This window comes from Petromyzon marinus, chromosome 44 (genome assembly GCF_048934315.1).
Source record: "Petromyzon marinus isolate PM22_M1 ecotype Great Lakes invasive population chromosome 44, UKy_Petmar_22M1.pri1.0, whole genome shotgun sequence".
Lineage (NCBI taxonomy): Eukaryota > Metazoa > Chordata > Hyperoartia > Petromyzontiformes > Petromyzontidae > Petromyzon > Petromyzon marinus.
The window spans coordinates 9291319-9358254 of NC_133710.1; the positions used below are offsets into that span (position 1 = coordinate 9291319).

Below are 66936 nucleotides of genomic sequence, written 5' to 3' on the forward strand. Positions count from 1 at the left end.
TGCCGGATGAAGTCTGCCCCGTTCCATATCAGTCACGTCAGTTGTTTGGTGGCAGTTCATAGAAATTGTGGTCAGGTTCATACCACAACGCGATAACCACACCACCACTCCCCGGACCAATGCACAACTTTAGAGTAGTTTGCTGCTATCAATTCCCACATAATGATAATCCGCTACTTCGTTGAGCTATCGTTTGTGGCCAGGTCGCTTCTGAAAAAGATCTGTACAGCTCAGTGGGGCCTTACCTGGTGAAATAAAAATAAATACATCTTAAAATGCAAGCTGCCGTAATACAAACCATAACCGACTGTTGCCAAACCTGTAAGCACGCTTATTTAGGTGATAAAAAACACGTTTATGTGCGCCATAGTCTAAATCACAAATTGCCTTTTAAGCTTAGTATTGCTTTATCGGCAGTCACCTCTTAACGACAGTGCTATTTTGGTTTGAACGCCTGTCGCTCGATTTTCTTCCCAGCCAACGCAGCGTTCACTTCGAATTGCAACCAAATAAAAAGTGGGACGAAAAATAAATCAGAGTGGACATATGTACGGTTGCCACCATTAAGGCATATATTTTTTTTTAAAACACCGCAGATGTCACGGGAAGATGATCTCACAACACGGGACGAGGTGGGAACTGCAGTAAAAAGTAAGTGCATCGTCTTGCGCGGCGATGTGTTGTTATGCCAGTGACAAAAAATTTACTTTAAATGATGTGGGGAGACTTCAGATGTCACAAAATGGCAACCTCATGAAGAGGATTCCCTAGGGAAACCCAGGATAGGTACCAACTGTAGCCATAAGATTCTGGATCGTCACAAATACACTTGCTCCTTCAATGCTTGTTGTGTAGTGTTGATACTGTATTGATGTTGAACGTCTTACGTGGCCTGCAATAGCTACCGAAAAATTAATCTCCAATGCCACTTTGCTTTGGCGTCTTTTCGATGTACCGCACAGGAGGCAGGCGCACTCTAAACATTTTATTTATTAAGCCTGTGCCGTTAGAGACTGGGATTCGAGGTAGAGTTGGATCTCGATGGATTACATCACCGCTGCTTGAATCATTATCTTCTCATTAGAAATCCAATTCATCCACTGGGTTACATCAGTGTACGCCGTGGAATGGAGGGGCCCTAAAGCAGTTCATGTGGAGTAAACCCTGCCCAGATTGTTGCCACATCGTAGCAACAACCTTGAATTCGTCACACAGCGTGTGATAGTCAATAGTTTTTATTCGGGGGGGGGGGGGGAGCTTATTAGCGCGCATTTTTTTGTTTGCCATGGTGTCCGACGTTTCGCTCCACGTGCTGGCAGCTTCAGCTTTCGTGCCGAACAACATGCGGTAGGAGCAGAAAGTACATCGGAGAACTTTACGACGAGAAACAAAACCTACGCCCTTGTTACGGGCGCGGTACATTGTGGTCCAGATGTCTTGTGACCCCCCCCCCCAATTAATGATATAAAACTTTTTTATTCTTTTTTTTAAACGAAGGTTTATTTAAAACAGACGTTTTTAAAACAGAAATTAATATGCAAAGGTGAAACTAAATTTGAGGGTCAATTAATTTTGCTGTCACAAGACATATGGACCACTCTTAAGGTTCCGTTTTAAACAATCTCCACAATTTACATCACAACAGTAATTGATGCGACAGACCATTTCTGTTCGTCCTAAAATTCCTTCATGCAGAATTTGTCGCTTAAACATTGCATACATGCTGTTATTGGACAATACAGTGCAATACATACTAGGAGTCTTGGAATTTGAGGTCTCTGGAAGGAGAATGATCGTGGCCGGCAGCCAAGGAACGCGTCTAAGGTCACGTCCATAGAAGAGATGGAGCAATGAAATTGGCGTATATATGGGGTGCTGTTATGGAACATTACAACGTAGGATCACGAGAGATAGCGACGGTTTGGGTGAGGTCTTCATACAGCAATTGACTGATCATGGCCCGATGACGATGATGATGACAGTGCACATGGTATATCTGAACTTTCAATAATGTGTAATTTAAATCCCTGCATCATTGGACACACATTGGGCTTAACATGAACAATACAATCACACCACATTTAAAAAAATAATTTAACAAGACGACAAAAATACCCAACGCGTTAATTCATTGAAGTACCGGATGTTAAATGTAAACATTCAATGATGATGAAGCTACGTTTTTTTCTTTTCAATAGCAACATCTTTTTTTTAATGTAAGACAATTTGAAATAACGTGAACAGGGCCAATTAAAATAATAAAATTCACGTTGACACACGTAGGTCAGATACAACTGTTGAGATGACCTTTTTAGATTTAAGAAAAGACAATTTGTTCAAACCCACCCATCACCAGATGCTCGCCAAGTGCCTTGCCAGACAAGTACAACTGCACGCCCGCTGATGCGGTAACCGCGTGACAACCTTATTAATTCAAGTGGAGGGGGATTGACGACACGCGCATTTGCTCTGTGGGTTCGTTTTGAGCGATTTGACACTGAGTGTATTATGCGCGGCCAACCAATTCCTACCAAAAAATTTGCTACATTTTGCGGTTTTAATTTACTCGGATGCGGTTGTGCGGTCGGACGTAGCACAGTGTGCGTCCGTCGTGCGCGCCACCCGGCAGGCGGCTGTCTCGTGCGGTTTCGCCTTTGTGCGCAACGTTCTTGTAACGCATCATCTACTACGACTGCGCAGAGCAAGGGAAACCCGAGTGTTTTCGCGGGTTGTTCTTTAAGACTCTCCGATGTGTTGTTTTTTTATCCTTTCACTGAAATTTAGTTCCTGCAAACTCCACCCGTCCCCTTCCCCACCATCCCAGCCTTGCCTGTACCACCTCCTTTGCACCGGTTAGCATCCGTTTTGTTTTGGGCAGCCAAGGCCAGAAGCACGAGTTCCTCTGCTCCAAGGCAATGCATGAAGGCAGTGGTAGAAAGCAGAAACAAACCGCAATTCTTCAGGCATACAATGACTCGTACCCCAGTAAGTCATGGGATTTTTTGGTTTTACTTTCAATCAATTTTGTCACGAGTCACACCATCGCGGTTTAAAACAAGGTTGAATAAAAACATTGTTTCTTTCGTACCCTCTCATTTGCACCGTCTGCCTTGGTTGCGGCCATAATGTTGGTCATTGTCTATCATTTGCTGTGCCATCCCACTTGCCCCGTTGTCTCACTCGCACCAGCACCGTCTCACTCGCACCGCCTCGTTTGTCGCGTCTCAGATGTCCCCGCCCGTAGTGTCCCCGTTGTGTTTTATCTCTCCGGTTAAGCCGAACGCAAAAAACGTTTGTACAATTTGCAAGAACAGATAACAATTGATTTTACTCGTACGACTTGTTGCATGTTTCGCGAGTGCAAAAAAGTGCCTTTAATTTGAAAACTGAATCACTGTTATTATGCCAGGAATTATCTTGCGAGACACTACGTTTTGTGTAAATCCGACAAAACTACCGCGTTTCAAACTCCCAACCAATTTGAGCTGGCGCGCCAAGCTAATTGCAAGGGCCTCCGATGTTGTGTTCGGAGTTGCTGCTCACAAGTCATTCAGCATATCGTCCGACGTTTCGCTCCACAGTGCTGGGAAACGTTGGACATCTCGCTCCGCACGTTGCAAGCTCCCACCCGGACACATGCGGCGGAACGTCGGACGTCGTGGCGAAACAACAGCCCAAATGACGAGAAAACGCACCGGAGAGCCGTACAGCAGCACAGCCGCGCGCGAAAGTAGTCAAGAGTCCCACGTAGTAAGAGTCACAAAGGGAGTGAACGTGCGGTGTTTCCCAAGTTTCCAAAGTTGTAGCTCCTCTCTTCCGTTCCACCACCTTCTCAGGGCGACAGCAGCGGATGCTGGTTGGACTCAAACATCCGCAGCGTTCGTCCAAGACCCCTGGACAAAGAGAGGAGGGCATGTAATAATAATAATACATTAATTTCTTTAGCGTGTGCCAACAGCATCCCACAACGCTGTACAAGGAGGAAATCCCATGTACGCGGTTGGCTATGTATGGTGAGAAAAAAGCCCAACACACATATAGTAAAACCTTGGATTGCGAGCAGAATTCGTTCCGGAAACGTGTTTGTAATCCAAAGCACTCGTATATCAAAGCACTCGTATATCAGTTGTGATCACGTGACGCTCGGCAGGCAAAGTGTATATACGTACTACTCGTATTGCAAGACCTCGCTCGTTTATCAAATTAATATTTATTAAAAAATTTAGCTCGTCTTGCAAAACACTCGCAGACCAAGTTACTCGCAATCCAAGGTTTTACGGTACCGAGAAAATGAAAACCCCTACTACTACCAAGCAAAATAAAAAAAATTGTAAACAAATTAAGAAATTGCACAAACACAAAAGGCACAAACGACAAAACAGTTATCAAAATTAGTTCACCAACGGACTCAATCAAGTGCTTTGCCACCTGGAAATAAGGCCATGAGATTTCGCCAAGATGTAACAGAATTAATATATGAGTTAAGTGATGACGTCACCCTGCTGCTCTATATAAAACCGGGAGCAAGCGAGGGCTTTACCATTCTGGCGAATTGCCCGATGATGCTGGATGTATTTACCAGCGAAAAGTCGTACTCAAACTGTAAATGTGGATTCACTCTTCAACACACCGGTGGGCTAAAGTAGTGAATTATTTGTCTTTTGTCAACGTGACACTTTTTTTGCTGATTGGCCGTGTCGGGTGGTGGAGGGTTACGACACATTTATAAATAAACGCGATCTAACCCAAAAACCTTTATTATGAATGTAACAGAAGTTGAACGATTTGATTTGCTTGCTGCCCTCTTATCCGCTACTCCCATTTATCAGTGTCCCCAATCAATCGAAGGACACTGCCCGTTATTCTGGGATGCATTCTTCCAAATAAACGTGGATATGCAATTAAGGGGTAAACTGGAAGGGGTCTCACAGCGATAAAATCATGACATTTGTTTTTTTTTGTTTTATGAAATAATTCGAGTGGACAATTAATACAAGTTTCTGTGTTTATCCATGTGTTGAGAAGTTATTGACGACTCGGAGACGGAGGTGAAGGTAAGGGCTTGCGCCAGTAGTTTATTAAGGGCTTCTGCCAATAACACAGGGACTAACACTTCCCCACGAGGGTAGGGGGGGGTCCTATCTGTTCCCTTCCACAGCAGGCTGCCCGGGCTGCCTCCTCTTCGCCGGCCGAGGGTTCAGCCAACGTCGGCCGACCGAGAAGCGCAGCCACACACACCTAGCCCTTCCGCTGCGCTGTCTACAGACGTCTATCCCCTTGCTCCTGGCCCTCCATTCCACCCTGCTCGGTCGCTTGTCTCCAGCCACGACCGCGCTTTCGTCACGGGGTCTCCCTTAAGTACCTAGAGGAGACATTACGCCATCGCCCTGCCCAGCGGGCATGACGTCACGTTTCATGACGTCATCGCACTGGACAGCGCGCGCGACGTCACGTCCTCATATTACTCCTCTACACATGGAAAAATCCCAACCCCCCCCCACCCACCAAAAGCGGCGATAATCCAACCGATTATCCAATCACCAATAATTGCGGGGACTATCACGAGTTATTTGTATGGACACAGGCATGGATAACATTATGTGCCAACGTCACCCCTCCACACTATACCACCCCGCACATTAATGTGGCTAAGGGGACGTTTCACTGCGCTGAAATGTTACACCACGGTGGGGATGACAACATCTCTGTGCTGTCACCGCACGTTGCTGTCACCTGGCGTGACAGGACCCGTGCCTGCTCACACACGTGCCTGCTCACACCCGTGCTGCTCACACACCCGTGCCGCTCACACACCCGTGCCTGCTCCCACACCCGTGCCTGCTCCCACACGTGCCACTCACACACCCGTGCCTGCTCCCACACGTGCTGCTTCCACACGTGCCTGCTCACACACCCGTGCCTGCTCCCACACGTGCTGCTCACACACGTGCTGCTTCCACACCCGTGCCTGCTCCCACACGTGCTGCTTCCACACGTGCCTGCTCACACACCCGTGCCTGCTCCCACACGTGCTGCTCACACACGTGCTGCTCACACACCCGTGCCTGTTCACACCCGTGCCTGCTCCCACACGTGCTGCTCCCACACGTGCAGCTCACACACCCGTGCCGCTCACACACCCGTGCCTGCTCACACCCGTGCCTGCTCACACCCGTGCCTGCTCCCACACGTGCAGCTCACACACCCGTGCCGCTCACACACCCGTGCCTGCTCACACCCGTGCCTGCTCACACCCGTGCCTGCTCCCACACGTGCTGCTCACACACCCGTGCCTGCTCACACACCCGTGCCTGCTCACACACGTGCCGCTCACACACCCGTGCCTGCTCCCACACCCGTGCCTGCTCACACACCCGTGCCTGCTCCCACACCCGTGCCTGCTCCCTTCATTGCAGGACGCCTATTTCCTGCAGCATGCCCTCCAGCAGGCCTCTGCGCTCCAACGCCTCCGTGTCCGAGCCGCCGCCGATGCACTTCTCCCCGATGTACACGCGCGGCACCTGCGGGGCACAGGCGTTCATCCCAGGGTCGGTCGGCAGCGACGCATTGCGGCCAGGGCCGGATTAAGGTTAAGAGGGGCTCTAAGGCAAACAGGAGAGAAGAGCCTGTGTATGTACTGTATGACATTGCAATAAGAAACATTACGAAGTCATTCCACATTTTTCTCTCGCAGTGGCTCTTGGCTCGCTATCGAGCAAAGAGGTCGCTGCATCGCGCACTTTCAGATGCGCTTCTGCGGCCGTCTGGAACGCTCTTCCGACATTAGGAAGCCGTTGGAGTCATGCGCTTTTAAATCCAGATTGAAAACTAATTTCTTTAGAACTGCTTTTTTGTGTTTAGATTGTTGTCCTTCCCCCGCACCTGCAGTTAGCACGGTTGGCTACGTACGGTACGAAATTCAAAGACAAAAGTGTTCTTGACGGCCACAGCACCGTCGCTCAGCGATGTTACTTCACCGTGGAATGGAGAGGCCTAAAGGAGTGCCAGTGGGTTAATCCTGATGAATCTTCTCAACTTGAAACACCTGCCCCCTGCCCCTTGCAATCAGAAATCCAATTCATCCACTGGGTTACATCAGTGCACACCGTGGAATGGAGAGGCCTAAAGGAGGGCCTGTGGGGTAATCCTGCCCAAATGTGGCTGCATCGTAGCCCAATTTGGGCAGGTGATTGTCAATAGGTTTTTTTTTGGGGGGGGTTATTAGCGAGTGTCTTTGTTTGCCATGGCGTCCGACGTTTCGCTCCATGTGCTGGGCAGCTCCAGATTCGTGCCGAACAACATGCGGTAGGACCAAAAATAATACATCGGAGAACTTCACGATGCAACGGGAAGAAAAAAAATGTACGCCCTTGTTACGAGATGTATTCGGACCCCCAGTTAATTCTCAAAAACTTTATATTTTTTTCAAGAAAGCTTTATTTAAAGCAGAAATTAATGTGCAAATAAAAAAACACATGTTTGGGGTCAATGAATGGGGGGGGGGGGGGGGTGTCACAAGACATCTGGACCACCCTGTTCATTGTCGCTGTACAGTATTTAAAGCCAGGTGCTGTGGGGCGATATTGCCAGCAAAGGGCCTTCATTCGGCAGGGCTATGATTCTTTGTTGTTAGTGTGTACCATATCTGAAGCAGCAACAACCCATTGAGTGAGTCGTACTGTGTAAAACAGTGTACTATAAAACTCAAAAGCAGACATTCTAGATCACCGAGACTCAACAGTTCCAACGCCACGAAGTCAACTATAACTTTGAAGGAATTGCAAACATTTCACCGACACTTTGTTCAACAGTGCAGGGCAAGAGACACTTCATCTTCCGAGTGCTCTTGACACAGCATCCATGCGTCAATGCCCACACAAGCGCCCACCCGCAAACAGCCACTCGACACGTGAGCACGACTAGACACGATGCACGCGACTCAGCCGTAGAGCAAGCGACATTCGATGCACTAAGCTCGTGAATCATGCTCCAACGCTGGACTGTATCTCAAAATAACTGAACCGCGTAATGTTTTGTTAAGCAGTGCCAGTTGTATCTTGACAAGAAACGCCGGGAGACTTTGCGAATTCTTTCCGAGTGAATGAGTCAGCCCGTGGAAAATATTTATTGGTTTCATTGAACGAGACGATGTTGCAAGCCGTTTAGAAATATTATAGTGTGAACATCCCAACACAGGGTGTGATGCGTTTAACACGAAGTATTTACCTCTCACTCAATTTTTTTTCCTAAACGTTGCATCAACTCAAGTAGTGATCACATAACGGAACAAAAGTACAACAAAAATTATTTTAAACGTAATTTAAACATTCGATAATGTGTTATCTCTCTCTGCTTATGTGTCTATGTGTCTCTGGTTCTGTCTTTTAGCTCTCTCTTAAATTTAGCAATCTTTGGAAGAACGTAATCAACCAGGTAGGGTGTTGACTGTTATGTTAGCCGACTCTCTGTGCTGTATTGCATTTTATTTATAAGTTTACTAGGTTTGTTTTCTCATTCTTTTGCACCTGATGATGACTGATTGTGTTGCATTCGAAACGTCGTGTGCTATTATTTAATTGATTATTTTCTCTTTCTACGTGACTTTACCTAAAGAGCCAAAGAGTAATTCCTGCAGTCACGAAAGCACCCAATCGAGTAATTCGACAATGTATACCAAGGGAGAGTGTGTGCATTCATTCTACACTAACCTGTTGCCTGGCCTGTGTCACAATATCGTCCCAGAGTCTACAAGCCGGTTCGTTTAACGTGACAGGTCCACACGGCACCTCCAAGTTGCTGACAAGAATGTGACGTGCCCATGTAGAATCTGCTCTGTCGCTATTTGTGGAGTTGGGTGGTGCCACCAATCCCTCTGGCCTCACCACTATACGGTATATGCGGGTTTTAATGCAACTTCATTGCGCCAGTCTGTGAATGCAAAAGCAGCGTCGTCTGTCGGACGATCGGTCTTCACCATGTGCGTCTGACCGTTTCGGAATGTACTCGCGTAATTATTTGAACACGGAGGTCGTCGCGACGAATATTATCCAAAAGTGTTTTTTTTGGGTTAGACCGCGATGTAACCCAAAAACTTGTATGGATACTCGCGTAATTATTGTCGAACAGAGTCTTGTGACAGTAAGGAAACAGGGAAGTGTGCAGTGGCGTAGCCACGACATTATCAGCTCAGGAGGTGTGGCAATCGGTCACGTGGGGCCCTAATATTTGCTTTGTCTCGTAAAGTCACATCAAGGTTATCGCACTGTAACAAAAAAAAATGTTCCTGCGTAGTAAGTGTTATTTCCTAATTGCTTATGCCTCAAAAGTCCAGAAAAATGGCTATTATTCCCCACAAACTTTGCTTTCGTGAACAGGACAGTTATATTTTGAAATGTACCTATTTTCAATGAGAAAACGTGGTGTGCATGTGTCATTCCTTCACGTAAAGTCCTGGTCACAAAAGCAAAGTTTGTTGGGAATAATAACAGCCATTTTCTATACTTTTTAGGCATAAGCAATTACAAAATAACACTTAGTACCCAGGAACAAATGTTTCATCGTGTTATCTATCGCGGCTTCTCTCGCATAGTCACATCATCATTACACTCACGGTCTAGGACATTGAACGCTGTAGGGGCGCTCCGTCTTCACTTAATGCGGCCACTACAGCTCCATAGTAGTGCCTCTTTGCAATGTACTTGACGCGTATCTAGTGAAATAAATATCCCAGAAACGGGAGTTCCATTTAAAAGCATTTTCATAAAAAAAAATGAAACCGCCGTTTTAAATATTTTTTTGGTCTTTTACACGGTTGTTGAAAGCACATCTGTTGTTAAAACATCTCAACAAGTTCGTGTGGTTAATGCAGACTTGATTCCTTGCTAAATGTATCCATTTGGTGTTTGAACATCTTAACACCTGTTTTGTTGCCAGAAAGGGTCAAACTAATTCTTGTTTTTTCTTATTTTTTAATATTTTGATTTTGGCAAAAAGGTTCCATGATCTATCTCGAGGTTATCAAGGGGGCCCCAACTCGTAGCTTTGGCCACCGGGAGGCGGCGGCAAGGCACCCCCTGCCTGCCCCACGCTCGTTATGCGACTGAGTGTGTACAGCGTTCAATTTGAACGGAGTACGACTTGCAACCCTTGACCTAGGTCAATAAAACTGTGGCCAAACGCTCATTCCAATAAATGCCCTGTTCCACGAATGCACTTTGTCAAGTGACTGCCTACTACACCAGGGGACCCATTCAACAATGACACTGTGTGGTCTTAGAAGGAAAAACATAAAATAGTTGACGTTTCAGGAAATGGTCCTTTGCTAATAGTGCATAAATTTGCCTTGGATATTGTAATTGTACTTTGATTCTGGTTAGAGTAAATTAAAACTAGGTGGCTATATGTTGCCGAAGAAATCCATTATAAAGGTCGCACACATTACACACAAAATACTTGCCACAAATGAACCAGGATTCTTAAAACGAATTTCTTTCGGAACCGTTTTTGCATTTGTTTGTGGTCATTCCTCCGAACCTTTGATTAGCACGGTTGGCTACGTACGGTGCGAAGTAAGTTCAACATACATAAAGTAGGGCAATTTGACAGTTTGTTCTGATGGACGAGTCAAATCTCTCTCCGTGGTGCTAACGTTAAAAATGACTGCCACTTTTTTCAAATTTTCTTGCTGTGGTTTTCACACCTGATGATTGCTTGTGTTGCAGTCCAAACGTCGTGATAATTTTATTGTTTTATATTTTTATTATTTTATTGTTTCCCTTCTTACGTGACTTTACCGAAAGAACCAAGAATATGAATCCCTGCAGTCACGAAAGCTTTAAATTAAAATAAAAACTAAATCTTTTTTTTATTTTACCAGGTAAGGCCCACTGAGCTAGACCGTTCATTTTAAGCAGCGTCCTGGCCACAAATGGCAGCTCAACGAAGCTGCTAATCGCGTGGAAATGTATATCAGCCGAATACTCTGAACGTATGTTTTTAAATGTGGATGGAATAACCGAAGGACCCGGAAAAAAAATAATGGGGAGAACACGCAAACTTAAAATATACGGGCGTCAGGGTTGGGATCAGACCCACGACCTCCAGTATACCACAAACAAAGAGCGGATGTGTGCCAATAAACATTCCGTTATCTCCATAAGAACGTCAAGTATATTCATATTCTTAGCTCTTTCGGTAAAGTCACGTTGAAAGAGCTAAGAATATGAATGACTGCAGTCACGAAAGCTTTAAATCAAAACGTCAAGTATGTTACAATGGCTAAGTTCCTTATTGACATGACTACCCAGAAATAAAGGTTGCTAGTGTCACTCAGCACACACACACACTCAATGCTTGCCGTTGTTAAAACAAACCAGGAAAATGCCTCTTACACAGTGAGGGTTTCAGTGAGAGTGAAGAGTTTCAGTAATATGCATAGTTGAGTTGGGCAACTTATTAAATTGAGTCACGTGTTACATTTTGAGGTTATGACCATACTTCACCACGCTGGTCAGTGTGGGTTGGTGTCGTCAGAGGAGCACACATATATAGACATAGTGCACACAAGTGGAAGTTTGTTTGTAGTACAGTACAGTGCCCACGAGTTAGCCAGTCGGGAGATAGAAACGACACAATGGCTGTAAATGTCCATTTAATGAGCGTTCGCGGTTCCAAAGCTGATGATTGTGCGAGTGAACCAAATACGTGGCTTCATGTTTGTGTTACGAATAAGAATAATAAGAACCATTCAGCAAAGTTCATGGGCAGTGAGTGGCGCAGTCTTGCTTTAAAAAAAAAACACAACGGCAGTTGGCTTATTTTACAAGCAGGGTCATATGACCATCATGTGCCCCTTATGTAACATCCCAGTCATTTTACACAACACTGTGTCCGTGGCGTGTGCAAGCCACATCTACCTCAGACTTGCCATAAAATCATATGAATTGAAAAAAAAAACTTAACTTTTCATGTATTTATTTTTTGAAATTTATTTTGCAATTTTTACTTTCGCTCAAGTCGGTGACAGCCGCCGAGTCCGTGACGCGTTTCTTGTCTCATTCTAGTTGCTGCCCGATGCCCTCGCTATACATTTCATTTCATTTAGTTTTCATTTTCATTTTTTGGTATAGCCCTGTGAGCCATTCGGCTCTTGAATCGATATTGTCACGTAAAATAAAGACTGATTGACCGATTGATTCCCTATAATCCATTGCATATGCCACATGACGGTAAATGACACAAGGCGTGTGGACAAATCCAACCCCCCATGACTTGCGCGGTGTGGGAGCGACCCTCATCCAGCAGTGGAGTGACAACGAGTTGTGCATGGTGGGATGCGACACAGCAACACGAAATCGCACGGCCGCGATCGAGAAGTGAAGGCAGTGACATGAAAACTCCGCGCTGATAACATTCCGTGAGACAGTATTCCAAATCAAAGACAAACACGACGAGTAGACATTCGCGAAAATGATTTACAGCCCTTGGGTCAATCCACTGCTGGATGAAGGCCATGTTGGTTCATGGGGGATGCTTGACCATACTTCACCACGCTGGTTAGTTCTGCTCGGTGGAAGGGGGAGTGGGGGGGGTTGACAGATCAAGTTCAGATAATTATCACTCACCGCCGATGTTGGCCGTGACCAGGAATCGAAATTGTCAGGCAGGCTCGTAAAGTATTGCTCTGCGCCACCCGCTCCACCCAGTAAATACTACCCAGTAAATACTGTTATCTTAACGTTAAGATAAGGGAATGGGGATGCGGCGGAGGGTAGGCGAGTCAGCATAAATTAAATGATCAAAGTTAAGGCGATCGAAATGTACACTTCTTCCGAACTTCTTTGAACAGCTAATTCATTACAATTAAACCACGTGTTGTAGGCTGCTACCGGGGCAACGTAATCGGCAAGGGAAGAGTGAAACAGCATCCATTGTTGTACCCTACTATGTTCCGTCTATGCTCCCACGGCCTGGTGATATATGTGCCGACAATCCCGAGGGAGTGCAGAGGCCCTCAATCTGGCCAAGACGGTTGCCGAAAGTAAAAAATGGACTTTCGGCCGAAACCGAAAGTTTGCCGAAAGTTAAAAATGGACTTTCGGCCGAAACTGAAACTATGCCAAAAGTGGCCGCCGAAACCGAATTTCGGTCGGCCTCTACACCAGAGCTCACAACTGTGGTCAGTGTGGGTTGGTGAAGGCCGGCAGGGAGCATAGAATTACACGTCAACCACAGCAAAGCCTATAACACCTGCTGTGCATGGTGGTGCGTAAGTGATGATGATGCTGCTACTGATAATGACAGCACTGATTAACACTGCTGCTGATAATAATAATCTGATTAAGTCATCATACTCAGTGCCTAACTTCAGCTGGAATAAATAAAGAACGCCGTTCGGATAATTAACTTAAACGGCATCCACAAAACGTCGTCTCTTTTTTTTTAACGAGAACCACGCGAACAAACAATGCTAAAGTGCACGGATCTAATTTGTTCATAGGACAAGGCAGTGGTTCTTCACCTTGACTGCAGCCTCGCACCCCCATTGGTTTTCAATCGTAAATACAAAATGTACAATGTTAATAAACACACAGGGTTTCATGAAACTAAGTCGGTGCGCGCCTGCACCCCAGGTTAAGATGAAGAACCAGAGACGCGTTTATCCTGAGACAAAGCAGTCTACAATGTTACTATAACGGATTGCGTAATGGCTAGGCGTGGTCCCTACTCAAGTGGTAGTGGTGGTGGTGATGCCTTAGGGCTTAAGGCGACAAATGCCCACTCCGAACCAGCCGAGCAGTTTGGAAAACCAAACTCGGACAATTACAAATCAGCCAGGTGCCGTTGCCATTGCCGGCGCTGCTGATGCCACCAAACGCGGTCGACGACACCGACACCAACACCACCGGTGACTAACAACATTGGCGAATGACACCGACACTAACACTAACACTACCGGTGACTAACAACATTGGCGAATGACACCGACACTAACACCACCGGTGACTAACAACATTGGCGAATGACACCGACACTAACACCACCGGTGACACCAACGCTGCCCATGACATTTGACACAGCCGACGACACCGACGCTGCAGCCGGCAACCCCGCCGCCCACGAGAACCCAAAATCGACACGATTAATGCCACCCGGTGACACTGCCACGGCCGCCGACGGCGACAAAAAGAAAACACCACCACCACACACACACAGAGCGCTACCGCCAGACACATCGTCACCACCACCATCATCATCATCATGACGAGGACGACACGTGCGCCCGTTACCGTTCTCTCCCCGGTGGTGCGGAGGAAGAAGTCCTGAATCTGCGCCACCGCCTGCTCGCTGCCGATGTCGTGCACCTCCAGGGCGCCCACTCTGAAGCGGTACTTGGACAGCACCGCCTCGGCCGCCGTGCAGAAGGGGCAGCCGCGCTTCACGAACACCACCACCTTGCCCGCTCGCACCCTGCTCGTCACGTACAGCTGCGCCATGCCCACGACGGCGGCGTCGGCGTCGTCGCGATCGATCGGTCGAGACGCGGACAAGAAGATGACTGCGGCCGTGGCGATGAGAAGCAGCAGCGGCGGCAGCAGCAGCAGCGGCAGCAGGGGGGGGTGCAGGAAGAGACGCGGGCAGCTGAAGACGGCGGAGTCGCGGCTGGGCGCGGCCGTGCCACCCTCCTCCTCGTGTAGGAGGGAGGGGGGCATGGCCCAGCCCACGGCTGAGCGAGCGAGCGAGCGGTGCGCATCCCCCGTTCGAGTGATTGCCAAGCGAGACGGGGGCGGCGGTGGTGGTGGTGGGGGAAGACGTCCACTAGAGGTCTCTCTCGCGACACAGACAAAGATCCTCCCCGCCGTGTAGCCTCCCAATAGGCTGTACGGGCAAGTGCTGTGAGTAGCAGCACCTATACACAAAGACCCACCGTGTAGCCTCTAACAGACTGTAGGGGCAAGTGCTGTGAGTAGTAGGAAGTAGCAGCCTATACACAGACAAAGATCCCTCGTGTAGCCTCTTACAGACTGTAGGGGCAAGTGCTGTGAGTAGCGAGTAGCAGCACCTATACACAGACAAAGATCCCCCGTGTAGCCTCCAATAGGCTGTAGGGGCAAGTGCTGTGAGTAGCAGCACCTATACACAGACAAAGATCCCCCGTGTAGCCTCCAATAGGCTGTAGGGGCAAGTGCTGTGAGTAGCAGCACCTATACACAAAGATCCCCCGTGTAGCCTCTAACAGACTGTAGGGGCAAGTGCTGTTAGTAGTAGCAAGTAGCAGCCTATACACAGACAAAGATCCCCCGTGTAGCCTCTAACAGACTGTAGGGGCAAGTGCTGTGAGTAGCAGTACCTATACACAGACAAAAATCCCCCGTGTAGCCTCTAACAGACTGTAGGGGCAAGTGCTGTGAGTAGCAGCACCTATACACAGACAAAGTTCCCCCGTGTAGCCTCTAACAGACTGTAGGGCAAGTGCTATGAGTAGCAGCACCTATACACAAAGATCCCCCGTGTAGCCTCTAACAGACTGTAGGGGCAAGTGCTGTGAGTAGTAGCAAGTAGCAGCCTATACACAGACAAAGATCCCTCGTGTAGCCTCTAACAGACTGTAGGGGCAAGTGCTGTGAGTAGCAGCACCTATACACAGACAAAGATCCCCCGTGTAGCCTCCAATAGGCTGTAGGGGCAAGTGCTGTGAGTAGCAGCACCTATACACAAAGATCCCCCGTGTAGCCTCTAACAGACTGTAGGGGCAAGTGCTGTTAGTAGTAGCAAGTAGCAGCCTATAAACAGACAAAGATCCCCCGTGTAGCCTCTAACAGACTGTAGGGGCAAGTGCTGTGAGTAGCAGTACCTATACACAGACAAAAATCCCCCGTGTAGCCTCTAACAGACTGTAGGGGCAAGTGCTGTGAGTAGCAGCACCTATACACAGACAAAGATCCCCCGTGTAGCCTCTAACAGACTGTAGGGCAAGTGCTATGAGTAGCAGCACCTATACACAAAGATCCCCCGTGTAGCCTCTAACAGACTGTAGGGGCAAGTGCTGTTAGTAGTAGCAAGTAGCAGCCTATACACAGACAACGATCCCCCTGTAGCCTCTAACAGACTGTAGGGGCAAGTGCTGTTAGTAGCAGCACCTATACACAAAGATCCCCCGTGTAGCCTCTAACAGACTGTAGGGGCAAGTGCTGTGAGTAGCAGCACCTATACACGGACAAAGATCCCCCGTGTAGCCTCTAACAGACTGTATGGGCAAGTGCTGTGAGTAGCAGAACCTATACACGGACAAAGATCCCCCGTGTAACCTCTAACAGACTGTAGGGGCAAGTGTTGTGAGTAGCGAGTAGCAGCACCTATACACAAACAAAGATCCCCCGTGTAGCCTCTAACAGACTGTAGGGGCAAGTGCTGTGAGTAGCAGCACCTATACACGGACAAAGATCCCCCGTGTAGCCTCTAACAGACTGTATGGGCAAGTGCTGTGAGTAGCAGAACCTATACACGGACAAAGATCCCCCGTATAGTCTCCAACGTACTGTAGGGGCAAGTGCTGTGAGTAGCAGCACCTATACACGGACAAAGACCCCCCGTGTAGCCTCTAACAGACTGTAGGGGCAAGTGTTGTGAGTAGCGAGTAGCAGCACCTATACACAGACAAAGATCCCCCGTGTAGCCTCTAACAGACTGTAGGGCAAGTGCTATGAGTAGCGAGTAGCAGCACCTACAGTGAGGGAAAAAATATTTGATCCCCTGCTGATTTTGTACGTTTGCCCACTGATAAAGAAATGATCAGTCTATAATTTTAATGGTAGGTTTATTTGAACAGTGAGAGACAGAATAACAACAAAATCCAGAAAAAACGCATGTCAAAAATGTTATAAATTAATTTTCATGAGGGAAATAAGTATTTGACCCCTCTGCAAAACATGACTTAGTACTTGGTGGCAAAACCCTTGTTGGCAATCACAGAGGTCAGACGTTTCTTGTAGTTGGCCACCAGGTTTGCACACATCTCAAGAGGGATTTTGTCCCACTCCTTTTTTAAGATCTTCTCCAAGTCATTAAGGTTTCGAGGCTGACGTTTGGCAACTCGAACCTTCAGCTCCCTCCACAGATTTTCTATGGGATTAAGGTCTGGAGACTGGCATAGGCCACTCCAGGACCTTAATGTGCTTTTCGATTTAAAGCTTTCGTGACTGCAATGATTCATCTTCTTTGGTTCTTTCGGTAAAGTCACGTAGAATGAGAATAAAATAATAAATTGATAAAATAAAATAACACAATAATATTCTCACGACGTTTCGGCCACAACACAAGCGGCCTTCATCAGGTGAAGGGATGAGACTGTCTGGTAGGACAGCGCTGGAGTGAAAGAGCCACGTTCAGATCACGACCTTTAAGCTGTGTGAGAGGAAACAAAGCGCCTTGACAAAGGAATTAGCATATAATTTAGCATTGAAATGGCTGAGTGATTAGCTTGTGACTGGTCACAGAAATAGCTATGTTAAAAGTTAAAGCATACACATCTGCAGAGGCACCCCTTGATAAAGGAATTAGCATAGAATTTAGCATTGAAATAGCTAAGTTAAAGCATACACATCCGCAAAGGCACCCCTTGACAAAGGAATTAGCATAGAATTTAGCATTGAAATAGCTGAGTGATTAGCTTGTAACTGGTCACAGAAATAGCTACGTTAAAGTCAGAGCATACACATTCACCGAGGCACTTAGTACAAATCAAACAGGAGAATTTAGCATTGAAATAACTAGGCGAATTTAGCATTGAAATGACTGAGTGATTAGCTTTGTTGCCTTGGCCGTGTGTTTTGGGTCATTGTCATGTTGGAATACCCATCCACGACCCAATTCCAATGCCCTGGCTGAGGGAAGGAGGTTCTCACCCAATATTTGACGGTACATGGCCCCGTCCATCGTCCCTTTGATGTGGTGAAGTTGTCCTGTCCCCTTAGCAGAAAAACACCCCCAAAGCATAATGTTTCCACCTCCATGTTTGACGATGGGGATGGTGTTCTTGGGGTCATAGGCAGAATTCCTCCTCCTCCAAACACGGCGAGTTGAGTTGATGCCAAAGAGCTCCATTTTGGTATCATCTGACCACAACACTTTCACCCAGTTGTCCTCTGAATCATTCAGATGTTCATTGGCAAACTTCAGACGGGCATGTATATGTGCTTTCTTGAGCAGGGGGACCTTGCGGGTGCTGCAGGATTTCAGTCCTTCACGGCGTAGTGTGTTACCAATTGTTTTCTTGGTGACTATGGTCCCAGCTGCCTTGAGATCATTGACAAGATCCTCCCGTGTAGTTCTAGGCTGATTCCTCACCATTCTCATGATCATTGCAACTCCACGAGGTGAGATCTTGGATGGAGCCCCATGCCGAGGGAGATTGACAGTTCTTTTGTGTTTCTTCCATTTGCGAATAATCGCACCAACTGTTGTCACCTTCTCACCAAGCTGCTTGGCAATGATCTTGTGGCCCATTCCAGCCTTGTGTAGGTCTACAATCTTGTCCCTGACATCCTTGGAGAACTCTTTGGTCTTGGCCATGGTGGAGAGTTTGGAATCTGATTGATTGCTTCTGTGAACAGGTGTCTTTTATACAGGTAACAAGCTGAGATTAGGAGCACTCCCTTTAAGAGTGTGCTCCTAATCTCAGCTCGTTACCTATATAAAAGACACCTGGGAGCCAGAAATCTTTCTGATTGAGAGGGGGTCAAATACTTATTTCCCCCATTAAAATGCAAACCAATTTATAACATTTTTGACATGCGTTTTTCTGGATTTTGTTGTTATTCTGTCTCTCACTGTTCAAATAAACCTACCATTAAAATTATAGACTGATCATTTATTTGTCAGTGGGCAAACGTACAAAATCAGCAGGGGATCAAAGACTTTTTTCCTCTCACTGTATACACAGAGAAAGATCCCCCGTGTAGCCTGTAACAGACTGTATGGGCAAGTGCTGTGCGTAGCGAATAGTAGCACCTATACACAAAGATCCCCCGTGTAGCATGTAACAGACTGTATGGGCAAGTGCTGTGCGTAGCGAGTAGCAGCACCTATACACAAAGATCCCCCGTGTAGCCTCTAACAGACTGTAGGGGTCCATAATATCGGTGTTTTTTGGGTTACAGGGTGTGAATATCAATGTGTCGTTAAACCTGCCACCACCCGACACAACCAATTAATATGGTTTGTGACGTGGGCAAAATGTGCCAATTCGTTACTAGTTCAGCACACCGATGTGTTGAAGAGTAAACCCACATTTACAATTCGAATACATTACTTTTATAAGTGAGCCATGCATGCCTCGAGTTTTGCTGGCTGGCTGCTGGCTGGGCTCCTGCCCACCCCAACGATAGCTCTGTGTTGTTAGTGTCTGCTGCTCCGGCCCGTCGACTTTTATCGGGAGGGTCCTGCCAAATGTTCCAATTGAGTCATTTGTGGGTTGTTATTTTTTTTTCTAATTTGGTAAATTTTGAAACCGTGACGCCCGGCACACAATGGCTCCACTCTTTCGAGCGAGGCAGCAGGGGTCTTTACCGACCGCCGCGGTATTTCTATGGTTAATAAGCGTGCGGTATTTGACACGGACACTGTACGTACGTTTTCAAACCCATTTACCGATCCCTTGACCCGCAATTGATGTCTGGGTTGGGACATGTAACGGTCTGACACAAATCTCCCATTGTAAGCCCTCCACCACCCGACACAAGCAAGCTAGTTGTCACGTGTAGAAATGTTTATTGCGCCAATTGTCGTGAGCTTACCGATTCGTTGAGCAATCTTCACAACCAAACGTATCGATTAGATACACTGCTGACATTGGTACTCCCCACCTCTGATGACAGTGGCACTGCTGATGACCATAACACTACTGACACTTCTACTAATACTGCTGATCATACCAAAAACTGCTGCTGACACTCACACGAACACTGGTAATGACAACAACACAGCTGATGATATATACTATACTGATGACACCAACACTGGTAACAACACTGACACTGTTTATGAGACTTATACCGCTGATAACACAAGCAATGCCGCGTTCTGATTGGCTGCAGCGGTTGGGATTGGTCGAATATGCCTCGATGGGTAGTAAAAAGATGGAATTTTGGAGTTCATGTGTAATGACATGGTGACACCTGCTGGCCGGGAAAGGGAATCACGGGTACAGGCACGGTTAAGTGCCAACCAATCAGAGAAGAAGTTGTATCTGGGGCAAAGGTAACACGTGGGGTTAGCCCAGATACTCCGGGAACCTGCTCGAAGGTTCCACGAGAGGGCGTGGCCGGAGGCGGGGCCTAGCCACGCCTGGGGGGATATAAGAGGGAGCGGACCCGGGGCTCAGGGCTCGCGTGTGGGGTCCTGGCTGCGTTGCTGCTCGCCGTCATCGCTCTCCGTCGTCCGGCCACGTGGAAGATCTCCAGCGGGGTTCCCATCGCCCTCACTCGGCCACGCCGCCAGCTAGCGGCGTGGCCAAGGGCGGTGGGACCACGCCGAGTGATCGGCTGTGCGTGTAGCCAGTAGAGACGTTAATATCTTAAGAGTTGTACTCAAGAGTGAGAAGGATAAGTGTTGGCCTGTGTTGTGCCCAGTGTGAGAAATAAAAGTACCCTCTACACGTGTTGAGTAGCTTGATGACGTCATGGGGCAGTGGGATGACGTCATGTGACGGGGATTGTAAGTGGGTACTTAAGGGGGACCCCGTTGTGGGAGTCCGGGCTGTGTAGCAGCTGAGAGGTCTCCCGCTCGTTAACGAGACGGAGTTGGCTGAACTCCCGTCCGGGTTCGACGAGAGGGAGAGCCGTCGAGTTGGCCGAGGGTAAGGCTCGAGAAAGTTCGTGAGAGCCGGCTAGGGAGACAATGCATGCCTCTATCAAAATCGGCATCAATTAATTCGCTACTTTAAAGCAATTTACATTTTGTATGGACGCCTTATTAATTATATATTTGTGTAGGTCAAACGCCGCGGTCCCTAAACTCTCGAATCGCCTCGCCCAAGAAGCAGGCGCCACGTGTCTCAGGCGCCACGTGTCTCAGGCGCCACGTGTCTCAGGCGCCACGTGTCTCAGGCGCCACGTGTCTCAGGCGCCACGTGTCTCAGGCGCCACGTGTCTCAGGCGCCACGTGTCTCAGGCGCCACGTGTCTCAGGCGCCACGTGTCTCAGGCGCCACGTGTCTCAGGCGCCACGTGTCTCAGGCGCCACGTGTCTCAGGCGCCACGTGTCTCAGGCGCCACGTGTCTCAGGCGCCACGTGTCTCAGGCGCCACGTGTCTCAGGCGCCACGTGTCTCAGGCGCCACGTGTCTCAGGCGCCACGTGTCTCAGGCGCCACGTGTCTCAGGCGCCACGTGTCTCAGGCGCCACGTGTCTCAGGCGCCACGTGTCTCAGGCGCCACGTGTCTCAGGCGCCACGTGTCTCAGGCGCCACGTGTCTCAGGCGCCACGTGTCTCAGGCGCCACGTGTCTCAGGCGCCACGTGTCTCAGGCGCCACGTGTCTCAGGCGCCACGTGTCTCAGGCGCCACGTGTCTCAGGCGCCACGTGTCTCAGGCGCCACGTGTCTCAGGCGCCACGTGTCTCAGGCGCCACGTGTCTCAGGCGCCACGTGTCTCAGGCGCCACGTGTCTCAGGCGCCACGTGTCTCAGGCGCCACGTGTCTCAGGCGCCACGTGTCTCAGGCGCCACGTGTCTCAGGCGCCACGTGTCTCAGGCGCCACGTGTCTCAGGCGCCACGTGTCTCAGGCGCCACGTGTCTCAGGCGCCACGTGTCTCAGGCGCCACGTGTCTCAGGCGCCACGTGTCTCAGGCGCCACGTGTCTCAGGCGCCACGTGTCTCAGGCGCCACGTGTCTCAGGCGCCACGTGTCTCAGGCGCCACGTGTCTCAGGCGCCACGTGTCTCAGGCGCCACGTGTCTCAGGCGCCACGTGTCTCAGGCGCCACGTGTCTCAGGCGCGCCTGCTCCGTATGAACGAGTTACGGGCACCCTCACTCCACACAAAAGTTGTGCATTGAAGATTCGTTTATAAAATAAACAATTAAAGTGATGCGCCGCATCATTGACGGACTTCTCGACCACTAGTTAAACGAAGTTGTGAATAAAACCGTAAAAAATTTAAGGAGTTTTCATTTCTCGGTGGCCTGACATGGTTGCCAAGAGGAGCATATCCACATCCAGGCTACCCGTGACTTCCACTTAAAATTAAACTTCCAACAAAGCTATAAATTATCGTTGAGTTTTGGTATGTAGAAAAATGTGTTCGTGACAATGATGCAAGACTGCCGATTTGAAGTCATTAAATTATACATTTTTACCTTTTGGCAATCCACTGCTGGATGGAGCACTTCTCCATGTGTTAGTCGTGGGGAGTTTGACCATACTTCAAAATCATGCTGGCCAGTGCAATGCTAATCTATTTGAAACCAGTTTGTATTTTACCTAGGCCCACTGAGCTATATAGCTTTCTTAGAAGCTACCTGGCCACAAATTATTGCTCAACCATGTGGCTTTTATCACCTGGACATTTATAGCAGCCTAAACGCATGTTTTATGAGACCTCCTTTGCCAGTAACAAGATATAGGAATAGGTTTTACCCTTTTAACGCCTTTTGGCGTCTTCTGGTTCAACACCAATGGAGACTAGGCTCTAAGAAAAGCTGTCTCGGGTGTGGACCAATGTTGTGGTTATTGCAAACATGATGCCTTGAATAAAGGTGTCAGTTTTTGTGCCAGTTAAAAGGGTAAAACCTATTCCTATAAACGCATGTTTCTAAATATGGAGTGGAAAAACCAGAGGACTTGGGGAAAAAAATTCCACAGGACCACGGAGAGAGACATGCGAACTCCAAATATATATCAGGGTCAGGATCGAACCCACGACCGTCTGTATACCAGTTGAGGTAGTTTACATCTAGGCACCGCGGGTGGGGGGGGGATCAGGACCAGTTCACATACCACTCGTCACGGGTGCAAACCGTGGCCAGGAATCGGACGCGGGTCAAACGACTGCACCACCGCTCCCACCCTGGCCAGACTTATATAAATCGCTTGCAAATCGCTTTGCATGAACAATAAAGGGGGGGTTCACGAGTTGGAGATCCATCGGGGTCACCTCGAACATTTCTCGCGCGCCAGTTTATGAGTGAAAAAGGCCAGGATGAGCTCAAACCAAGACAATAGCTCCCAGTAGACTATTGCATTTATTTTAAAACAAATTATGCTTCATCGGTCAGTAAGGCGAAGTTTTACACAGGATTTTAAAGGTGTTCCCATTACCACGTGGAGATGCAAACGAGACTCAAACAGAACGGCATGAATTTGATGGGAAAAGGGGCTTTCTTGACATGTTTAATTCCAATTGTAATAAACATACAAAACAATGTTGCACAGGGCGGGTTTAAATTCCTGTGGCATGTATTTACAGTTGAAGCCTATGGTAATAAACACCTGCGACTGATAACTTTGCTTCCCCCCAAACATAAAGTAACTTAAAAAAAATTGCAGGACGGTGCTTGCACGTTTAAAAAAATAATTAAATGGAAAGAAAAAGTAGAATCTCCCCCCCCCCCCCCCTGCCCCCACCTTGGTTAGAATGGCAAGGGCATCAGTTTCCAAAGTTGAGAAAACAGCACTATTTGATTTAGTAGAAACCCATCCTTACCAACTCAAAACCCATACCCCCATTTTCCTCCATGAACCGTTGGGCTAGGCGAGCACACACTATACCGCCAACATGATGTCGTTGCGCCATTGAAAACAGCGCAGCACGCTACTGCAAGCGACGCGAGCGAATGGCGAGAACAAATTTAATTTGAACTCTGCTCCACAGCGTGCATTAACACAGTAGCCACCCACAGCTATGCGCCAATGGTCACAACAGCACGGAACAAAAGCGCAGCACTCCAGACACACATGAAACGATATTAAGGACAAACGGCGCACGGCAAGCTTGTCGCGCACCAAAACAAGTGAACGTGAAGACCAACCTGACGTGGGCGTGCACGCGACAACCCGGCCTGCGTTCCCCGTCGTTAATAAATTATCGCAAGACACCGAGCGAGCGAGTGCGTGCGTTGGTTGTGCCGAGTGCCCTAAACCTCAAAAAGGAATGGAGCTTCCGGTGCAGGCAAGGCACTGCTTTCTCGCTCCCTCTGCTTGTCAAAGTTGATGGCGAGGACCCACAGGTTGTTGCGCGGGCCGCACAAAGACTTCCCAATCATCACGACCACCGGGTGTCAATGCGAATGGCTATGACGAAGGCCAAATCAAACAAGCTTAAAGTTAAATTATAGTTTTCAATGTATTACGCGCATCTCCCCCCCCCCCTCCACCCCCGGCCTACCCCATCTTACACTTGTTTGGTTTGCCTTCGTTCAAAAAAACGACAGGATCCACAATGTCGCCAGTTCATCAAGTATCGATACCTTGTGTGACGCTAGCTTCAAAAAAATCAAATGATGCCAATAAGTCAATGTCAGGTAAAAATGTGATGTTGTACCAAGGTAATGCATGGCACGCCCTAGCGGAGCAATAAAAACCCAAATCACCTGGACAATATCTGGATGCAATAGTATTAAATGCGCACAGGCAATAAAATTACACTTACTCAAACCCAAACACTGCAGCATCAATTCATCCTCAATTTGAACGTGTGTGTGGGGGGGGTACAAGCCGTAATTACAACTCGTCCTTAGGTTTTGGGTCATCTTCATCATCGTCATCTTCAGGCTCATCAAAGTCGTCCTTCGCCTTGTCTGCATCATCATCGTCGTCATCGTCATCGTCACCGCCGTCATCTTTGTCGTCTGGCTCAGGATGATTCTTCATCTCCTCGTCACGTTTCTTTCTCTCCTCTTCATCCTGCGCCTCCTTCATTTTCTTCTCACCTTCCTGTTGTGGGAGAATACACATTTGAGGTTGAGCGCTGAACGTCCCGACACCGTCGATCGAACGTGCAAAGACGCACGAGCGACCGATCTATTTTATACTCAAGTCCCTTCACAATGTGTGCAGCGTGTACGTCTTATCGCAGAACCAAGCCTTGCGCGATTGGTGCGGCCAAGAATCCTCTCACCTTGGTGACTCCCCACGTCTCCTCACCAATGGTCTCGGCATACTTCTCGTCGTCGGTGATGAGGAAGCTGTCGAATATCGTTCCAGATTTCACCTGTGAATGATAAATCACGAATTAAGCACCACCACAAACCAAGGCAGTAGTAGGAGGGCATACCAACTGACTGCAGGGGAGGCACAGCTACATGAACAAAAACTCACTTCATTAGCCCGGTGTTTTCAGGAGCTGTGGCCAAATTAGGCATGCTTGGGCACCCCACACATGATGCAAGAAAGTACACCGGGGCCCATGTGCCTACTTTGTGGGGACCAAAACCTTAGAAGCAGTGCTCTTCAAATAATCCTGAATATAAAATGTATTGTTGTAGGGTGTGAATATGCAGCATTCAAATCAGCCCAACACTTTATACAAATTATGGGAAACTCGGGACAAGTGTCCGATGGCATGCGCCTTACTTTGCGGCAACATCTAATAATCGAGGGATATAGTGCTACACGAGGACGCTCACCTGCCAGAGATCCAGACCGATGACCCCGATATTCTCCGAGAGGTAGATGTTGGAGTCGGGTGCGTACTCTGGGTTGTCAATCTCTGGGTGCACCCACACTCCCTTGTACTTAGGGTTGTCAATTTGGCGGGGTTTCCACTCTCCCTGTGAGCGAGTCCAAACATGCAGTCATCAACATCAGGCGTACGGCCGAGAGAAGCAGCCTCAACAATCATCATCACTTTCATTTACACACCGAATGCATCATCCTACAAGGACCAACTTCACAACAATTTTACATTGTAATGACCATTCACCATAAATACCATCCATATCAGCTCACCAAATGAAATGTTCACGCTCATGATCAGCCATGATCCATGCGCTAAACCAAGGCATTCCCATGCCATCACCATCCCCAATTCTCATGAGACCACAAATTCACTGTGTGCCACAGAAAAGCCTCGGAGAGAGCATGTCCTTGCGCAACAGACGTTTTTGTTCATTCTTAACATCAAAAACATCAAGGAACAGCTGAGCTACTCTGGTTTATACCACCTCCATCTCACTTTATCATTCATAACAACTCGTGTACAGCTTTCTCTCAAGGTGGACAAATTAGGTGCAATGGCCAATGACACACCAGTGCTAATGCACTGGTGTGTCAAGGGAACCAATTGACTTTCAGCCACTTGTACTCACTCTTTGGTAAGATCACCATTGAGTAGGTTAATGGCCTACCGGTGATGCTGCTGACCTTTACCATGAAAAAATTAACTGCCAATTGGTTTGCAACGACAAGCCACCAGCCAGCAGATACAAATTAATTTATGTACAATTTTAAAGCATCGCTATTGGCCAATTAATTGTGAAAGTACAATTCAAAACGGGATGGTAATTCTCGCAATCCAGGTGCAAAAAGTACCGTTGTTGACATCGAACTTTTCAAACGGATAAAAAGGAGACATTTTACATTCGTCCAGCGTTACGTATGGGTTCCCTGTACTAACCGTCTAACAACTCGGATCAATTGTAAATGCAGGCGCCGTATCTATTTCCACGTCAAGATAATAGTAACAATCCTTCCAACAAGCACAATTCATGCACTCGGTCAATACCAAGCTGCTTTGTAGTCATCTTATTTGCCAAACGATTTCAAACGTCAGACAAGGCTCCTTAGCCAGCCATTGACAAAAATCAATGCAATAAGCTTTTTTTTTAATTGGCTACAGAGCCACGCCTGTGTGACCTTAGACACACGCTGCTCTACATGAGCAGCACTCACCTTGTACTCGGGATTCTCCACCATGGGTGGCTCCCACTCTCCGTCCATCTCGTCATCCCAATCTTCCGGCTTCTTGGCATCGGGGTCAGGAATGTGCTCTGGCTTTTCCCAATCCTTGGTGGGCAGAAAAAAAGACTTTACAATTGGCTAATGTTGACCAAATCTGACAAGCAGCCACAATTCATAATGGGTCATTACATTTTGCTGTCCGAAATTGTACCACAGAAATCATGGTCGTTCGTCACTGTTATATGCAATACGATGCTTAATTACATTTGCATAATGTAATGGTTCCATAATTTTATGGCCAAATAGGCTTTATATGAACACACTTGTCACTTGATTTGGAGCTTTTCGTGACTGCAGGAATTACTTTGGTTCTTTCGGTAAAGTCACGTAGAAAGGGGCAATTAATTATTTTTTTAATACTTGTCGCTGCGACAGGAATGACATCCACCAACAGCTTGTGGCTGCAAACAGATGAGCGACGCCACAGGCTCGTTTTAATTTAAGTGCTGGACTCAAGGGTGCTCAAGGGAAAGTGGACAGCACAAGGAGTGTATACAGTAGCCAATTGCAAGTGGCAATTTATTGATCATCCTCTCCAATAAACAAATGCCCATTTAATCTTCCCCCAAAAACGGCTCTCGCCGCAAGTACCTCTGGTTTGACATCGGTGGGGTCGTCAATCTTGGACTGGTCCTCCCAGTCCTCGGGCTTGTGTGCCTCGGGGTCCTTGATCTTCTTGGCCGGCAGGATGTCCCAGTCTTCCTCCAGGCTGCCAGACTCAACCTTCTTGTTGTCGATCTTGACCTCATAGGTCTGGTCTGGCCTCACGATCAGCGTGTACAGGTGGGTGTACTCGTCATCCTGCCAAAGCACAGAGAACCCAGGCCAAGAGTGAGGGGATCCCCCTCGCAGCGCACCGAGCATATCACACTGCTCCCCAAATTCCATTGAAAAATTTTAGATACAATGTATATACGTATTTTTGTATCCGACTAGTGAGACAAGATATTACTTCGGCAACACCGGTGTAATTCGATGTTTTGAATGATCTAAATTGCTGTATTAGAATATTCCACATTACAATTTTAAAATCGCTTTTTTAAACATTATTTTCTTTGTAAATTATCCTCCATAAACCTACTATTTAAATTTACCCGACATCTCCATTGTAGAACAGACGCAGTCTCCATGGACTCCGTTAACCGCACGTGTCACGGTTTTGCTCTTGTTTGCTCACCTTGCAGCGTATGTCCTTGTTTATGAGGTGGTTCTTGCCCTTGTAGTTAAAGATGACGTGAACCTTCTTGGTTCCTGGCCCGCAAATGTCTGGCCCTGGAGACAAGACAACAAGATGGACACGAATTAATCCTGAGCCCCATCATTCATTTAATCCAAGCATTAACTGAAAACACATACCTCTAATACAATGCCAACTTGCTAAAGTTAATTTTATCAGGGTGCTTTAAGATCACTTATAGACATTTATAAACATTGGCATTGCCGAAGACTCTGGTCCTCACCTCATGCAAGCATGTGCTTTCCTGCCAAAGTGGATATTTTCTGCCACCTAATGGTAGAAACAGCCCATTACCAATTCACCTAGAATGTACCCAATCTTATCAGATGGGTGACCACCATGCACAGGAAGGGATTACGTGGTAGGCAGTAGGAAGGGCAGTAAATGTATTATTGTCCTGCGGTTCTACACTTCTACATAGACTCCCAGCCATCAACCCATAATGACCAGAATTAAGTATGGTCAAATAACCCTCATGACACGAATAAGTGGCAAGGCCTTATTCCAGAATTTGAATGACAAAAATATATTTAGACACAGACACACATACATTGTTGAACATCACATTTCTGCCAAAACATTAAATGTTGGTAAATTAGAAACTCAAAACGTTGGGATTCCAGTCTAGCTTGTTTTCAAGTTAACCCATGGAGAAAATGAAATTCCAGATGTTCAGATGAACTAGGGCTGGTAGAGCCACAGTGTAATAGTATGGGCGCTCCCACTAAGCTCACCGCAACGATTGTGACAAACTATAAACATTTTTTTTTCTCTTACCAAGTAAGGCCCACTGAACTATGCAGCTTTTCTTCAGAAGTGACCCGGCCACAAACAATAGCGCAAAGTGACTTATCGTCATGTGGAAATGTATCGCGGTAGCTGAATATTAAAAAGAAAAACTGCACGTCGAGTCTTAATCAAGCAGCGGTGACCCACCGAACATGATGAAGTATTGGGAGTCGCCGTGCATCTCCTCCTGGTTCATGTCCTTAGGGAAGAGCTTGATGTAGCCACCGCCGCAGTCGATGTTCTGCTCATGCTTCACGGTGAACTGGATCACCAGGGTCTTGTCCTTGTTGCTGAAGCTGTCGAAGCCAGCGGAGAGTGCGTAGAACCGGGCATCTTGACTCGTTTGCAGACCTGCAACATGGGGGAGCAACTTATAATCAGAATATTTATTTATACTGGAGGAATCCGATGAGCTATTATAATCTCTTTTTCACAGATGTCCAGTCGGGGCATGTAAGAACATTACAACAAACAATACAAAAACATGATTGGACTGCAATGTACAAGGTAAACAAACCACCCAAGCACAAACGAATAAAACTAAACCATCCCCATCCTACCAGGAAAATACCACTGTGGTATTAACTTCAGATGGGTGGCAAAATAAATTGCAGCAATTTTAAGCTAGCAGAAAAATGCCACTGCAGTTTTTATTGACAAACTGGACTACATATTTTTTTTTATAAATTCATCCCAATAACTGTACCCACAAGTCACGACAACTGAAGTTGAAAATGGGTTATTATAATTAAACAGCAGCTCAAATTGCTCTGTTTAAGTCATCACAATAGAAGCTAACCTTCCAGTAAGAAGCCCCCAAGCCAAGTGTATAACTAATCTACAAAGCTGGCCGGACACAACCTTGTACAACTATGTAAACAGTAAATTTGAATCTGCAAAAGTGCTTGTAATGGTTATGCAATCACGGACTTGCCTAAAGGAGAATACAGAAGGCAGGTGGCACTATAATTTAAGGTGAAAACAACGATTATTAACAGGTAATAAATAATCGTATTGCATCAAAAATATATTCGTTAAATAAATGGCGCTTAATTTTTAAGCTTTAAATTTTCTAAATATTGTTCTACACCCATAAGCTCCACCAATTACTCAATTACATGTTAATGTTATTTGTGCACTGGAATCAGTAGTCATAATTGAACGTCCACTTTGTTCAATGTTTACTGCTTGTCTTCAAATTCACTGCCATGTCACAGGGCCAAAGTTAACTTCACTCGTAGGAACCAGCTTTCATTTCCAGACAGGAGTGACTTAAATTATATAAATTATTTAGACTTTAATTATCTATATTTTTTCAGGCAAACTAAATTGGTATTTGCAGCTCCTATTTCAGTAAAACTGGATATACTTACACCCCACATGAGGATAATGTGGTTCATTGCCACCAAAGAATTGGGCCAGTTGTAAGCTCTTGTTTAAAGGGCACCTATTTAAGTGTGTAATCTATTAACGAGAGCTGAAAATTTATACAAGGATTTAAAAAAAACCTTAAAATGCCGAGGGGCGAACACATATTTGATTATCTTTTTGCTAATGCCAAATAACAAATGGCAAGCGCTTCAAGTATTTCAATTGAGGTCAAGTGTTCTACACATCTGGAGTCTTCTGATTAATGTGTTAGTACGTAATCTCTCTCATATAATATGTCCGTTACACAATGCTACATTTCACATGGTGCCGATCACTGCTGAAAGGTACGGATGAACTAACGTGCTTAAATCAAGGGCGTAAATGCCACCATTGCAATTCAACGGTGAAATCCGAATATGGAAGAACTACCAGGAAGCCATGAGGTAGGTAACAAAACTAGTTCTTCAGGTATTGTTTATTTTATTCTTTCATCGGGGTGGGGGAAAGGTCAGAGGCCTTCAAGCAAATCATTAACAGATCAACCATGCATGCAAACACCATCTCACCTTTATCCTTCTCGGCGTCGCCGTAGAATTTGCCGGCAGAGAGCACAAACTTGCCATAGTCGGACTTGTGTTTCGATACCACCCACCGGTCTTGCCAGGCATCTGCAAAGAAACAGGAAACAATAAGATTGCGGGAGAGAGGGGGGGGGGTCAGATTTTTTTTTTAAGCAAGACTGCACAACAGATCCAACTTTGGGCACGGTTCACCACGGACGTCTACAACGTTAACAAGGCGTGTGCGCGCGCAGATAGGCATGGCATGGGAAGTTAAGCATGACATGGGAAAGTGAGCAGAAATTCGGTTCGAGGCATGCACGATATTTGGATAAGAACCCACCAGGCGATAAATTATAGTAAGTCTATTAGAGTTCGAATTACTCGCCTGAAGGAGCATTCATGTGAACTTTTATTTCATTTCCAGTCATGCCACTAGGGGGCGTCTGTTGAGATTCAATACCGGAGTGCGAATACCCCTTTGAACAAGTACCCGCACATCAAATTTTGATTTAAAGCTTTCGTGACTGCAGTGATTCATATTCTTGGTTCTTTCGGTAAAGTCACGTAGAAGGGAAACAATAAAATAATAATATACATCTATATATAAATAAAATAATAAAATACAGAGATTTTATTATTTTATTGTTTCCTTTCAACGTGACTTTACCGAAAGAACCAAGAATACCCCGCACATCGTTTTCGTCAATGCCCTGCTGTACGAGGGCTTCCCCACACCCGTGTAGGTCACGGGGATTATGTGAACATACTTCATCACGATGGTCAGTGCGGTGGGTTGGTGAAGGTTGGAGGCAGACCCCGGAGGCATTTGTTAAAACAGTGCCAGTCCCGATTTGGGTGCAGTCCGTCTGCCATCCCACCCCCCACCGCATCCCCTATTACAACCCAGTAGTTGCTGGCTGCGTGGCGGTCATCCATCACAGCACTAATGCAGGGTCAACCCCGCAAAAACAACATTATATAAAAAAAATGAGACTTATGGGGCTCACATAAGTCCCAAACTAATTCCGGGCCACAGTTAGCACGACGATGACGTCACAAGAGTAACTGTCGCTAAAATGGCTATGGGGGTGTGGAACAGAGAGGGAGAGGAATTGGTGGTTACTTTAAATGGCTGACTTTACTCCGTAACCGGCATTCACTTTATCTCGGCCACAAGTGACGAGAGCTGTTTAGCTGTACACAACCTCATGCTAATTTACCACCAGTCTCTGCGCAGGGTAGGTGCAACATCTACAATTTTCTTGAGCACGTAGCCGCAGCCCATCCACCAGCAGTGCCCGTGAGCGGGTTAATGTGCAGGGCTGCCCCTTCTACATCGAAGAAATGTTACTTTAAAAAAAACTCACTGTTCATAGGGCCTCTTAAAGATTGTTGAAGCCAAAAACCCCCTCAATGGATCATCACGCGTTTGCTCACAAACGTCGACACATTAAGCATTCTCATCAAATACCCCTCACCCACCCCCTAAAAAAATCCAATTGTTTTAATGGGAAAACGGAAGATTTGGTGTCAAAATCCACGCGCGATTAGGCCCTTTTTCCACAGCCACTCTGGCTCACCCCCCAGAACTCGACACATCATCCCAGAATAAAGCAACGACTGGCACACCTCACATGGCTTGTTCACGCAACGGTAAATTGCCAATCAACATTAGTACACATCTGTGCAACTTAATTCCCGGACATAATGAATGCCCTCTCTTGAAACCCACCAACCCACCTCCGTCGTCAAAGAGCTCCTTGAAGTACACAGCGGGCTCGGCCAGGGCGCTCGCCAGCAGCAGCGCAGTCACGGCAACTATCGCGCAATGCATGGTTCTAAACGTCGACAAATGTCAAACTTTAAACCGTCGAGCAATTACAATCCACTAATTTATATCCCACTTTGCTCGAATTCACGGCGACGCGACTCGAAGCAACCCGCACGGCCCCGGCTGTTCGACAACTGCAGGCAGCCTGCACAGATGGCGCCTTCTCATTGGCTGCCGCCGATAGCCGACGACCAATCAACGCTCACCACGACCGGCGGGGTCCCCCCCTCCTCCCGCGTGACCGTTGCGGAGACGTCACGCGCCTAATTTGGCAATGAGGCCCCGCCCCACATCCGCCCGACTCCCCCCCACAACCCCCCCACGTCCCCCCACAACTCCCCCCCACATCCGATCGCAGGACGTGATGACGTCACCACGTCGCCGTAATTTTCATAAGCCCCGATCCCAGCGGTTAGAACGCTGCGGCGACTGTACGTAATGACGTCCTCGCGGCTCCTTACGCTCAGCCACGCCTGTCGGAGACGTCATCGCGCTCACGTTTGCATGGAGCCGCCCCCCCCGCCCGCGATTCATCACGTGACCCGCTATCAGCTGTTTGCTTGTTCACGTTTCTCAGGCTTCGGCTTAAACGAGCTGATGCGAGGGAAATTGATGTTGCATTCTTAATCTGAGTTACCCGATGATTTGTATGCACACGAGCCACTGATGTTGGCCGGGAACCGAAATGAGGCCTCTGAACAATGTGTGTGGGGTTATTCCCCACCCACTCCGCCGCGGGTTAATCAACTCGCGTCACCGACGCCGCGTGGGGAGGCCCTCATCCAGCAGTAGATCGACAAGTGGCCGTTCGTTTTAATTTGCCTTCGTTTTCAAGTTGCGTGATTCAAATGAGCGAGGTTACGTGACAGTTATTCCATAGTTGCGGTATATAATTGGCAACGGCAGGCACTACATATTTCAGATGTAATTAATACTGTACATTTCAGGTTCATTAAGCCGAGGTAGATGTCTATAAAATGTTAACTCAAGTACAGAATAATGTTTTATTATGTTGACCGTATAATACAAAAAACTAATACAATGAACGTAACCTCGTGTGTAACAATGCAAGCCGTCGGTGCAATTAAAAACGTGCCACAGTATTGAGATTCCGTAAGCATTCAATTGCGGCTTATATCTTACACTAAAGTGTAGGGCACTTTAATTCAACACCTACAATGATGAATTCATCCAACTTGGTGTATGAAGGATTAACAATCCTGCACGTCGAATCGATTTGGCGTCTATGCGCGAAACTGGTTTTATCGCTCCATCTCTCATTGTATTTTAATGCACAGTATTGCAACGCCTGGTTCATTAAGTAACAACGCTGTGCACATGTCACTCTTTAAAAAAAAATGTACTCTTATCTTCATTGAGGTGTATATACAACTAAAGAGGAACACGCCGCTTACGAAACCACTATGACTAAAAGCAGCCAATAGACTCTCAGCACGCGTCTCGCCGCAGCCTCGGGGTTGGGTGGGGGGTCAATCCCCTCGCTGCGTGAGTCACCCACCCACCCACTTCCACCCACCCCATTGGTGGTCGCCTCTGAATAAGTTCAATACCTCAGTGGGCTTTGCCAGGGTACGGTGGGAACGGTTTAGTCTTATTCCTATGCGATTGGGTGATTTGTTTACCCCTGTACTTTAGTACCTGTCAACCCCTTATCAGTGTCCTACCTTAAATTTTGGAAATTAAAGCTTTCGTGACTGCAGGGATTCATATTTAAAGCTTTCGTGACTACAGGGATTCATATTATTGGTTCTTTCGGTAAAGTCACGTAGAAGGGAAACAATAAAATAATACAAATATTGTTTTATATTATTGTTTCCCTTCTACGTGACTTTACCGAAAGAACCAATATTTTTTTATTATTGTATTGTTTCTCTTCTGCGTGACTTTACCGAAAGAACCAAGAATAGTGTCCTTCCTTATTATATAGACCGATTCAGACCTTATTGGTTATCCCGTGCCCTTATAAATCTCAACGTTCATCCTACAAAGTCCCATCACAAGGGAGAAACAAACAAATAGACAAACCTTTTTTGTTTTTGCCCGGATTGAAACGGATGTACGCCGTATGCACCTGAAAACCCAATTTCCCTGTACAAGAATACGGGTAAACCGTATGGGTTGACAGGTATGTAGTAGCCACTGTCGCTTCTGAAAAAAAAGTGTTAATACCTCAGTGGGCTTTGCCTGGGTATGATTGTTTAGTGTTATTCTTATACGTTTGGGTGATTTGTTTGTATTGTAACTTTCTTACCCGCCCCTACTGGACGTCTGTGGAAAAAACAGCTTTTAGCTCATCGGATTCCGCCAGTATAAATACAGGTGGTCCCCGACTTACGATGGAGATGCGTTACGACGACCCCATCGTAAGTCGAAAATATCGTAAGTCGAAGATGGCCTAGCCTACCCAGACGTCTTAAAGAATGGTGATAATTTAGCAAAACAGAGCAATTTACAGTACCGTACTGTATAAACTATATACTGTATGTATTTATTAATTACAATACTGTATTGCACAGTAAAATTTTAATTAAAAAACAAGGTAAATTCTTAGCCTACCTATATGAACTTCAGTATCATAGAACACTTTTTCAGGAAACAATCCTATCTACTATATTAAAAAAAACTTTTAACATGCATTTCACGTTTTGATTTAAAGCTTTCGTGACTGCAGTAATTCATATTCTTAGCTCTTTCGGTAAAATCACGTTGAAGGGAAACAATAAAATAATAAAATATATATAAAACAAAAAAATTTCTCACGACGTTTCGACCATAACACAAACGGTCGTCATCAGGTGTGTCGGTTTGCATAAATTTATTTATTTTTAAACGGTGTATTTATTCATAAAAAAACGTCAGCGCCACGCGCAGCAATTTGGCAGTTTATTATATCTATGTTCTGAGAAGAGGAGGGGGGAGACGAAAAATTATTGTATGCTGTCTGAAAGCCACTGTGAGCGTGAACAATCAATTAAGACCTGAAATGGTTTATCAAATCTTTCCAATGATTGCTAAGCCAGAATCCATCTTCTCGGTTGAAATTGTCTCTGTGCTTGTATATGTGGATAGCCTCATGAACGAATCTCTCATGGTAGCCAGATGACTTACAAAGAACCTCTGTCTTGGAAAAGTCAATGTCATGTGAGCCTACTGAATTATAACAATGATCTGCCACGTCCGAGGTGTTTAAGGTCTGCTTTGTGTTCACGAATGCGGTCCGAGACATGGCGTAGTAGTTGCCTCTGTGGTAGTAGTTACATTGGAGAAACCAAACGCCATGTCTCGGACCGCATTCGTGAACACAAAGCAGACCTTAAACACGGTAGGACCAACACCTCGGCCGTGGCAGATCATTGTTATAATTTAGTAGGCTCACATGACATTGACTTTTCCAAGGCAGAGGTTCTTTGTAAGCCATCTGGCTACCATGAGAGATTCGTTCATGAGGCTATCCACATATACAAGCACAGAGACAATTTCAACCGAGAAGATGGATTCTGGCTTAGCAATCATTGGAAAGATTTGATAAACCATTTCAGGTCTTAATTGATTGTTCACGCTTACAGTGGCTTTCAGACAGCATACATTAATTTTTCGTCTCCCCCCTCCTCTTTTCAGAACATAGATGGACTAGTCCTTCTACATAAACTGCCAAATCGCTGTGCGTGGCGTTGACGTTTTTTTTTATAAATAAACACACCATTAAAAAATAAATTAATTAATGAAAAACGACACACCTGATGATGACCGTTTGTGTTATGGTCGAAATGTCGTGAGAATTTTTATTGTTTTATATATTTTATTATTTTATTGTTTCCCTTTACCGAAAGAGCTAAGAATATGCATTTAACGTATTTATCGTATCGTGGTAACCATGAAATGAAATCGCTAAAGCTATGTATCAATAATGCATTGAACATATCGTAACGTATCATATTCTACTGTACTCACCAAGATTCTGTCCGTCGTCTGCATACTTGAACGATGTTAGGTTGTTGATGGCTACATTAACTTAGTTGTCGGAAGAGGAGGATGGCGATGATAAAGTACAGTATCGTACCTCGTACGCTGCTGCGTTTGCCTGCCACGCAAAATTAAAAATATTTTACAATTTTGTCATATCGCTATCACCATCGTAAGTCGGACCATCGTAAGTCGGGGACTACCTGTATTCTGGTTCTGAACTTCAGCAACGTTTCCTCACGCAAAAAAACGTACCACCATCCCAATCAAGGAGGACATTGTCCCGAACATACCTCAATTCAGCAGACCATAACCCAAAACTCCTTTTATCTGAAGCTTCTCTTATCTGTAGGGTTCACAAGAAACCCCCCGTTATCCGCGACCCTATTGCTACATATTCACTGTTTTCCCCCATGCAGAACGCCTTACCTATCATCCACACATTGTTCGCAGTTAAGTGGAGTTCATTGGTAAATTCGTCCAGATTTGCGTACGCTGCAAGAGGATTTTGCTTGCAGTGCTCTCTGCTTCCCTCAACGTAGCCATGCAACAGTCAACATGGTCACCCAACCACATCAATTCCATACACCCAGCCATCAAATTCACCATGGAGGTGGAAAAGGATGGCAACTTACCATTCTTGAATGTTTTAATCGAAAAGAGACCATATGGCTCAATGGGACACTACTGTCTACAGGAAAGCCACCCATACGGATGCCTACCTAAAACCTGACTCCCACCACCATCCATCCCAGAAAAATTCCTTCATCAAAACTCTACACCATAGAGCTCGTTGTATTTCTGACCATCACCACCTAGCCAGTGAACTGGAACACGTACACCAAGCCCTCAAGATGAATGGATATTCAGACTACACAATCCATAAAGCTATCACCCCAACCGTTGGGAAAGAACCATCTGAGGACCCATTCAAAACCATCACATTGCCATACATAGCAGGGGTCACCAAAAATATTTCCAAAATCATGAGCAAACACAAGATCCAGGTTCTATTTAACACAGTACAAAAAATTCGTGATCTGATCTCATCTGTGAAGGATGTGATCCCTGACATGCAATACCCCGTGTCTACAAACTAAACTGTGCCTGCAGCAGTAGTTACATTGGGGAAACTAAGTGACATGTCTCGGACCGTGTTCGTGAATATAAGGCAGATCTGAAACACTGTAGGACCAATACCTCAGCAGTGGCTGATCATTGTTTTAATGCGGTGGGCTCACACAAAATTGATTTATCCCAGACGAAGGTACTCTACAAACCCACTGGCTATCAACAAAGATTTGTTCATGAAGCCATCCAGATATATAGACAGACACAATTTCAACCGAGAAGATGGGTACAAACTGAGAAATCATTGGAAGGACTTTATTAACCAGTTTAAGTCATAACTGGCTGTGATGTTTCCATCCTACCTTACGATATTAGCAGTTATTTTCGACTCTCTAATTTTACATTAACAGGTTCACACGAACAAAGCCGCTGTTTACATTGGCATGCTAATCTCTTACATTGACATGATAATCTCTCTCACTTTAACATCACTAGCCCCGCCCACTTCGTTTACACAGCCGCCGTTTACATTGGCATGCTAATCTTTTACATTGACATGCTAATATCTCTCACTTTAACATCACTAGCCCCGCCCACTTCGTTTACACAGCCGCTGTTTACATTGACATGCTAATCTTTTACATTGACATGCTAATCTCTCTCACTTTAACATCACTAGCCCCGCCCACTTCGTTTACACAGCCGCCGTTTACATTGACATGCTAATCTCTTACATTGACATGCTAATCTCTCTCACATTAACATCACTAGCCCCGCCCACTTCGTTTACACAGCCGCCATTTACATTGACATGCTAATCTCTCTCACTTTAAGATCACGAGCCCCGCCTACTTCGTTTATGACCCTTGGGCTACACCCATTTCAAACCTTTAAAACAGCCTGCCTCAGCAGCTTTTCCCCCTCTTTTTTCACCTGATGATGATTGCTTGTGTTGCGATCGAAACATCGTGATATTTTTATTATTTTTTTCACTTTATTTTTATTATTTTATTGTTCCATCTACGTGACTTTACCGAAAGACCCAAATAATATAAATTCCTGCAGTTATGAAAGCTTTAAGTCAAGATTTAAGTATGATATATCATCAAGGAGATTGCATTCCATATGTAGTGTAATAGTGCTGGCTGGTGACCAGCGGCAACTGTGGTGGACAAACAGTACACACGCCGGTGAGCATATACACGGGTGTGTCAGCTGGGTGGAGGAACTGGGGCAAGGGTCATCGAGGGCTTTATCTGGAAGCCCCTGGAACCTGCCAGTGGGTTCGAGAAGGGAGGCGCGGCCAGGGCGGAGCCAGGCCGTGCTGGTAGCATAAAATGGGCCGAGAGCGGGAGCATGAGGCTGTCAGTTTTGGGGATTGGGTCGTCTCGTCGTTGCTGTCTCATCGCCATCGTTGCTGCCATCTTCGCTCGATATTGCGCTGCTAGATAGCCTGTTCGCTGCCTCGGTCAGTGCCGTTGATGTTAGATGGCTAGTGTTGTGTATAGGCTCGCGACTGTAGAGTGTGCAGGCGAGATTGTGTGTGTTCAATAAAGGTGCCTTTACAAACCTCGTCTCCGACTCACTGACATGACACATACACCAGATACATTAACAACCAAATATCAGAATCCATATTTAAACTGGAGGAATCCAATGAGCTATGAAGCAATTTTTTCACAGATGTCCAGTCGGGACAGGTCAGCAAGTTACAGCAACAATACAAATATTAAAATGAACGATAGGACTGCCCCCCCATTTAAAGTATACCCCCAGGGCGCTTATACATCTATAATGAGAGAGCGCACCGACGGTCGATGGAGGGCTGCATAGAAACTGCTGAATCAGTCATAGCCAATCAGAGCTAACGGTTCCATCTGGGCCAAAGTTAATGGGCGGAGCTCGTGGGTACATGCGGGAACCATTGGGAAGGTTCTGAAGGGGGCGTGGTTAGAGGCGGAGCTTGGCTCCGCCGAGAGGGATATAAGGAGAGGCAGGGGGAGGGCGCGGGGTTGGTGTGGGAGCCTGGAGTCCGGACTGCATCTCCGCCATCTCGTCACGCCACCGGCCACGTGGCAGCCTCGAGGGCCGAAGCTCTCCCCACTCCCTGCGCGCCGTCAACCAGCGGTGCGCGGGGGAGAGAGCGAGGGAAGCCGCGTGGGAACGGAGGACCAGTGAGCATACGCATGCGACGGGAGAGAGAGCGGGGGACCATCCATAAAGGGAGTGCAGAGCCGAGCAGTCATCACTAAATAAAGAAAGGTCACAACCTGTCGTGGAAGTTGTTAATTACAACTGGAGTCAGAAGTGGTTATTTTTGAGACAAGAAAACACAATAGAGCGAGGATGTCCAAGCATCTCAAGAAGAAGAACTCACCTGTGGCGTCTTCCAACGACGACGACTCAGTCACCCAGGACCTGTCGACCCCGGGTTCCGTGGACCCGGTTACTGGAACCTCGGCTGGCGCGGTCATCGCGCCAGAAATGGACGGCGCGGCGGCGGCATCTTCGTCTCCGCGTGCGGACGATGGCTGGTAGCGCGTTGCGGAGCAGCTGGATTTGCTCCGCACTGTGCTTCTCCAGCTGGTGTCACTGGTCGCGTCGTCTGCGGTGACGGGACGGCCACAAGAAGTGTCGCCGAGGGGTGACGAGCAGCGGCCTCTACAGGGGACCTCAGAGGGTCCCCCTTTCGAATCGACGGCCGCCATTGCGGTCGCGAGAGGACTGTCCGCCATTACACTCATTGCGGACGCCACGCGGCAGGAGGCCGCCATCTTGGGCGATGCTGTTGAGGCGCGGTCGGAGCCCGCCATTTCCGTGGAGCTGCGTGGCGAGCCGCCATGTGAGGCTGCTGCTGCCGGATGCTGCGGAGTGGAGCGCAGCCACCGTCTTCCTCACGTCAAGGAATTCGTCGCGGCGGGCGGTGATTGGAGCGCTTTCACATGGCGCTTTGAGGCGGCATTCCATTCGGTGCGGTGGTCGGAAGAAGAAGCCTTGGGTGCTTTACCTACCGTGCTCGATGATGATGCACTGGCGGTGTTCCGTTCGGTTCCTCCAGACAAAAAGATGTGTATGCCAAAATGGCAGAGGTTTACGAGCCGTCTTCGCATACCCAACGGAAGTTCATGCATCGTAGGCGCGGGAGTTCCGAATCTCCCCTGGCCTTCCGCAGTGCTTTTCTGGCGCTGGCGGTGGCTGCTTATCCCGACATCAAGCCTGAAATACTCGACCCGCTCATCTTGGATAGGATGCTGGCATTGGCAAAGGACATGGGGGTTACACTGCCTGTTTGCGTTCACGAGCCGCTGACGTCCCAGTGGGCCGCCAAGTGCCTAAACGTGCAAGACAACTTACAACGTTGGGCCCAGATGGCTGCTTGGACGGGGGACCCGGCTCGTGACGGTGAGCCTAAAGGATGGTCACCATTGAAGGTAATCCACATTCCATACGACGCGCTGGGGGACGGGGATCTGGCAGCCGCCGTTCCTCTTTGGGACCCGCGGCGGGTGGCCGATCAATGTCGCCGAAGCTCCTACGGTCCGCGCCGGGGTGATAAGGGGGCTGCTCGGCAGGCAGCTGTTACGTGCTTCAAGTGTGGCCGCTTGGGCCACTTCGCCCGGGATTGCCGGAGTCGCCCTCGTTCTCCGACACCTCCTGCGGCTCCAGCTCCTCCATCAACGGGGCGGCATCCTTCCGTGCAGGAAAGTCGGTACGCATCAGACACCCGGCCTCAGTTGTCACCTCAGGCATCTCTTATCACGCATCGGGTTCCGTCGCATCGCGATTCGGATACTGTTGTTGGGGATTGGCCTCTCGATAACGTAATGGAGGAAGCTAGCGCGCGTTGCTGCAGCAGCGGGATCTTCGACGATACCCGGCTCTATACAGGGTGTGGATGTTCGGGTTTTGGTAGATACAGGAGCATCCGCCACTATTATCTCCGATGTGATTTTCCAGCTCATATCTATTCCCGTTTCACGGGTCCGTCCGGCTTTTGATGCTTGCGTTGCTACCAATGGGGGAAGTATGGGCATCATCGGTCAGGTGGATGCCCATATTGCTATTGGGAATGTCGCTGCGTCAGGGCCGGTCTTGATTTTGAGATCCTTGGCGGTGCCCTGCTTGTTGGGCACTGATTTTCTCAGGAGAATGTCTGTTTAAATTCTCGTCGATCAAGGGTGTCTGGAGATGCCTTCCGGACGTAAATAGCTTTTTCTGCCATCCCCACTCTTTCGTTTGCCGCCATGCGCTGCCATTCAGGCGCTGGCGGATGTTACGGTCGAAATTCCTCCGGGGTCCCAGATGCTCATTACATTGCGGTATAGAAAATGGTTCTGCGGCACGGATATGGCAGCTGGAATCCTTTTGACTCCCTCGAACACGGCTACCAAGGGTCTTTCTCTTGTGGGCGCTCAACCGATTGTCCGTTCCAGGCAGGCCCCATTTTTGCAGGTTCTAAATGGGGGTCCAGAAGGGGTTTTGGTCCCTGCTGGTACGGTACTGGCTCATGCCACTACTGCTTTTACGGACCACAACGAGGATGTATCCTGCCGGTTAGTGGGGGCGACTTGTCCGGATTCGTTGTCGGACGATTGTTGGATTGCTGAGCTATGCCGTGAGAATTGATCGTTGGCCACCGATCAATGCGGGGAGCTGTGTGGGCTGCTGACCGGGTTTGCTGACTTCTTTAGCAAAGATGATTTTGATTTGGGTTGCACGTCACTTTTGTCCCATCATATTGATACCAGGGAGGCCAGCCCTATTCGGCAGAATTCCCACCGCTTGAGCCCCACGGAAAAGGAATGGGTGCAAAGCGCGGTGAATGATATGCTGGCCGCTGACATAATTTCCCCGTCTAACAGCCCGTGGGGGGCACCGGTTGTTGTTAAAAATAAGGATGGCAATCTCAGATTCTGTGTCGATTTCCGCAAACTTAATAAGGTGTCCGTGGCCGATGCGTACCCTCTGCCATGGATGGATGACTCCCTCGATGCGCTGTCGGGAGCGCGGTATTTCTCGACTCTCGACTTGTCTTCCGGGTTTTGGCAGTTGCCCCTTGACGACTCTTCGAAGCCGAAGACCGTGTTCTGCACGCCTCAGGGACTTTTTCAATTCAACTGTCTTCCTATGGGACTAAATTCCGCTCCCGCCACGTTCCAACGCTTGATGGAGCTCGTTTTGGCTGGATTGCAATGAGAAACGTGCCTTATATATTTGGATGATATTATTGTGTTCAGTCGCACGTTCGAGGAACACCTTCGATGGTTGCGGGCCGTATTTGACAGGATGCGCTCCGCTAACCTTAAATTTAAACCCAAAAAATGTCATCTATTGCAACGGCTGCATTGTGAGCTCGGACGGTGTCGTGCTGACCGCTCACTCGACTCCTCTGCGTCGGATGACACAGGACGAGTGGCATTGCAGGATGGCCTTTTGATGTGGAGGGAGGATATGGTTGGCCGATGGCATGTGGTTCCCGTTGCACTCCGGCACGAACTGGTTTGGGTGTTGCCTGCCGACAAGTTGTTGCACCTGGATGTGCAGAAGACCTTGCTCACGCTGCAACGTGATTACTATTGGCCTGGTATGACGGCCGAGATCGCTAACGTTATCCGTGCCTGCCCTGACTGCGCTCGACGGAAAAAGCCGCGGCAAAAATATATTCTGCCTTTACGGCCTTTTTCGGTTACACAAATTAACGAGCTTGTGGCCCTTGATATCCTGGGTTCATTTCCACCTACACCTCGGGGCAATAAATTCCTTTTGGTGGGGGTGGAATATTTTTCCCGATGGCCAATGGCATGGCCGTTGCCGGATCAATCGGCGTCCTCCATCACCGAGGCGGTTTTGAATAGTTATGTTATGGACAAAGGTGCCCTGGAATGATTGCTCACTGATCAAGGCCGAAATTTCTCTTCCAAATTACTGCGCGATGTTTGTGACGCTTTGGGCATGAAAAAGATCAGAACATCGCCCTACCATCCTCAAACTGATGGGATGGTCGAGCGACTAAATCTCACCTTGACTTCCATGTTTTCCCACACTGTCAGTGAGAAACAGGCCGATTGGGACTTGCATATTCCCAGCGTGCTCTCTGCCTATCGGATGGCCGCCCATTGGTACGCAATTGGGGACGCCCGTGAAGGGTCCGAAACAGACCCTTCCCGACCACGTCCGGGACTCCATACGCCGCATTGCTGAGGCGCGGAAAGTGGCGCGGATTAGCATGGCCAAAACTCAAGCTCGCAATGAGCGTTGTACACGAAGGTCTAGCCGCGACATGCCGTGGTCTGTGGTTGATCAGTCCTGCCTTCATTGCCCTCAGGTGCCTGTGGGCACCTCTCCCAAATTGCACAGGCCGTGGCGGGGGCCTGTGGAGGTGGTTGAGGTTCGGCATCTCCAGTGTGTGCGCATCCGGGCGGGATCCCATCGTTGGTTCGTCCACTCATCCCGGTTGAAACCATTCTTTCCTCCACACGTCGTTTCATCATCTGCAACGGTTGGCTTGCTGGGGTCTCATGCGTCCGACGCGCCAACCCAGTTGCCGGTTGATCCCCCGAAAGACTCTGTTTTGTTGCCCACAGCCGCCCAACCCCTGATGACTTCTGCTGCTGACGACTCAGCTCGAGACACACCTACATCGGCTGCATCTGCCGCTGCGCCGTCGGTACTCCTACCACCTGCTACGTCGGAGCCTGCAAGGCCGCATGTTGATGCTGGGGATGGTCCGGTGTCGCAGACCCATTCCAAGTCGTTAATCATTTCTATTCCATGCTGGTTCTTCCGTGTTGCGTTCGTTGCGTTTATCTTTATGCTCTGTTATTGTTGTTCTTATTTTTTACGGGTTCTGGGGTGTCGTTCCCCCATTATCTGGGTTAACCTCGTTCCTAGCCGGGACGGCTAGTCTTTTATCCCGGGGGGGGGGGGGGGGGGGGGTGATGTAATGAGAGCGCACCGACGGGCGACAGAGGGCTGCATAGGCACTGCTAAATCAGTCATAGCCAATCATAGCTAACGGTTCCATCTGGGCCAAAGTTAATGGGCGGAGCTTGTGGGTACATGCGGGAATCATCGGGAAGGTTGAGGGGGGCGTGGTTAGAGGACGAGCTTGGCTCCGCCGAGAGGGATATAAGCAGAGGCAGGGGGAGGACTCGGGGTCGGTGTGGGAGCCTGGAGTCCGGACTGCATCTCTGCCATCTCGTCACGCCACCGGCCACATGGCAGCCTCGAGGGCCGAAGCTCTCCCCACTCCCTGCGCGCCGTCAACCAGCGGTGCGCGGGGGAGAGAGCGAAGGAAGCCGCGCGGGAACGGAGGAGCAGTGAGCATGCGCATGTGGCGAGAGAGAGAGAGAGCGGGGGACCATCCATAAAGGGAGTGTGGAGCCGAGCAGTCATCACTAAATAAAGGACGCAAGTCTCAACCTGTCGTGGAAGTCGTTTTTTTCACATCTACTCCATGTAATTAATGATGCATTAACATCCTTTATTCAAGAACTCCAATGTCTCCCATTCAATGTGCCCCTATTTGAAAGGGCCCTCATCTATACAGGACAACTCCGGTATGCTTTCCAACGGCAGTGGAAATGTAGCATATGTCCCCAATTCGAAGACCCCCCCCTGTTTTTACCACCCTATTTAGCACCTCCGATTAACACAGTTGGCTAGGTACGGTGCGAAAGAAGTTCAACATACATAGCACCCATGAAAGACACGTATCTTGCTCTATCCCCCTTGTAAAACAAACACTCCCCACTTTTCACTCACTGAATGCCCCTTCCATCTGCCCTCTGAGCTGGTCACTTGTTATTGGTTGGCGAGGGATGACAGCGAGGTAAAATTGCACGACTGCACGATTTTTTGTTGTCGGAACTCGCCATCACCACCGTAACCATAAAGTTTGCTCAAATAGCCATCACTCCACCACAATGCACTCAAAGCACGTGGTATTTCAAGGTTTCCACGGAAAGCCATTATTGACTCAGTATTTGCATACGATGTTCTTCAGAAGCACGATTCATAAATAAAGCTGCTCCGATATGCAAATAATTTATATTTTTAATACATGTTGGCACTCGAAACAAAGTACACATTTGGCGCAAGACATAATTTGTGTGAATATATTACGTGTTTTGTAATATAACATGTATAACCATAAAATCAATGACCTGTCAGGGTTACAATTCAGAAACTGATTCTCTCGTGTACAGTATGATTTTTTTTATCTTGTTGACATGAGTTTTGTGTTTCCTTTGTACAGTTGTTTGCTCTATGAGCCTATATGTAACATAATTTGCATATTATGTACACAAATCTATTCTCAAGTAGAATATTATATGCACATATCGTGAGCTTAAGAATAAACATTGATCCAGTCACATGCATAGCAAATATACCAATAAAATGGAAATCTATTTAATACTGTGGACAGCACAGGCTAATTACACAATGTTGCTCTGCTCTGGATCAGCCATCACTCTGGATTGTTGAAAAGTACGAAGCTTGTCAGCGCGAGTTAGATTTTTTTGTTCTTCTAAATAAAGAAATAAATGCTATCGTCACGTGAGATAAGAAGCCATTGAAATCTCAGAACAGTGCAACAGATTGCGATTTAAAGCTTTCGTGACTCCCTTTATTACTAATCCTACATAATACACTAGCATAATGACTTTGAGACCCCCCACCGCCTACACATTCGGCAAGGAGTGACTAACCCCATAATCTGCATTTGTCATCAATATGCTAAATTCTTCTGTTGATATGTAAACTCCTTTGTCAAGGCTCTCTCATCCTCCAACGCAGCTTAAAATACGCTGCCAAGCAGTGTTCATTAAGACGCTGTCTTTCCGACAGTTCTGTTTCTTCACCTGAGGACGGCTGCTTGCGTTGTAGCCGAAACGTCGTGAGAATTTTATTTTGTTATATTTTTATTCTTTTATTTCCCTTCTACGTGACTTTACCGAAAGAACCAAGAAGTGCAACAGATTTTCAGACTTATTGAAAAAAATGAAGTTGCCTTTTTATCCGTTACACACTGCTGTCAGACTGTGACATCGCAGTCAACCCGGTATATTTCATTTTCAGAGATGGAATGTAACTAAATTAAGTGCAAAACAAAGCGTAATGAATTCTGTGTACGGACACTGCTGACCAGCCTGAGACATTTAACTGACTAAACAGTGCTTGAGCAGAGTGAAATCGCTGGTGGCTGTCTCGATTCAAACCCAGGATATCTCGGTGGTGCTGGCTCATGATACTAACCTGTAATTGGGCCACCTCAGTTGCCTTAACAGTATGGCATGGTTGATACAGTAATTTGACTTCATAGAAAAGTGTTTAAGGCACAGTAAGTCGTTTTAAAAGGGGAAAACCTCAGCTATCCCCACATCAACCATTGAGAATTTATTCCAATGTGACAGTAGTATATGTTCATCATCATCCACGTTTTGTCCAGTGCTGGATGAAAGCTTCCCAATCCATCCGCCTCTCCACACGGTCCTGCGATCCCACAATCTATCCCTCTCTCCTGCAAATAAGCTGATCTCATCACTCCATCGCCACAGCATTTTATTGGTATAGAAATCTGAAGCATACAATATTGCTAAAAACATTGCGACGCTCAGTATACCTTCGTATTTACCAACTACACGCACTGTATTGTAAAAAAATATGAAACAAATACATTATATCCTTCACACCCGTGCGTGCCCACATGAATGCAAACATTGTGCAGCAATAGGTAAAAACAATGATTGTTCATTAAAAAAACGTGTCAATGTCGTGCAATACAAAAGACCTACCCCAAGATAGCAATAGTATGAGCTTTGCCTGCCCAAAACTATTCCAAAAACAACATGACCACAGTCAAGTCATGAACGATACTTCGATCCGCTTCACATTACCATAAATTAACACCGACCACAAAGCTACGTCGTCCTCATGGACCAGCTTGCCAGCAATCAGCAAAGAGCCACATTACTGCATGTTCTCTAAACTTTACAGTGCACAGAATTAATGACTATACGGACAGCTTAGTCCAGAGGGAAGGCAATTCCGATGGGCAGCGTGGGTTGGAGCACATGGTCACATTCATCAGGAGTTCATTGTTACCTGCAGCCCTTTGTGAGACATTTGATTTGTATATATTTTTAAAATATAATACAGGATATTAGAGCGTCTATTGTTCCATCTTTGACTCGTCAAGGTCTCCCTCGTCCTCTCCGTCCTCCCTGGATCTCCCTTCACTTCTTCACGAAAGGGCGAGAGGTTTGATAATTCGTGACCTAAAAAGAACACTTCCCGACTCGGTCCTTTAATGTCCCCATTTATTGCCCCTTGCTCTGTAGATAACCTAAATCATGGATCAATCAATTTCTTCTCATCCTGTCCCAAATTAAATAAAGATGGCAACTGTTACCCCGATTCTGATGAAAAGAAAACCCCTCACTCTACCATACTTTAGTACATTTTCATCCTGTTTCTAATTTCCCTTTCATATCTAAGAATGATTTGAAGCTTTCGTGGCTGCAGGAATCCATACTGTGGTTCTTTCAATAAAGTCACGTGGGTATAAAATAAATCACGACGTTTCGGGCGCAACACAAGCGTCCATGATCAGGTGGAATAAGCCTTTGGCTTACGTGACTTTACCGAAAGAACCAAAGAGCATATCTAAGATTCTTTGAACATGTCATGCTTATCCATTCAATTAACCACCTTATCAAATATAACTTTTATGATCCACTGCATTCTGGTTTACGGGCAAATCATTCAACTAACACTGCTCTATTGCGTGTTCCCGAATCATCTTTTGGCTCTGTTTGGTTCTCCTGGATTTATCGGCTGCCTTAGACACACTTGACCGCGTGGGAGCCTCTGAAGCTTTTCTCGCTTGGTTCTCTAATCGTTATGATCAATATTGCTGTATTTCTATTCTATAAAAGGTGCATATTCTTAATCTGTCGTGTTCTACTCTTGGTCCTCGACTTTTCCTTGCCTACTTTCTCCCACTTGGAAACATCATCTCCTCTTTGCATCTGTGACCTGGAGGAAGAGGGTGGGCTGAGCCCTTCTCCTATCATCTCGTCATTGTTAATATTAAAGGTATGTTACATTAATGTAATGTTTCTTTATATTTTATTATGTTATTGTGTAATGCACTGTATTTTATTCGGCCTTTAGTTAATAAACGGGCAACTTAAGCTATGACGAGTCTGACCATGGCAGTGGTTCCCCTAACCCCCTTTTTCCCATAGGCCTCTGGACTTTACCAACCACAAATTTACCAACCGCAAGGGTTTTCAGGAACCTAATCCTCGTGGTTGGCGAGGGATTACTATAGCATGGAAAACCGGTATCCTCATCGGTAACAAAAGGTCAATTGAAATTTCTACCACAAGCTTTATTTATTCAACTCTGACTTGATTGTTGTCAAGTACAGCGAGGGAAAAAGTATTTGATCCCCTGCTGATCTTGTACGTTTGCCCACTAACTAAGAAATGATCAGTCTATAATTTTAATGGTAGGTTTATTTGAATAGTGAGAGACAGAATAAAAACAAAAAAAATCCAGAAAAACGCATGTCAAAAATGTTGTAAATTGATTTGCATTTTAATGAGGGAAATAAGTATTTGACCCCCTCTCAATCAGAAATATTTCTGGCTCCCAGGTGTCTTTTATACAGATAACGAGCTGAGATTAGGAGCAGACTCTTAAAGGGAGTGCTCCTAATCTCAGCTTGTTACCTGTATAAAAGACACCTGTCCACAGAAACAATCAATCAATCAGATTCCAAACTCTCCACCATGGCCAAGACCAAAGAGCTCTCCAAGGATGTCAGGGGCAAGAGTGTAGACCTACACAAGGCTGGAATGGGCTACAAGACCATTGCCAAGGAGCTTGGTGAGAAGGTGACAACAGTTGGTGCGATTATTCGCAAATGGAAGAAACACAAAAGAACTGTCAATCTCCCTCGGCCTGGGGGTCCATGCAAGATCTCACCTCGTGGAGTTGCAATGATCATGAGAACGGTGAGGAAACAGACCAGAACTACACGGGAGGATCTTGTCAATGATCTCAAGGCAGCTGGGACCATAGTAAACAAGAAAACAATTGGTAACACACTACGCCGTGAAGGACTGAAATCCTGCAGCGCCCGCAAGGTCCCCCTGCTCAAGAAAGCACATATACATGCCCGTCTGAAGTTTGCCAATGAACATCTGAATGATTCAGAGGACAACTGGGTGAAAGTGTTGTGGTCAGATGAGACCAAAATGGAGCTCTTTGGCATCAACTCAACTCGCCGTGTTTGGAGGAGGAGGAATGCTGCCTATTACTCCAAGAACACCATCCCCACCGTCAAACATGGTGGAAACATTATGCTTTGGGGGTGTTTTTCTGCTAAGGGGACAGGACAACTTCACCGCATCAAAGGGACGATGGACGGGGCCATGTATCATCAAATCTTGGGTGAGAACCTCCTTCCCTCAGCCAGGACATTGAAAATGGGTGGTGGGTGGGTATTCCAGCATGACAATGACCCAAAACACACGGCCAAGGCAACAAAGGAATGGCTCAAGAAGAAGCACATTAAGGTCCTGGAGTGGCCTAGCCAGTCTCCAGAACTTAATCCCATAGAAAATCTGTGGAGGGAGCTGAAGGTTCGAGTTGCCAAACGTCAGTCTCAAAACCTTAATGACTTGGAAAAGATCTGCAAAGAGGAGTGCAACAAAATCCCTCCTAAGATATGTGCAAACCTGGTGGCCAACTACAAGAAACGTCCGACCTCTGTGATTGCCAACAAGGGTTTTGCCACCAAGTACTAAGTCATGTTTTGCAGAGGGGTCAAATACTTATTTCCCTCATGAAAATCAATTTATAACATTTTTGACATGCGTTTTTCTGGATTTTGTTGTTGTTATTCTGTCTCTCACTGTTCAAATAAACCTACCATTAAAATTATAGACTGATCATTTCTTTGTCAGTGGGCAAACATACAAAATCAGCAGGGGATCAAATACTTTTTTCCCTTCACTGTACACATTTTGGATTTGGAGCTGTCTTTTACTCGCCATACTTGTCTTTCCTGTAAATGTAATTTCTTTCATCTTAATAGTACATCTCTAACTCACTCTGCTGCTGCTGAAACATTCATTCATGCCTTTGTACCTTCCAGGCTGTTTTACTGCAATTCTCTTTCATATGGTCTCCCGAATTTTCGTATTTAACAGATTAAATCAGTCCAAAATTATGCTGAGGTGCTGAATTCCCTTCATTGGCTCCCCATCTGTTTTTTTTTAGAAAGTTACAACACGGAATGCACCCGTTATACCGCAGTCTCTGTGCGGTCGATGACGAACTACTTTCTTCAACCACGCAGCTGAGCAGACTGATACAGTAACACGGAATGAGACAGTGACGCGGCAGCGTACCCCTCCATTTTTTGTCCCACCATCTCACTGTCTGCGTTTGGTCGTACATCGAATCCCCGGCAAACCTTATCGTTACATTAGTTATGGGGAAATTGTGTTGGTGAAACGCGTTTTTCACTTAACGCGGCACTTTTCAGGAACGCATCTACCGCGTAAAACGAGGATGTACTGTACAGCACTGTGAGATGCAATTTTGTATGAGCAATGCTATATAATAATGTATTCTTGTTCTTATTAAGTCTTGGTTGAACTCTCCTCCACATACATTTGCATCTGCAGCCACACAAACAAACAACAATTCCACAATGTTAAAACACAAACATATGCATTATCTAAGATATCTATTACTTTGTTACCTTGGCTCATTACTTACTCACCCATAATGCACCTGATCTCATCATATCTCGAAAGCTATGCATTGTTCAGCCTAGATAAGTGCTTTGGTTGAGTGACCACCATGCATGGCAGGTGTTATAGGCCATAACAATTTTTGGTTGCATGTTAGACAATAGAGATCAGTGCAACAATATGTACTGTTGTCCTGTACTTGTATGCTCCCACCTTGACAAAACCACAACGACTTGTGCGACTTATAGTCAAATAGCCCCTACGACTTGCATGGTGTGGCGAGGCCCTCGTCCAGCAGTGGATTGACAAAAAAAGACCGTGCATGTGTTATCTTTGCTCTGTGATGCGAGATGAATGTTGCTGAAGCATAAAACAAAATGCAATAACTTAATTAAAATGTAAATGGTCAAATGCCATTGTTTCCCAAAGCATGCGTAGTAAGTGGTCGTTTATTTGCAGGAATGCAATGCATGCATGGAGCAGTTATTTAGTGCTTCATGGTGCTTATTTATTAATGAACTAAGGCAACCTACTTGAAAACTCCACTCTGCATCAAATATTTCTCAGTGCAAAGAGTTTGGTGGTTTCAGCCACAGAACACAGCGCACCATCGCATATCCAACTCACTGGGGTCCGAGATATAAGCGGATATATGAAACGGAGAGATACAGAAAATGACATTTACACCATGCACATATAGATTATTGGACGAAAACAAATAAAAAAACTGTTTTAAACAATATCACTGAGAACTACAGTGAGGGAAAAAAGTAATTGCTCCCCTGCTGATTTTGTACGTTTGCCCACTGACAAAGAAATGATCAGTCTATAATTTTAATGGTAGGTTTATTTGAACAGTGAGAGACAGAATAACAACAACAAAATCCAGAAAAAACGCATGTCAAAAATGTTCTGAATTGTCTGGAGGACGGCATTTAATGAGGGAAATAAGTATTTGACCCCTCTGCAAAACATGACTTAGTACTTGGTGGCAAAACCCTTGTTGGCAATCAGAGGTCAGACGTTTCTTGTAGTTGGCCACCAGCTTTGCACACACCTCAGGAGGGATTTTGTCCCACTCCTCTTTGCAGATCTTCTCCAAGTCATTAAGGTTTCGAGGCTGACGTTTGGCAACTCGAACCTTCAGCTCCCTCCACAGATTTTTTATGGGATTAAGGTTTGGAGACTGGCTAGGCCACTCCAGGACCTTAATGTGCTTCTTCTTGAGCCACTCCTTTGTTGCCTTGGCCGTGTGTTTTGGGTCATTGTCATGCTGGAATACCCATCCACGACCCATTGTCAATGCCCTGGCTGAGGGAAGGAGGTTCTCACCCAAGATTATACATGGCCCCGTCCATCGTCCCTTTGATGCGGTGAAGTTGTCCTGTCCCCTTAGCAGAAAAACACCCCCAAAGCATAATGTTTCCACCTCCATGTTTGACGGTGGGGATGGTGTTCTTGGGATCATAGGCAGCATTCCTCCTCCAAACACGGCGAGTTGAGTTGATGCCAAAGAGCTCCATTTTGGTCCCATCTGACCACAACACTTTCACCCAGTTGCCCTCTGAATCATTCAGATGTTCATTGGCAAACTTCAGACGGGCATGTATATGTGCTTTCTTGAGCAGGGGGACCTTGCGGGCGCTGCAGGATTTCAGTCCTTCACGGCGTAGTGTGTTACCAATTGTTTTCTTGGTGACTATGGTCCCAGCTGCCTTGAGATCATTGACAAGATCCTCCCGTGTAGTTCTGGGCTGATTCATCACCGTTCTCATGATCATTGCAACTCCACGAGGTGAGATCTTGCATGGAGCCCCAGGCCGAGGGAGATTGACAGTTCTTTTGTGTTTCTTCCATTTGCGAATAATCACACCAACTGTTGTCACCTTCTCACCAAGCTGCTTAGCAATGGTCTTGCAGCCCATTCCAGCCTTGTGTAGGTCTACAATCTTGTCCCTGACATCCTTGGAGAGCTCTTTGGTCTTGGCCATGGTGGTGAGTTTGGAATCTGATTGATTGCTTCTTTAGACAGGTGCCCTTTATACAGGTAACAAGCTGAGATTAGGAGCACTCCCTTTAAGAGTATGCTCCTAATCTCAGCTTGTTACCTGTATAAAAGACACCTGGGAGCCAGAAATCTTTCTGACTGAGAGGGGGTCAAATACTTATTTCCCTCATTAAAATGCAATAAATTTATAACTTTTTTGACATGCGTTTTTCTGGATTTTGTTGTTGTTATTCTGTCTCTCACTGTTCAAATAAACCTACCATTAAAATTATAGACTGATCATTTCTTTGTCAGTGGGCAAACGTACAAAATCAGCAGAGGATCAAAACTTTTTTCCCTCACTGTAAGTGATTACAAATAAATTACTATACAGTTCTGTACATTACCATGTGGTTTACAATATAAGCCAAGAAGCTTTCTAAAAGCAAAACTTCTAATAGAAATATAAAACTGAGAATAATAAATGGGCAACAGCTTAAATTGAATAACTTTTTAACTCTGAACAAAAGTCCTTAATGGGTTTCTGCGTAAAGGATATTTGTTGCGCAGCCATGTTAAAAAAAACAGACCTGCATTTGTTGCGTGGGGCCTGCCTCAGACCGTCACTGTCTTTGTGTAGCCATTGCGGACACTGCGGGTATATGGCAGATGCCATTTGCCGGGACTGGTTGGGGGGCGGTTAACCCTTTCCCAGTCTTTCTTCCGATTTCATTCCGTTGACGTACATGTACGTCATTGCAAACGAATCGGAAGAAAAACAAATACAATAACTTTATCGGTGCGTTTTCCACCCCAAAGACGTACCAAGGCTCCCACAAGGCCATGCGGGAGGACATGTGGAACAGTTTGGCGCCAGCTATCATAGAGTCGTGTCGCTACAGTTCTCTGCGGAGAGTACAAAAACAATGATGCTGTGCCTCTAAATCAAATTAACGATAAACGCTTGCGCGTTCCTAGATTCAGTGGTGAACGGGGCACCCACCCTGCAACTTGCAGACGTCTTGGAACGGGAAAGGGTGAATTGGTCAGTGCGAACGTGACGGTCAAATAAGCAATGTACTGAACGCACACACATTTTATGATTAAAACAAATTAAAATTTCACTCGAAGCAGCCATACAAAATTGACCGGTTACAAACATTAACACTCGCACACATCATCATAGCTAAAGAGTAGCATCTCACGATAGTAGATACAGAGAAAAGGCAAGTTACATATCCTCTTGTCAAAACATTACATCTGTTCCGTGTGTTTGGAATTCCAATCCATACTTACTTTAAATATGGCCGAAGACAAGGTCTTCAAAGGGACCATTCTTGCTGAAGACATCGCTACCTCTTCTTCATCAGCTTGGACCAACGGAAAGCTCTTCCATGATGCCAAAGTGCATCCACAGAAATAACACAACAGATGAGTCAATGCTCTACGGTAAAACACAATGAGCTTCTGTATATTATTGCGTTTTGCATTGAATTGGGGTACCATACTTTATATGGCATACGCGTCCCAATAAAATCTGGTAATCCTGCAATATTTGTTTAACAAGCCTGAATCTGCTGATGGTCTGGCTGATAGACTACATCTTTTTTATTTGATTTTTATGTGCGGAGACACAGAATGGAGTTCTGCTTATATATATCAATCCATGTCTATTCTCAATCAGCAGATAAATGTCTTTGTGCCACTGTTTTCATACAGGTGATTTCCATCACAGTGGTGTAGTTAATCACGAAACCGTTTTGGACTGCAATCAAAAATCCACAAGTGTAATTTAATATCGATTATCTTGCCAGGCAATATTTTATATCTCACAAGAGCCAAACAACTGATGGACGTGCAGGAATAAAAAACAGTCCGCCGACTTAAGAAGAGTCTCACTTGCTTGGTGACCCTATCTGTACATACCGATCATTTAATAATGCGGCACGCCGATGTTGACGATGGCCGTATTGACAAAAAAAATATGTAAAAAGTGTTAGTCTGCGTGGTTTCAATTTCCTGTTTTTAAACCATCCTGACCTGCCACTCTGTAAGGTGGGGGGGGGGGGGTTATGAAAGTGCAAAGAATTACCTTTTGCATTTGAACAACCTCTGTACTCGCCATGGCGTTCTCCAATGTGTGCACAAATATTGTGAAAGAACAATCTATAAAACAATACAATTGCACACAAAACAGACACATGTTATTGAAAATGTGTATCATCATTTTACTGTTGATATACAATAGATGTTTATCCATTTCTCCTCTTATGCTGAACTAAACATCGATCATATCCGACAAAAATAAAATCCCCTTTCCATTATGCTACACAACTCTACTCAGGAGAGCTCGGTGAAGGGAGGGTAAGACAGACCCAGGACCGGTTCAGATATCAATCACCGTTGATGCTGAACTGTGGCCGTGAATCGAATGCAGGCCGCCGGGTTCCTAGCGCAGTACACGAACCACTGCGCCACCGCTCCTCCTCCCAGCTGGATTACGGTACGCACAACGGCTGATGCAAACAAATGCTTTATATGCATATTCGTGACCCTCAAAGACAAGATCACCAATGATTGAAAGGGCCACTGGAATATCATGGGACAATGTGGTTCAGATGAAGACCAAAATAACAATTTACCAGTTAAAGCCCACTGAGCTATGTCGCTCTTTATCAGAAGTGGCTTATCACGTGGACGTTTATAGCAGTCAAAGACTCTAAAAGTACGTTGATTATAAATGTAAAGGGAAAAACTGGAGGACCTTGAGAAAAATCTACACGACCACGGGAGGAGGGAAACACGCAAACTCCAAATATACCACAGGCGTCAGGGTCGGGATCGAACCCGCGAACCTCATGTATACCGGGTGAGGTAGTTAACATCTCACCACCAAAGCGCAACATGTTACCGCGCAGCTGCTTAATGCGATGTGCTATACAGCCGGGGAAAGGGCTAAAGTCGAAGGTATAAAGGTGAACCCTCGGTGGAAGAGCACCTGCAGGGTTCTCCTCGAGGATGGAGTCGGCCACGCTGATCTTGAGCAGGAAGGCTCGTAGAGCTTTCTCAAGCCCGGCCAGCATCTCATCTAAGCTGCCAATGGGGCGAGAACAGTGCAGGCTTACTGAGTGAGCTCCAACCATGAGGTGTGCATCCTTTATGTGTGTGATCTGTTATGTGCACGCATGGCCAAATCACGGTTATCTTCAACAGGTAAGCTCACAGGGTTTTCTTCAGCGTGGACAATTTCCGATTTATGTGCAGGGACTTTCTTAAAGCACTACAACAGAGTGCCTGATCATGATTTTTTTGGCAAACTCAAGGTCAGAAAGACTTGGGCACACCGGCCTAGGTAAATACTTTTCAACAAGAATACAGTATTTGTTATTTTTAGTTCTTTCGGTAAAGTCACGTAGAAGGGAAACAATAAAATAATAAAAATATAAAACAATAAAATTCTCACGACGTTTCGACTGCAACACAAGCAATCATCATCACGTGTGAAAACCACAGCAAGAAAATTTGAAAAAAGTGGCGTTTTTTTTACGTTACCACCACGGAGAGCGATTTGACAGTTATTCAGATGGACGAGTCCATCTATGTTCGGAAAAGAGGAGGGGGGAGACGAAAATAATGGATGCGGTCTAAAAGCCACCATAAGCGTGAACAATCATGTTTACCCAATCCTTCCAATGATTGCTAAGCCAGAATCCATCTTCTCGGTTGAAATTGTCTCCGTGTTTGTATATGTGGATAGCCTCATGAACGAATCTCTCATGGTAGCCAAATGGCTTGCAAAGAACCTCTGTCTTGGAGAAGTCAATCTCATGCAAGACATCTGGCTACCATGAGAGATTCGTTCATGAGGCTATCCACATATACAAAAAGAGACAATTTCAACCAAGAAGATGGATTCTGGCTTAGCAATCATTGGAAGGCTTGGATAAACCATTTGGGGTCTTAATTGATTGTTCACGCTTATGGTGGCTTGCAGACCGCATCCATTATTTTCGTCTCCCCCCTCCTCTTTTCCGAACATAGATGAACTCGTCCATCTAAATAACTGCCAAAATCGCTCTCCGTGGTGCTAATGTTAAAAAAGCCACTTTTTTCAAATTTTCTTGCTGTGGTTTTCACACCTGATGATGATTGCTTGTGTTGCGGTCGAAACATCGCAATAATTTAATTGTTTTATATTTTATTATTTTATTGTTTCCCTTCTACGTGAATTTACCGAAAGAACCAAGAATATGAATCCCTGCAGTCACGAAAGCTTTAAATCAAAACAGTATTTGTTGTTTCAAAGTTGTTTACTTAGCAACGTTACAATTCAAATACATTTCAAGCTGTTACAGCTCGTGTGCAGATTCTAGGTAGATTGATCACAGGACTGCAAGGGATGGTGGCCTTTACCTAGCAGTGGAATGATCATCGCCAACGACGACGACAATGATCGTGACGGTTACCTGTGTGACGCAACGTTGGGTGGCGATATCTCGAAGACAAACCGCTCCACCGGCTTGTTCTCCTTGTTCACAATGGCCACCACAAACTGCTCCACGGCATTCTGTCGTTGCGGAAAGGCAATGATGGAACCCCACAATGTAAACACACTCAGGGCAGCTAAGCAAGTGCATGTGTAGTACCATATAATGTCAATCTGTAACTGTAGTGTGTAACAATACACTCCAAAACACACCTGTTCCAACAGAGGCCGAATGCAGTGCAAAGTATCCTCGATGTATCTGTTCACCTCTGGGTGGCAAGACATCTGCAGACAAACACAGAAGCAACTCAAACCTCCTTTTTAGCCGTGCCGGCGGGCTGTGCCGAGCCTGCCCGGTGTGGGTCAGCAAGCAACATAATCCGAGGCCTTTAGTTAATGCACTGCTGGATGAGTGCCTACCCATGCCGCGTGGGTCACGCGGAGATGAACTGGCCACGCTTCACCGTGCTGGTCGGTGCGGATTAGTAAAGATGGACAGCGTGCCGATGGGACAATGGATGTTCGGCACTGCCCTCTGCTGTCTGTCACGAATGCGCATGGTTGTCCGCCCATTCAAGTACTATCCAGGTTCAACTCCGCAGCTTAGCGTCCCGAGATTTTAAAGAGCGAGGTGCGTTTGTGGTAAATTGCTCACGTGTGATTAATTCTAACTGTCATTTGATAACATTTCGGAGCGTATCTACTTGTTGTAAATTCAAATTGTTCACCACATCCAGATTGAATTTATTTCAAAAAATATTTGTTAAAAAGGTGCGTACCGTTTACATTGATATTCTGTTCATGTGTGGAATGTTTTTTGGAAGGAAGTTAACACTTTATACATTTTTAAAACACTTTTATTAATATAAATCAGTTATGTGTTTGTGCTGTCTTGTGTACTGTGTGTTTTTGGCATGATTTCTGATGATTCCATTCCTAAAGGAGTTCCCGGCACATGGCCCGAAATGTCGGACATCATTCCAAACAAGGCACGGTACAGCTCTAATACACATCAGAGGGCTAAGTAAGTTACAGTAATTATAAATCTGTTTGCTATTGTGTGTTTGAACCAGCTGACCAGGACTGGGTTCAGACATGGCTCCATCACTTTTCACCCAGGCAACCAGACAGCACAAACTGCACATATTTCTTGACTTATCGCGTTAACAACAATTACGTAAATTTATAAACACGCATTAAAAAAAACTATATACAATTTAGGACAATAATTTATGACATTTTTTTTTAACTTATCAATGATTCTCATACTCTGTGGGGACACTATGCTAAGGGACGGTGAGGATGATGAGGAAAAATAAAGTTTCAAGTGTATATTTTTTTTGTTTAGCCAGTTAAGGGAAACTCGAGGGGACCAAGATAGTCTAATTTGCAAAGAGTGACCCTGGCTCAGCGAAATGTCAGTGAAGGTGATGCGAATGTGAGTGAAGAGAAAGCGAGACTGAGGTATTCCCATCAGGAAAGCACTGATTCTCCCAGCTGCATTATCTTAATTGTAAATGTTGTGGGTTTACTCACCAACACACCGCTGTGCTGAACTAGTAACTAATTGGCTCTTATTTGTTTACGTGACAACCCTTAATAATTGGCTGCGTCGGGTAGTGGCAGGTTAAACGACACATTTATATTTACGTGATCTAACCCACAAAAAAAACTCTATTATGCATGATCTCATTTTACAAATGGAGACAATTGCAAGGAGAGGGGGAAAACACAATAATACATTAATTATATAAACAAGTATTTAAAAAAAAACATTCTGAGGTTCCAATAAGGGATTATTGACATTGTACCTGCACGGGCACGTTGTACTTTCTGCGTTTCTCAAAGATGCCGAGCGGGTAAAGTTGCCGCACATAGAGGATCATGTGGACTGCAACTTCCAGGAACTCGCAGAGGATGTCCGCAGCCACTGGAAGGAGAAAAGACAAAGAGATCCCCCGTGTGTCGCCTTAACGAGACTGTTGGGGGCCAATTTTCTGTTAGCCAGTAGCACCTATGAAGGGCCCAGCACTGTGGCACACGAGGGGGTGGGTGACCAGCACCACTCATAATAAGGTCACACTCGTTACACACAAAGTGCTTGCCACGAATGAACCACAATACCTTGCTGGTCTCGTCAAGGAGCATGAGCCATCATCACGTCATCCTCACAGCAGCTTCTGGCTAAACATCGAACAAAAATGGTCCCTACATCGCGCGCTTTCAGATGAGCTTCTGCGGCCGTCTGGAACGCTCTTCCTTCCGATATTAGGAAGCTACTGGAGCTGTGCACTTTTAAATCATCATCTAGATTGACAAACGAATTCCTTTAGAGCTGCTTTTTGAGTTTAATTTGTTGTTCTTCCCCCGCACCGCTGATTAGCGCAGTTGGCTACGTACGGTGCAAAAGAAGTTCAACATACATACAAACAGTAACAATCTAAATTAACAAACTGAAGATGTGTCAATAACACAACCATGGAAAATTGGATCAACGTTGGCCCAACGTTCCATGTTTACTGGCGAGGTCCAGGCCCCCCGCAATGAGGTTGTGCGCAGGCTTCAGATGGATTGCAACTCCAAGAGGCCTTCATCTAGCAGTGGATTAATCATTACTGATGGCTATTATGAATACAATGCACTCCAGTATGATGATGAAGATGCAACGACAGAACATGATGAGGGTGGACATTTTTTTATCAAGAGTAAAATTTTAATCATTTAGCCAGTGGGGTGAAACATTCCACATTCCTATGGCTGTGACCAGTTCGCATTAACCACACGTACTTGTGAGAACATGCAAACAAAAACATGCTCCGATAATTCCTTGCAAAAGGTTTCCATTTGGTGTTTGAACATCTTAACACATGTTTTATTGCCAGAAAGGGTAAAACCCTATTCTTATTCAATCTTTGAAGCTTTCGTGACTGCAGGAATCCATACTCTTTGGTTCTTTCGGTAAAGTCCACGTAGGTATAAAATAAAATATACCTACGTGACTTCACCGAAAGCACCAAAGAGTATCTATTCTTATTCTTTCATACTTTCACACTGGCAAAAAGGTCCCATTTTGTAGCTGCTCACGCCGAGCTATAAATACCCTGATAGTGGCATTGTCCTTGTTCGCTTTTTGGCGCTGTTCTCTGGTCTGACACTGGTGAAACTACAGGCCAGGGGTCCCCAACCCCCTCGATTTAAAGCTTTCGTGACTGCAGGGATTCATCTTCTTGATTCTTTCGGTAAAGTCACGTAGAAGGGAACCGGGCCGCACAGCAGCAGCAGCAGGTGGTGAGCGGTGGGTGAGCGAGCGAAGCTTCATCATCATCATCTGTATTGATAGATGAAGCTTCATCATCATCATCTGTATTGATAGATGAAGCTTCATCATCATCTGTATTGATAGATGAAGCTTCATCATAATCTGTATTGATAGATGAAGCTTCATCATCATCTGTATTGATAGATGAAGCTTCATCATCATCTGTATTGATAGATGAAGCTTCATCATCATCTGTATTGATAGAAGCTTCATCATCATCTGTATTGATAGATGAAGCTTCATCATCATCATCTGTATTGATAGATGACGCTTCATCATTATCTGTATTGATAGATGAAGCTTCATCATCATCTGTATTGATAGATTAAGCTTCATCATCATCATCATCTGTATTGATAGATGAAGCTTCATCATCATCATCATCTGTATTGATAGATGAAGCTTCATCATCATCATCATCTGTATTGATAGATGACGCTTCATCATCATCTGTATTGATAGATGAAGCTTCATCATCTGTATTGATAGATGACGCTTCATCATCATCTGTATTGATGACGCTTCATCATCATCATCATCTGTATTGATAGATGAAGCTTCATCATCATCATCATCTGTATTGATAGATGAAGCTTCATCATCATCATCATCTGTATTGATAGATGAAGCTTCATCATCTGTATTGATAGATGAAGCTTCATCATCATCTGTATTGATAGATGACGCTTCATCATCATCTGTATTGATAGATGAAGCTTCATCATCATCTGTATTGATAGATGAAGCTTCATCATCATCTGTATTGATAGATGAAGCTTCATCATCATCTGTATTGATAGATGACGCTTCATCATCATCTGCATTGATAGATGACGCTTCATCATCTGTATTGCTAGATGAAGCTTCATCATCATCATCTGCATTGATAGATGAAGCTTCATCATCATCTGTATTGATAGATGATCTTCATCATCATCATGTGTTGACAGCCTGCTCCCCCATCGCTCGCATTGTCGTCTGAGCTCCGCCTCCTGTCAGATCAGCGGCGGCAAAAGACTCTCACAGGAGTGCAAATCCTCCTGTAAACTGCGCATGCGAGGGATGTAGCGCTATCCCTGGTAGCCAAAATTAGTAAAAAACTACAACAAACGTCGCTGCAGAGCTTCTTTGAAAAGAGGAAAAGACCCAATGATGAGCCCACCCCCGGTCCGTGACAAAAATTGTCTTCCACGAAACCGGTCCCTGGTACCAAAAAGGTTTGGGACCGCTTGCTCGTCAAGGCCGTAAAGAAGGCTGGTGTAGGCCAATCAGTTTCACACAGAATTATCAGAGCCATGTTCGTTCGCATGTTCACCACAAGTACTGTGTGTGGTTAACGCGGACTCGATTCCTTGCAAAATGTTTCTATTTGGCGTTTGAACGTCTTAACGCCTCCAGTTTTCTTGCTAGCAAGGGCTAAAACCTATTGTTATGTTTTCATACAGGAACTACATATTTGTTTTTTTATATCCGCCACGAGAGGCGATGGTGGTGGAGGTGTTTGGTGAACGTGATGATGGATTTCGGTTCTTACCCTGCGTGGGATTCACCTCTTGTCGGGTGCTCATGATTGTGACTGATGAAGATGAGAGCCTGGGCACAGCACCCAGTGTCGAGTCCCGTCCTGCGCGATCACCTGCTTAGAGGGGAATCCACCGCACTAAGACGCGGTATTAAAAAGGGCAGAGCGCCATACGGCCCGGACTGGTGAAGTATGGTCAAACAATCGCCCCCAAAACGGTGTGAACGGGTCACCATCCAGCAGTGGATTGCCAACAATGCCGCGCATGGCGCTCGTTGTTAACCCGGACGTAACTCGCGTTGTCCTGTAGGGGGGGGTCCACGTGGCTGACCACGTGAGTGTTCACGTCGCGTGGCTGACCACGTGAGTGTTCATGTCACGTGGCAGCCACGAGAGGGCACTAGAACCACGTTTCAAACGCTTCTGGCACAATGCACCCACGTCTCATCGCCAAAGGGGGAAACCACGTCTCATCGCCAAAGGGGGAAACAAAAATCCAACATTCGTCAACAACACTGTGGTGTAGCTTGAAAAAAAATCAGTAATATTTAAAGTACTTAAAAACACGCTTTAATGAAATGTACCGTACGAGTAATGTCAGAACTCCACGACTCCAGGAAGTGGCTCCGAAGCTTGCCATAACGTAAGGGAGCCGTGGTGATTTACAGCCAACGTCAGTTGAGCGTGGACAAATAGACCCAATACGAAACATAACATATAAAAAAGAATGTGTAAAAATATATTTTTTAATAGAATATAGTATTGCCATCGGTATGACATAAGTATACCAAGTTTGAAGTCGATACCACATTGGGAAGTGGGTTATAATTGAGTTACAAGATTTGAGGATACAACAACAACAGACAGCGAGTTAAATAAAAGCGTATAAAATAAAAAACAAGCAACTAACAGGAGACGTTCTGGGCAACAACTCTTCATGGCCAGCACACAGGTAACCCAGTCAAAAAACAACAACAAACGTGAGGCCAACATTGGCCCAAAGGCTGCATCCACGTGCGGGTGGTGCCATTCCGCTCGCGAGCACCAATTTGCGGGGCTTCGCACCTTGATCGCCGCCTTCGTCTTGCAACTTTAACCGAGAAACAGGAACGCGGAGACTTGCCGAGGTCGTCTCGACGCGCAAGTCCCGGCGGCTGCTGCTGCTGCTTCCAGCCCCGTCAGAGTCGCACGCGGCGTGCCGGCTTGTCCGGTCGCCCCGACCACTTGGGGCATCATTGATTCCTGTGGCATTCCACAGGAAACGATTGCCAGTTCCTGGTTATTTTGAAACCGTAATCGATCATTACGAACGGGTTACCGGTTTAGCGATTTGTCGTTTGACAAACCCATAGGTTTTTACTTTGAGATTCCCACACGTCCTGTTGGAAGAAGAAAAAAATCCATCGCATGCCAAACAGATTTTTTATTTACTTACTCTTACAGCTGGGATTTAACGAAAGCGAAAACTAAATTGAAACTGATGGGTTTTTTTTGGTCAGTCATTTGATGAATGTGCTGAAACCATGAACTTAGTACCAAGTAGTTAAAACCCCAGTTGACTCACGTGTGTCTGCCCAGATTTATTAACCTCGCTTCTCAGCGGTTCATTCTCTGACCACTTTTCCACTTGACCAATTCCAGTTTTACTCACATCTCCCTCGGATTCATCATTTCTAAATGATTTACACTCACAACAATGAGGCCAAGCATCCTAATAACGGCACCCTCCTGGAAAAGAGAATTCTCACTCAGTGACGCTCTCCTGCTAAAATGTAATTTACTGGAGATAACTTTTTATACGTGACCCTATTACCGGCAGTTCCTCTTATCCGTAAAAGACGTTGGCTCCACGGCCCTATTCCGAGAATCTACAACAACAAAAATTGTGCAGGTCACTGGAGTAAATCCACGGATAACCCTGTGGATAATAGCATCCGGGATATCAGTCTCCCACATTATCATAGATAAGAGGAGCTGTCGCGATTGTATTATTACACGCAGTACTGCAAATGTTACACACAGAAAAGCCTAAAAATGGGTCTTAGGCATACTGCAGAACCCAATGCCCCCTTCAGAATCACCCTTAAATAAACCCCCACGTTATTGTGTAAACCTTTAGCCTCCGAGTCACAAACTCACTGGACCTACCGTAGAAAAAATTTGACCCATGGACAAGTCAGGACAATTCTGCCCAGTCCTCTAACGGAGGGCAGGGCCTCGCCATTTTTCTCGACAGTTTTTAGTTCTTAAGACACTTTTGTCATCAGATGAGGCAATACGAAAGAAAATCCAACATACACGTACCAACGTCAAGTAGAACTTAGACCACGGGATTGAATAGTTTTGTTCCCAGACACTTTGTCATCAAATGAGGAAAGACAAAAAAACCCCCAACAAACACGTACAATGTCAAGTTTAACTTAGAACACGGGTTTGGTGAGTTTGCCAAAATCGTGTATTGTGGCGTTCCAATGCCTCGCCCACGGACTTAAACCCCTTTCCACAAAACGCAGGCACTGTACAGAAGTTTCAGTTGTAAAAAGTGGCCTGTCGTCATTTAAGAATTACAAGACAAATATTAGGAGAGTAGTTTGAGATCAGTTTAAGCTCAGTAGTGAGATGAAAGGTATCATCAATTCACTTAGGGATGGTGATAGCATGAAGATCATCCATCGGTGAATACACAATGGCAGATGTTGATGGTAGTTTAAGTAAATTTAACAATGTAATACAGTATACGGCATGGAGTGGTGGTGCAGTGGCTAGTGAACTACACTTTGCATATGGTGCCCTGGATTACATTTCCAGCCATGGCTAACATCAGAGGGACGTGCTAGTCTATTAAAAAACGGTATACGTTCACTTATGTTAGGGTTTAGATGTTCTAAATATAACATTACACGTTATAGGTACAGTAATGGCAATCACCCTATTATCCGTCGTGATGTGGGGGGACAAGCATCACCGACCCTATTATCCGTAGGGTTATCTGTAAATTCGATACACTTTTTCTGTGACATTTTGCAGATAATCATGGATAATCGGGTGAATTTGCTGATAAACCACTCTTGTCTGTAAAAACATTGCTGATAAGCCATTCCGCAAAATCAGGACTGGAAATACCGTGGGCTATTGCAGATAATATGAATAATAGGGTCGTGGATTATATAAGCTTTCGAGGACCTCAGTTCCCGAGGAAAAGGGGAGTCATGGGTAATAGTATCATGGATAAGAGGAGTTCTTTATGAGTCTGGTTACTTTCAATATGTTGTCAAAAATTTGCTGGCCACTTGTAACAGTATATGCAAACCATTGTGCCACTACCAGAGCACCACCAATCAAATCAATCCCTTCGTGTGCTAAAAATGAAAAATTGCACACGGTAGTATGTGCGTGTGGTTTATCTGAAGGCACGAATGCAATGTCTATTGATTGATGGCTCTTATAGCTGCTATTTTAAGGGTCGTCTTGTACCTTGAGTTGGTTAATGCACTGTTTATTTTTATCAGCTCTCATTCTAGGCCCCACATTCTGCATTGGATGAAACCGGATCCCATCTCTCAAAGCATATGTCAGAGTCAAAGTATTTATTGCTAAAATGAGCATTGGGGCGATGTTCATCCCTCGTTTACAGCAATGGAAATATTCAGTACGACATCGCGGCACATTCTGTATCTCCTGCAGCACACGCTGTTTAGGGGCCATCCATTTAGTACGTACGCATGGAGGAGGGAGGGGGGGGTTAACCCAAATGTGTACGCTTTCATATGGGGGTCTACTGACAATGTACGTACCATAGGGAAGGGGGTGATGAAGCCTCGATAACAATTTATCTACATTGGCCTTTAAATGAGCCACAGTGCAGTGTCTTCAGCTGTCAGACAACAAGGACTACCGGGAGAAGTGGGACTGGGAGAGGTGTCACTTGTGTGCCACCGTACGTACCCCTGACTGCAGTTATCACGCAGTGGAGTGACGCATGCAGCCAGCTATGGCTCTAGGGTTTGGTGTTACATGTTGTTTGTCGTTTATTGTGAAAATTCGGTCACAGTCC

At 46.1% G+C, this 66936-nt stretch overlaps 3 protein-coding genes across 5 annotated transcripts; all 3 read right to left on the reverse strand.

The window, feature by feature from the left end:
• Window positions 1-549: 549 nt before the first annotated feature.
• Window positions 550-14778, reverse strand: GLRX (glutaredoxin). 3 transcript variants are annotated; one of them, XM_032970550.2, is made up of 3 exons: window positions 14289-14778; window positions 6399-6521; window positions 550-3893 (listed from the first exon to the last, which is right to left on the reverse strand). In XM_032970550.2, exons 1-2 carry the CDS (start codon window positions 14709-14711, stop codon window positions 6408-6410), a joined length of 537 nt encoding a protein of 178 aa, XP_032826441.1. In that variant the 5' UTR covers window positions 14712-14778; the 3' UTR covers window positions 550-3893; window positions 6399-6407. The 3 variants fall into 3 exon arrangements, with proteins under 3 accessions (XP_032826441.1, XP_032826439.1, XP_032826438.1); XM_032970548.2 differs by having other exon boundaries at window positions 6375-6521; window positions 14289-14777; XM_032970547.2 differs by having other exon boundaries at window positions 6393-6521; window positions 14289-14776.
• Window positions 14779-24577: 9799 nt separating this feature from the next.
• On the reverse strand, window positions 24578-32890 carry LOC116951830 (calreticulin-like). Its single transcript, XM_032970595.2, has 9 exons — window positions 32648-32890; window positions 30911-31012; window positions 29121-29324; window positions 28125-28219; window positions 27539-27748; window positions 26879-26992; window positions 25615-25758; window positions 25107-25199; window positions 24578-24922 (listed from the first exon to the last, which is right to left on the reverse strand). The coding sequence occupies exons 1-9, from the start codon at window positions 32739-32741 to the stop codon at window positions 24710-24712; spliced, it is 1269 nt and encodes a 422-aa protein (XP_032826486.1). The 5' UTR covers window positions 32742-32890; the 3' UTR covers window positions 24578-24709.
• Window positions 32891-47340: 14450 nt separating this feature from the next.
• Window positions 47341-63267, reverse strand: MAD2L2 (mitotic arrest deficient 2 like 2). The gene is made up of 8 exons (XM_032970739.2): window positions 62895-63267; window positions 59853-59971; window positions 58255-58326; window positions 58022-58122; window positions 56554-56648; window positions 55648-55721; window positions 54852-54944; window positions 47341-51493 (listed from the first exon to the last, which is right to left on the reverse strand). Exons 1-8 carry the CDS (start codon window positions 62926-62928, stop codon window positions 51455-51457), a joined length of 627 nt encoding a protein of 208 aa, XP_032826630.1. The 5' UTR covers window positions 62929-63267; the 3' UTR covers window positions 47341-51454.
• Between the last annotated feature and the right edge of the window lie 3669 nt (window positions 63268-66936).

What these genes read in the sequence shown, in the direction of transcription:
- GLRX (XM_032970550.2), bottom strand. Translation starts at nt 14,711, where the DNA reads ATGCCCCCCTCCCTCCTACACGAGGAGGAGGGTGGCACGGCCGCGCCC. An exon ending in GCACCACCGGGGAGAGAACG is followed by an intron (nt 6,522 to 14,288) that starts GTAACGGGCGCA and finishes TGTGCCCCGCAG; the next exon opens with GTGCCGCGCGTGTACATCGG.
- LOC116951830 (XM_032970595.2), bottom strand. Translation starts at nt 32,741, where the DNA reads ATGCATTGCGCGATAGTTGCCGTGACTGCGCTGCTGCTGGCGAGCGCC. An exon ending in GGAGCTCTTTGACGACGGAG is followed by an intron (nt 31,013 to 32,647) that starts GTGGGTTGGTGG and finishes GTTTCTTTGCAG; the next exon opens with ATGCCTGGCAAGACCGGTGG. An exon ending in CCACCGATGTCAAACCAGAG is followed by an intron (nt 26,993 to 27,538) that starts GTACTTGCGGCG and finishes CTGCCCACCAAG; the next exon opens with GATTGGGAAAAGCCAGAGCA.
- MAD2L2 (XM_032970739.2), bottom strand. Translation starts at nt 62,928, where the DNA reads ATGAGCACCCGACAAGAGGTGAATCCCACGCAGG. An exon ending in AGTACAACGTGCCCGTGCAG is followed by an intron (nt 58,327 to 59,852) that starts GTACAATGTCAA and finishes GTTTGTCTGCAG; the next exon opens with ATGTCTTGCCACCCAGAGGT. An exon ending in CCCAACGTTGCGTCACACAG is followed by an intron (nt 56,649 to 58,021) that starts GTAACCGTCACG and finishes CCCCATTGGCAG; the next exon opens with CTTAGATGAGATGCTGGCCG.